The 72,089-nt window shown below is 43.3% G+C and overlaps 1 protein-coding gene across 1 annotated transcript; it reads right to left on the reverse strand.

Moving 5' to 3' along the window:
- Nucleotides 1-23,621: 23,621 nt before the first annotated feature.
- Nucleotides 23,622-39,637, reverse strand: LYZL1 (lysozyme-like 1). Its single transcript, NM_001077910.1, is given in 5 exon segments — nucleotides 23,622-23,836; nucleotides 24,635-24,713; nucleotides 34,310-34,468; nucleotides 34,960-35,122; nucleotides 39,578-39,637. Coding segments are annotated over 4 exon segments (447 nt in total). The 5' UTR covers nucleotides 35,099-35,122; nucleotides 39,578-39,637; the 3' UTR covers nucleotides 23,622-23,766.
- Nucleotides 39,638-72,089: the final 32,452 nt, after the last annotated feature.

The raw sequence follows: 72,089 nt of genomic DNA on the forward strand, positions 1-72,089 counted from the left end.
GAGAGATCAATGACAATGCAACAGACATCAGCTCCACTGGCTCCCAAATGGGTGCTGTCCTGCTGGGTCGTGGTGTCTGGGAGCAGGGGCGCAAACCCAGGATTCCCTAGACCCATGTGTGCAACAAACGCTGCTGAGCAGCGTGGCTTTCTCATCCTGAGAGTGCAGACCCATCAAGGGCAGCTTCTAGAAGGCAGTGCTAGCTTTACACTCAGCCTTTCACTTGTTCATGGGACTTGACTGAGTGTCTGCTACATGCCGGACTCTAGAGAGTGAAACAAACCCAGTCCCTACCTTCAAGGAGCTTCCGTCCTCCAAGCAATGTTGGTGATGTCATTGCCAAGGGAACCAGTGGTTGGAAAGGCCTGAGGATGATAGTGAAACTGACCACTCAGAGCTGACGGTCCCAGATTGAAGGGGTACCTTCTACGTCTGCCTTGATGATCAGAACTCCCAGGGCACCACCAAGAGAGAGAAAGAGGCAGAATCACATTAAGCAACACCATGAAAATGTCACTTCTGATGACATTTTCAACCTTGTTCAACAGATGTAGGGCTGATCTGTAGCTGGAGAACTCTTGGGTACCATTAAAGAGACCCTGGGGACAGCCCAGCCCACGTGGGCTGCAGTGCTAATGACAGCAACCCTCATGACACAGATGACATCACATTGGTTTGGTCAGATGCACAATCAGGAACATCAGGGGAGAATACTTCAATAGAAGGCCATTTGAAAAACAAAAAAATTTATTGATAAAATCTCAGAGGACAACAAAGGAAAATTTAATTTTTTTTGAAGTAGAGAGCTGACTTTGCTTTTTGATTTTCTTGTAAGGACCTGAAGATCATCTTAATTTAGAAGATTTGGTACAAATAAAAAAAATTTTTTAAGCACAAAATTATAAAACCATAGAGATGGTTGAGTCAAATTCTGTAGCTTTATAGAAATTTGGGTTACGAGAAATTTTGCCTTGTCCAAAGTCATGTGATGAATTACTGGCTAAACCAGGATGCATGGCTCAGTTTTCCCACATCAGAGGCTTCTCTTGTTGCAGAGCATGAGCTCTAGAGCACCAGGCTCGATTGTTGTGGCACACGGGCTTAGTTTCTCTGCTGCATGTGGAATCTTCCCGGATCAGGGATCAAACCTGTGTCCCCTGCATTGGGGTTCTTTACCACTGAGCCACCAGGGAAGCCCGAAGTGTGTTATTTTTAAATACTTGCTCTGTGCAGGACCCTGGGCTGAGCATTGCAGGGGCTACAGTGATAAACACAATGCTACTTTTAAGGAATTTACAACCTGTGGGAAATCTGACTCATTTAGGGAAAAAAAGACTTGTCCAAAGCAGATTGTGTTTTGTGTCATCACAGAGGTAGAAACTAAATGAAATTATGAGAGGTTCAAAGAGATCACAATTATAATTGTGAAGATGGGGCTGGAGATGGAATCAAAAGAGGCTTCACAAAGGAGCTGCCTTTGACCTGACCTTGAAGGATGGATAGGATTTCAGTAGTTGGCGATGAAGGGAGGGGGTTGTTACGTGAGGGGACCTGAGCCAGATGACCCCTGTCATTACAGACGTTCAAGGCTGAGATCTGTCACAGACACTCCTCACACAGCAGGGAGTCAATAGCATGTGTTGACTGATTGCTGCTCTGTACTAGGGTTCCTGTCACTCATCTCTGCCTTTGGCAGGTGAGGTTCACAAGCGCTATGAAGTCTCTAAAGACCTTCATCATGTTCATGAAGCTCCTTGCTTCTCTGCTTTGCCTCTGCAATGTACAAAGTGCCTGACTCAAGTATTTGTCCCTTTCCTGCTCTCAGAACACACATGACTTCCAGTCCACAGTTGTCAGTGTAGATGCTGATGGTGTGCCATTTATCTGGGCAAAATCTAAACCCAGGTTCTGGGGTTTTAGCTCCATCCTCTCCGCGGCTGGAGCTTCCTACTGCCTGGCTCCAGGGAGTGGCTGCAGACCCTGTGGGTGTAATGAAAGTGCTCTTTCTGTTCTGCCTGTCTTCCTTGCAATGGAACAGCCAGGTCGGCTTTGTTAACCTTGATGTATTGTGCCTGCTGGATTTTCCTCTCCTGGCCTTTCCCCAGGAATCTGCCCCAGGAACCCATTAATTAAGCCAGAGTCTCTGCAGTGGCTGTGTCCAACCCTCTCTAGAATTGGCAGCTGATGTTCTTTTGCTGAAATGCTCAGACGCCCCGATCTCAGAAGCTGAGAGCAAAGCCATTGTCTAGAACAGTGTGGAAATTCATTGGGGAGTTCTGTCAGTGGGACTGTGTTGCAAAAATAAAAAATAAATGAAAGTTAATTTAAAAAATAGCTATAAGCAAAAGAACCTTTAAGCTCAAAAATCACTTAGCAAGAAAAATTAGAAAGGATCCAGTATTTTTCCCATGATGATGTCACACTCATTTCATGGCCTGAGGTAGGAGAGAGTGGACTTACAGGGCAGCAGGCTTGGGTAATCCCAACACCTCCACCCTGGCCCACGTGGTCCTGATGGGTCAGGTGCAAGGTGGGGCCCATCTGTGTGGCTATTCAGTGACTCAAATGGTGACCTTCCAGCAAATGACTCTTCAAATATGACCAACTGTGAGCTGGCATCCCAGGTTTAGACAAGGTGGCCTTACTCACTCAACCATTATATCCTAAACCCTGTATCACAGTCGCTCAGTTGTGTCCGACTTTTTGCAACCCCCTGGATTATATCCCTCCAGGCTCCTCTGTCCTTGGGGATTCTTCAGGCAAGAATACTGGACTGGGTTGCCATGACCTCCTCCAGAGGATCTTCCTGACCCAGGAATCGAATCCAAGTCTCCTGCATTGTAGGCAGATTCTTTTCTGTCTGAGCCACCAGGAATCCCAAGAATGCTGGAGTGGGTAGCCAATCTGTTCTCCAGGGGATATTCCTGACCCAGGAATTGAACCGGTGTCTCCTGCATTGCAGGTGATTATTTACCAGCTGAGCTATGAGGGAAGCCCTGCCTTTTGGAGCTCACAGTGGATTAAGGTCCCTGTGCTATCATCAGTAGCCATAACTTTGGGCCACATGGGGATACAGGCATGGGAGAGGGCACGCCAATTCACAGATGACTTACAACCCTCCCGGACATGATATGAGCAGATCCTTGAAGACTTTGCTCGCTGGGTTTTGTACTTGATTGTGTCTTTGCCACAGTAACTCTGTGGCCTTAAATGCTTTCAGGTTCTCTTTCTATGTAGGCTGTGCCCTCTCCTGGGGTGGGATCAGGAGATGCACCTGGTCACTGACTTACCAACCAACCAGAGGTTCCATCTACTCTGTCACTTTTGTGGAGTCCTGCCCCCAGGCCACAGGTGTGAGCCCTTGCACTCAGGACACAAAAGTGGAGTCCAGAACCCAGGTCACCTCCGAAGCTGACTGAGCCCCCTTGTAACTATTGCCAAAAGCCCCCCTGATCATCATTAATAAACGTTTTGACCCCAGATTAGGCAAAAGTGCCCACCCTTGTACTTACCCTGTAGCACCCTAACCAATCATCTAATGCCAACCTTCCAGGAGGACTTTTCTATCTCAAGGCTATAAAAATTGGCTGCTGCTGCTGCTAAGTCGCTTCAGTCGTGTCCAACTCTGTGTGACCCCATAGACGGCAGCCCACCAGGCTTCACCGTCCCTGGGATTCTCCAGGCAAGAACGCTGGAGTGGGTTGCCATTTCCTTCTCCAATGCATGAAAGTGAAAAGTGAAAGTGAAGTCGCTCAGTCTGTCTGACTCTAGCGACCCCATGGACTGCAGCCTACCAGGCTCCTCCGTCCACGGGATTTTCTAAGCAAAAGTACTGGAGTGGGGTGCCATTGCCTACTAACCCACAAAAACTGTCAACTCTCCCTGGTCTGTCAGGAGGTTGTCCCACTGCATTTGGAACACCTTCATTATCTCTGCTCCTTACTCTTAATGAACTCACTCCCTTCTGAAATGCTCTGTGTCTGGAAATTCTTCTCCAACCTGTGCTTTGACTGCCTCCAGAACTTTATCTGTAAGAAGAGATCATGACATTTTGTCCCTTGGGTCAGCATGGAGGCTCTATGATAAGTGAGTTAATATAGGATTTCTCAGGAAGGCAAGTCATACAGTTTCTTGGGGCTGCTATAACAAATGGCCAAGAACTTGGCAGCTGAAAACAACCACAATTCATTCTTTTCACAGTGCTGGGAGGCAAGAGTCAGAAATCAAGATGTTGGCAAGATTGACTTCCCCTGGAGTTTCTGAGAGACAATTCACTCCAGGCCACTGTCTAGCCTCTGGTGGCCGCTGGCAGCCTCTGGTGCCCCTTGGCTTCTGCCTCTGTCTCCATGCAGGGTTCTTCTCTGGGTCTCTGTTCCTGCTCCTCTTCTGTCTTTATAAAGACAGCTGCCATCAGATTTAGGGGTTGCCCTAATCCAATATGATGACCTCATCTCCAGATCCTTACCTTAATTACATCTGCAAAGACCTTTATTCAAAATAAGGTCAAATTCTGCCATCCTAGGTAGACATATCTTTGGGGACCAGAATTCAACTCACTGCGGTGATTTATAGTTTTGGTGATCTTCAAGCATTTACATGGCAGGTAATCCTATCTGGAGCACCCATACTATCTATTTTGAAAATGCAAAAATATTTACTATGATCTGAGGTCAAGTCTTAGGCTCAGAAGAGTCAGGACCTGCCCTCCCCTTCCCTATTTTTTTAGCACCTTGAGGAGTTGGCTAATGGTGACACTCTTTTTTTCCTTTCCTCCCTCTTAAGATCTCCTGCCCAGTAATGTAAAAGAGGAATATATTTGGTTCACATCCATCTTGGCGCTGACCTCCTCTCCCTGCAGAAGAGATTGGTGGCCCTTAGCCAGCAGCTTTATATTCCTTCTTGCCTCTCCCTGCATATACAGGTAATGACAACATTTCTGAGGTTCACAGGAGTACAGGAAGGAGGCTGCCCACAGCCAGAGCTGCCGAGGCCAGGAGCAGGATCTCAGCACACCTGGGGTGTGCCATGGCCCTTGGTGGACGCCCTGTCATGGGCAGCCATACAGATTGGACCAGAGTGATTGTCCAATTTGCCACCAGCTTATCTGGACCACATTTGCAATGTTTTACCTAGTAGTGTAACCTCAATAAACAGAAACTGCCCCACTGTTTACTTATAAAACTGCATCCCCAAGATATACATCCTTTCAAGATTTTTCTAGTTCTCAAATGCTGGAGAGGGTATGGAGAAAAGGGAACTGTCCTACACACTTGGTGGGAATATAAAATGGTGCAGTCATTACAGAGAACAGTGTAGAGGTTCCTCAAAATATGAAATGATCCAGCAGTCCTCTCCAGGGCATATATTCGGGCAATACTATAATTCAAGAAGATGCATGCACCCTATGTTCATAGCAGCACTATTCACAATAGGCAAGACATGGAAACAACCTAAATGTCCATTGAAAGATGAATGGATAAAGGTGAGAGATATATGTATGTATATATGTATGAATATTACTCAGCCATGAAGACGAATGAAATAATGCCATTCACAGTTATAAGGATGGATCTAGAGATTATCATACTAAGTGAAGTAAGTCTGAAAAAGAAAAATACCATATGATAACACTTATACATGGAATCTAAAAAATATGATACAAGTGAACTTACCTATGAAACAGGAAATAGAGACAGAGAGAACAGACTTGTGGTTGCTAAGATGAAGCGGGGGTGTTGGAGGAGGAAAGGGCTGGGAGTTTGGGATTAGCAGATGCAAACTAGTATGTATAGAGAGTAGATAAACAACAAGTTCCTACTGTATAGCACAGGGAAGTATACTCAATATCCTGTGATAAACCATAATGGAAAAGAATATGAAAGAAATATATGTATATCATACTTCACTTTGTATGATAATCTTTCGATTCATCCCTATAGCTTGAATGGCATTATTTCATATATGTGTGTGTATGCATAACTGAATTACTTTGCTATACAGCAGAAACTAACACAACATTGTAAATCGTCTATACTTCAATAAAAATTTTTTTCTAGTTCTTAATCTTCTTATGTAACAGGTCAGAAGTCAGTCAAATGGGTTGGACTAGTCCAGATAAGCACAAATCACTCAACTGGTAGGTTAAGAAGAGGTGCGGACACTAGCTGAAGGGTAGGAAGAGTTAGATTTTGAATTTAGGTCAGGTCTGAACTTTTTTGAATAATTTACACTCCCTGAGACTCAATTTTTCTGGTTATCAGATCAGAACCTTAATATCTGTCCTGATTGTCTAACATGGTTTCTTTCTTGAGAGTTAAAAAATGTGGAAGTTAATTGCATAAAAGCTAGAATTATATTGTTACTAGTGCACAAAGTTTAAGGAGATGTTCTCAGGGCCATGCCTGAGATGTTCTCAGGCCTCTCTTGTGTCACCCTAGTTACTAGAAATCATTTCATTCAATAAATAATTAATAATGAATGATGGCAGGCTCCTGAAGCTCCATCAGTGTTCTGGGCATCGTAGGGAATTGATGATTCTGCTTAGTGTGGAGATGGGCAGATGGAGGGTCAAACTCCTGATTCTAGAACCATAAAGTCTTCCTTTCCAGTGTTCTATACAAGTTTTGAATTTCTTTCTTTATCTGAATTCTAGACTTCACTGATGTACATGATGAGGTTTGGGGATGCTATCTTTTCTGTCAAAAGGACATCAGAAAGGTAGGAAATATACATTGAGTACTTACTGAGTGTCAAGTACTATGTGCTAGATACTTTACATACATTTGTTCATTTCATCCTAAGAATATCACCATAAGGCAGGTCTTATTATCTTCATTTACAGATGAATCAACTGAAGAGATTAAATACATTTCCAACACACAACCAGTAAATGAATGTATCTGTCTCTGATGTTAAAGTTCAGTGTTCATTCTGTTAACCCATGTAGTTAATGAGGAGGAAGTGGAGGACTTCCTGTAAGTGTTGTTGGATGATTTTATACAAATGTTTAGGTACCTAACATTGGAGTGACTGTCAGACGACAAAACTTAGATGGTATATTAATAGGTGAGAAGGAAAGAGTGAGAATGAGACAGAGGAATAAAATTAAAAATCCAGAGAGACAAAGACTCACATGCATGGTCCATGTTTCTCTGACCTCAGCCAGTCAATAGAAGGGTTGATTAGAAGCGGGTCCCTTGAAAGACATTGACTTTAGAAGACAGCTGTTTTCTGATGATTGCATCCAGAGGCAAAAAATGTGAGTGTAAATTATGTCTGAATGTTAGTGATGTCAAAAAAGAGAAAGGAAGGAAGGAAGAACGAATGAATGAGTGAATGAATGAGGGAAAGAGACAATTTGGAACGCCCAGGGCCATTCTCCGCTCCCTTGTGGCTGTATTTTCCCTTGGTCATGAAGAGTAAAGAACACTGATTATAGAAATGATCCGATTCTTTGTGCTCCTCCTCTTGCTGCTTGCCATCAGTGCTGAATCCTTTTTCTTTTCACACAAACACACACATAAGCACACAGCCCAACTCATCAACAGACCATGTTAAGTACTTAATGCCAAGCACTGTGAAAGGCACAGTGTGAGGGACTCAGTCCGTGTTATTGAAGGTTCAAATATGTGCTTATGGATTCGAACTATGAGGAGACACAATGCCTTTTAGGGAAGCAATTGTGTAAGTACTTTGTTCTGTTTGAGAATTTACAAAGTCGAGTGCCCTTAACACCTATTTCAGTTAGATGTGAATGCACTGAGTATAAAATTAAACTTCTCTCCAGTGGTGGTTGTGCAGCTAAGCAAGACTGGCTCAGAGTAAGTGTGACACATGGGACTTGGTGAAAACCAGAGAGGTGGGGAGACCAAAACGTGGGTCTGGTTTGCTTTAGTGGGTAGAAGGTGCTGGAGTGCTTTCGCAGAGCCAGTCTCGGGATAACTGGTAGATCATCCACATGGCAGTGAACTCGGGGATGTTGAAGCCCTTCCCAGGCATTTCCTCTGCTCCTGGCATCAGTCTTTGTATTTGGAAAGCATACCCAGTGGAATGGTGGTTTCCTAAGTTTTAGGTCCTGACTGCTTTCCTGAGAAACATTAGAATAATCTTTGTTCCAAACTGTCCTTCCATCCTGCCGCTAAAAATCCAACTAACTAACCACCTCACCAAGGATGTCATATAGGTTCATATCTGCTAAGCTACTTTAAAGAAAAACTTCGGGGATGGTCTCTCTTGATATCACATCAGATCTATGAGATAAAAGAATAAAGAAAAGGAAAACTATGGGAAGGAAGATGAGGATAGATGATGGACATCTTATCCCAAGTTGGCCAGGTGCAGAAGAGCCTTGTCTGAAGAAAACTGCACAGGGATGGACACAGGCTTTGGAGTCAAATGGATACTTGGTGCTCAACTTCTGGTTCTGCCCTGACTACTTGTGAGAGCTTCCCAGCCCCGCCCCAGTGTCTGCATTTGGAGTGTTCCTCATTCCTCGTGTGATTAAAAAATATATGTCATTATTATTGGGCTTCCCTGGTGGCTCAGTGAATTCATCTGCCAATGCAGAAGATGCGGGTTCCATTGCTAGGTTGGGAACATCCCTGGAGAAGGAAATGGCAACCCAGTATTCTTGCCTGGGAAATCCCATGGACAGAGGAGCCTGGCAGGCTACAGCCCATAGGGTAGCAAAAGAGTTAGATACGACTTAGTGACTAAAACAACAACATTATTGCTGTTATTTTATATATTTCCCCAATAGTGATTTGTTGGTTGTTGCAGAAATCTCTCACTGCCCTAGGACCCTCAGAAATTCTTGCAGCTTAGACATTCTGACCTCCAGCTACAGAAATGAGGCTGTGGAACTTGCCAATGGGTAGATACCTTGATTTCCCCATTTGCCTTTCTGCAAGGTCTGGGTGTATTTATGGTCAATAAACGACATAACCTACTACTAACCCAAAGAAGAAAACCATTTACATGGCAGCAGTGGCTTGAGGTTACGAAACTGGAATTTGAGAAAGTGAAGGGAAATTTCCAATGCCCTCGGATTTAGCCTGGAGCGTCTCAGCCACTGTTCCACGGATGGCCCTGCCAACATCGCAGGGCAGAATGACAAGATGCCTTCATCTTCAAGGCATCTCAGGGATGACTGGGCAAAATCAACAGTCGGAGAAATATTGATGTGTAAATCAGAGAGAAACCACTTATCTGTGAGTCTCGTGTTTAGTTTAGGGTTCTCTGGAGTTTGAAACAAGAAAGCTGACACTGTCTGGGGCACTCCCTGGAAGCGTGGGAAACCACAGGCTTTGGAGAACCCAGGACCTACAACCATGTGGGTTTATTTTTTCCACACACTGATAAGTTCTAGCTTTAATTCCTTCACGTACTTACTTTTTATTACTGCCCCTGCTCTGGGTGCCCATTAAACATAATACACAGGCTCACCCAACATCAGCAATAGCAACACAAACCATTGCTTGTACAGTTAATGGAAACCAAATGTCCAGTAGCTTGCAAGTAACTCTGCATATCATGTTTTTCTTTTCCCCACTGGTTTAGGAATCTCTCTCCCTGAGCTAATTTTCTTCCCTGTTCACTCCATTCCCGGCCCCATACATCCAGAGTCTAAAGGTCTTTTGTCAGCTGCACTTAGAGAGACGTCCATCTCCTCCAGGGTGAACTGGCCTGCCTTGTTTCATTACTTAACGTGGCCTTCCTCACAGATGGGGATATTGACCTTCTGAAATTCCTGCAGAGATGAAATACCAACCCCAGCAGTCCACAGGAGAGTTAACAGACAGCTTCGGCACAGGCAGCCAGACCTTTCAGAGGGGTCAGATTATGAACTTGGGAAATTTTGGGGGGAATGGCTAAATGCAGAATATAACCCACATTATGATTGGCTCTTGGCACTGGGGGCTGGGGGAAGAGTCCAAGGTAGGGAATATCTCTGCCCTTGGTGAGCGGAGTTAGAAACTTCGAGCTTTTTCTGCAAAGCACATTAATGCTGTTGATTGTTCCTTGATGGAACTTTTTAGATGCTTTGTTCCCACTTAACCAGCCTTGCACATGGCCCTCATTTCAGTGGTCTTGGCAATGAATGAGTTGGAACCACCATCTTTTTTTTTAACCTCCTGTTCTCTTTTGCCCAGTTTCAGGCTTTTCTAGTAGTTTAAAATATTACATGGATGATCAGTAAGACAGAAATTAGTAAGAAGTTTCCTGAGACATGAGGTATATGTCTCATTGTTATCAAAGGTGGAGTCTGGCTGCTCACCACTCAACAGCCTATAAAGAGGCAAGGATGGTGGAAAGGAAAGTTTGCTTTATTTCAGAGTCTGGCAACGGCAGGCTGGAGGGCAGACTCCTGTCCAAACGCTGACTCCCTTCCCCGCCACTGACAATCAGTGGGCAAGAGCTTTAATAGGTGCGGGGAGGGGCTACATGCAGAAACAGCACAGTCAGCTCTGACAGTCATTTTGAAATTGGGCATTGGTGGTCTGACCAGCCTTATCTTGATTGTTTTAAGTACAGTTAGTCTTTAGTTTCAGGGTCATTTTATTCTTATTTCTTTGAGGCAAGTTCTCAGAATTATGGCAGCTTATGTCACTGCTTCTTGGCCTTTTGGCTAAGATCAGATGTAGTATGGGGGCTTCCCAGTTGGCACAGTGATAAAGAATCTGCCTGCCAATGCAGGAGATCCAAGAGACAGGTTCAATCCTTGGAACAGGAAGATCTCTTGGAGTAGGAAATGGCAATCCACTGCAGTATTCTTGCCTGGAAAATTCCATGGACAGAGTAGCCTGGTGGTCCATGAGATCACAAAGAGTCAGACATGCCTGAGCAACTAAGTACATGTCATGGCTCCAGTCTTGTCCTTACGTAGCTAACTTCTTCCACCTGGTGGGAGCTTCAGTGTCTATAAGACAGTTCACATGACAGGGCTTAGAATATTATCTATAGCCCTTGAGTAGGAACTTAAGATCCTTGATTATAAAGAATAAACTATTATTTAGTCTTGTTGGACTGCTTGCCTTTGTTTCTGCATTTTCTCCCTTCTCTGATTAAACTTATTCTTAAGCTAAAATTTTTCTATATGAAAGGGCAGTCTGAAGACACAGTTGGGGGGGACCCTGCTCTACTTCACCATGACTTTACTGGGTCTTGAAGTTACCAAGTCAAGTCACTGGTGGGGGAGCCAGGAATATAGTTTAGAAATGTAGGTCCTCCATTCAATGAGAAAATATGCTCACATATTTATTGTTTAGTAACTAATCAAAGATTTTTAAGTTTCTAAACATTCTGAAAAATCTGTAAATTTCATTAAGATGTTAGTCCAATGATCTCTTGATCAATTTAGTTTTTTCCTTGGTCCCGTCTTTCGGTTGCCTGGCCTTTGATTATCTTTGTTACTTACTCCCTGATACAAAGAAGGGAAGGGTCCCAGAGAGAAGGAGAGATAAAAATATGACTCTATATTCTTTCCATTTTGGAATCTGTTAACATTTCTTGTGTATAGGAGACTGAAACTCTGAATAAAATGTGTTTGGAGGTGTGTATTCAGGTAGTACAGTGTAATGGTTAAGAGTAGTCTAGAAAAAATCTAGACTTGAATTACTTTGATTATAATTATTAATTACTCTAAGTATGACTAGACAGTGCTCTTGCCTGGAGAATCCGATGGACGGAGGAGCCTGGAAGGCTGAAGTCCATGGGGTTGCTGAGGGTCGCACATGACTGAGCGACTTCACTTTCACTTTTCACTTTCATGCATTGGAGAAGGAAATGGCAACCCACTCCAGCGTTCTTGCCTGGAGAATCCCAGGGACCGGGGGAGCCTGGTGGGCTGCCGTCTATGGGGTCACACAGAGTCGGACACGACTGAAGTGACTTAGCAGCAGCAGACTGTTTTACCTTTCTCATTTGTAAAATGGGAGTAATATTAATTTCATAGGATTATTAAGGGAATTTAGTTATGAAAATCCTTAGCTCTTTTACCAACATATAGGAATGTCTATTGAATATTATTATTACGATTATTATTTTTATTATTGTAATAGAGAAGAACAAGTCTGACTCTGTATTGAATCTCTTTCTTTTACTTTAACCTTGGTATTATATTGCTTTTACTACAAGTTAAGAATGGCTTCCCTGGTAGCTCAGTTGATAAAGAATCCACCTGCAATGCAGGAGACCCCGGTTTGATTCCTGGGTCAGGAAGATCCACTGGAGAAGAAGTAGGCTACCTACTCCAGTATTCTTGGGCTTCCCCTGTGGCTCAGCTGGTAAAGAATCTGCCCCAAATGCTGAAGACCTGGGTTTGATCTCTGGGTTGGGAAGATCCCCTGAAGAAGAGAACGGCTACCTTCTCCAGTATTCTGACCTGGAGAATTCCATGGACTGTATAGTCCATGGGGTTGCAAAGAGTCGGACATGACTGAGAGACTTAAAAAAAAAAAAAAAAGAATGTTGCCTGTAGCCGGAAATATACTGGAAAGCCCATTCTTAAGGCTCTGAACTTAAAAGTATAATGTTTTCCATTCATATAGGTACAGAAAGTTGAAGAACAGAGAATAATATTTGTCTTGTTGGAGATTTATAGGAACAGTATGGCCTGACCTATATGGACAGCTGCAAGAAAAAAGGATTCAAGCACCAAGAAGTTTGCAACAATCAGCCATACCTACTCCCCTTTTAGTATAAAAGAAGACTGAATTCTAACTTGGGTAAAAATGGTTCTTTGGGACACTAGTCCACCATCTTCTCAGTCTGCTGGCTTTCCAAAGAAAGTTGCTAATCCTTGCCCCAACAACTTGTTTCTTGATTTATTGGCCTGTGGAGTGGTGAGCAGTATAAGCTTAGACTTGGTAACATTATTATTACTATTCTCTGCAATACCCCATTAATCTATCACGTATGGAACACTGATGGATCAGCTAGCAAATCATGACCCCACATGCCAAACATTTTATATGCAGTGTGGCAGGATATTTTGAGAATTTAGTTGATGGTTTTCTTCCCTCCTCCTTCCCTTTTTTTGTTCTAGCAGGTAGCAGTTACCCAAGTTGGTGGGCGCAAACCACGTGCTGTGCCATTAGACACAGCACAAGTTCTCTAAGCAGATAAGAGGAATGTCGGATCAAATGGACAGATGCCTTAATAAATAATTCTGGTGCTGCATGCATGCTCAGTCGCTTAAGTTGTGTCCAACTCTTTGCTACCCTATGGACTGTAGCCTGCCAGGCTCCTCTGTCCAAGGGATTCTCCAGGCAAGAATACTAGAGTGGGTTGCCATGCCCTCCACCAGGGCATCTTCTCAACCCAGGGATCGACCCAAGTCTCCTGCATTGCAGGCGGATTCTTTACCCACTGAGCCACCTGCGAAGCCCATCCTGGTGCTACATGCTCTCGATTATTCTGTTTACCCAAGTCCAGAAAGTTAGGAAACTCATAGCTTTGGCGGGGGGTGGTGGGTGGTGGTTACGTTTGGCAGCAATCATTGTAAAAACACAAAAGAGAAAGTTCAGAAAATTTCTGCAGTTTCTGAGCTATGCTGCATAAGCATTTCAGATGCCTAAACTTTGCTAGGATCTGCTGTAGGAGCATTTACAATATCCATTATAAATCAACTATGCTTCAGTAAAAAAAACTTAAAATGTCCAGAATTCAGTAGTGCTCACCTGATTTTTTTTTCCCCTGAATTTGGCCAACTTGGTCCAATCCTTGTGGTTGCTTTGTCTGCAGGCTTCTTCCAGGCCCCAAGAGCTTGGTTTTCACTCAGCTTCACATGAGAAAGTAACTATAAGCCATTACAAAACTGTTTGGTCAACCTGACTGTGGTTCCCCAGTTGATTGGGATGGGGCTGTTCAGAACCCACTAAATTTTAGAGTCAAAAGCCCTTCTGGAAGTATTGAGGAGTGTGAGTAAGAAACCCTTGTGTTCAGCTCCCAGAAACTTTGGAATTGGCCCAATTTGTGTCCTGGCTTCAGCCTAATTAAAGCCAGGAGGCCAGTGATGGTAATACTCCCTGGTGATACATTGCAGTTCACTGAAGATGAAAAGTACGCAGGCCTTTCTGCTCTGGGAGGTCTGCTGGGTTAATAAAAATAATAATTAAAAAGTATTGAGCCCTTGCTGTGAGCTAGAGTTCTTGTGAGGCACTTGAGTGCCCATCACAGTCCGTGGATAACACTATTATCAGATTTGAAGATGAGACAGATAGGCTAGGAGGGTCCAAGTCACTCACTAGGCTGCAGAGGTGGGGCTGGAGCTGAGGTCTGCCCACCACCTCCAAGCAGGAAGCAACCTCTGGGGAGTGGGAGAGTTGACACAACCAGGATCAAAACCTGGATCCCTCCTTCCCCAGCCGGTTCTCTTCCTGTTACATGGTGCTAAAGGCACTCTATATTTTGGATTATTAAACTTTAAGCAGCTTATAAACCCACTCCGTTTTGCTCACCCTGCAGCTGGGAGTGATTAGCTTAGTATGTGCCCTCCAGTCGGCACACAGAGTACAGGGGGCCCAGCTTTGCTCTCTCCAGCTCCGTCTCCTCCTGCAGCATCTCAACCTGGGTGCCCATCAGAGATACAGGTTTACAGGTGAACACTGATGCCCTCTGCAGATGAGGTAAATAAGAGTCTGAGGTAGGGTGGGGGCAGACACGAATGTTTTCTGAAAGCTCCAGGTGAGCCCCATGGCAGTTAGGGTTGGGAACCATGGACTGAGGCGTCAAGGTGTAAGTCCTGAAGGTGGCTGTGGAAATGGCACATCATCTCAGTCCTGTATGTGTCTCAGTCAGCATTGCAGAGGGAGAGATGGGTCCACATCAATTGTTTTATGTAACACTTAGCACAGGGCCACGCACTGGGAATCTATCTGTTTTGGATGCTAATCAGCTCAGTTGCTCAGTTATGCCTGATTTATTGTGATCCCATGGACTATAGTCTGCCAGGCTCCTCCATCCATGGGATTTTCCAGCTAAGAATACTGGATGGGGTTGTTATTTCCTCCTCCAGGGGAACTTCCCGACCCAGGGATTGAACCTGCATCTCCTGAGTCTCAATTTTCTTTTCATTTGTAAAGTACCAAAATTTAGCAGGTGCAAAAATTCCATCTGCTAATGCAGGAGATACAGGAGACTCGGGTTTGATTCCTGGGTCAGGAAGTTCCCCTCAGTCATGTCCGACTCTTTGCGACTCCATGGACTGCAGCACACCAGGCTTCACTGTCCATCACCAACTCCTGGAGCTTGCTCAAGCTCATGTTCATCAAGTTGGTGATGCCATCCAACCATCTCATCCTCTGTCATCCCCTTCTCCTCCTGCCTAATCAAACTAATCAAACTGATCACATGGGCCACAGCCTTGTCTAACTCATTGAAACTATGAGCCATGCCATGTAGGGCCACCCAAGACGGCTGCGTCATAGTGGAGAGTTCTAACAAAACATGGTCCACTGGAGAAAGGAATGGCAAACCACTTCAGTATTGCTGCCTTGAGAACCCCATGAACAGTATGAAAGAGCTACAGTCTATAGAGTCACAAAGAGTCTGACACGACTGAGCATATACATAGTTGATGTTAATTTCAGGTGTATAACAAACGGATTCAGTTATACATACATATGTATATGTATATATATATTCTTTTTCAGATTCTCTTTCACTATAGATTATTATAAGATATTGAGTATAGTTCCCTGTGCTATATAGCATATTGTTATTGTTTATCTATTTCATATATATTAATAATTGTGTGTATCTCTTAGTCCCAAGCTCCTAATTTGTCCCTCACTCTCTTTCCCCTTTGGTAATCATAAATTGTGATTGTATGATTTCTACCCCTTTTCTCACTGTTTTTTTTAACTTTTTTTTTAATTTAACTATTTTTTAAACTATTTTTCAAAAGCAGTAACCTTGGTTTATAACATTATATAACTTTCATGGGTATAGCATTATATTTCTACTGTATACACTATGGCATGCTCAACACCAAAAGTTTAGTTTCCATCTCCCCTGTCTGCTTGGATGACTGGGTTCAGCTCCTCAGGTCCAGGGATTGGTGCTAAGCCTTCTGAGGGAAATGGCTTCTTGAGGACCCAGGATGAGGCCAGGTAGATGGGGGTACTTGATGTTCTTCTCCCAATGAGGAGACTAGGACCCAAGAGGCAGAGGAAGGCCTGTCCCTGGCAGGGTCCCTTTGACTCTCTCTCTGGAAATTTAAGGCCTTGACCTCACATTAGAATTAATGAGGAGTTAAAAAAAGAAACCTTCAGGGAGCCTGATTAACACAAACGAGCCAAGCTTGGGCATCAGTATTTAAAAAAACCTCCCAGGGATGCTCCTGTTCTGTGAGGGTTGAGGACCACTGCTCTGGCACAGACTCTAAGCCCGCCCATAGGACCCCAGGCTGTCCTCCCCCTGGGGGCTCCTCCTCCTCCTCCCCCTCCTGTGGGTCACTGGAGCTGGGTTCAAAGGGCTCCTCAGGACTGCTTTTTCGGCAAAGCATCCTGTGTTAGTCCTCCTGGTAGGACCACAAGAAGTTCCAAGTCCACAGAAAAATCCCAGCTCCTGAAAGATTCTCCTCATATCTGTCAGCTCCCTGCTGCCTGCACAGAACATTACTCTGGGAGGTTTTTCTTTCTTTCTTCTTTTTTTAATTCCAAGTTCCTGGCAGCCACTAAAAGTTCTCAAAGGCAGAAGCTGACTTTGATAGACTGTCAGTGGAGTTGAAAATTGCAACTTTTAACAATTTTCAAAACCCTCACTTTTCTGGTCTGTCTTTTGCTTTGGATATGAGTGTTAGTTGCTCAGTTGTGTCTGACTTTTTGCAACCCCATGGACTGTAGCCCAGATCTCTTCAAGAAAATTACAGATACCAAGGGAACATTACATGCAAAGATGGGCTCAATAAAGGACAGAAATGGTATGGACCTAACAGAAGCAGAAGATATTAAGAAGAGATGGCAAGAATACACAGAAAAACTGTACAAAAAAGAGCTTCACGACCCAGATAATCATGATGGTGTGATCACTCACCTAGAGCCAGACATCCTGGAATGTGAAGTCAAGTGGGCCTTAGAAAGCATCACTACAAACAAAGCTAGTGGAGGTGATGGAATTCCAGTTGAGCTATTTCAAATCCTGAAAGATGATGCTGTGAAAGTGCTACACTCAATATGCCAGCAAATTTGGAAAACTCAGCAGTGGTCACAGGACTGGAAAAGGTCAGTTTTCATTCCAATCCCAAAGAAAGGCAATGCCAAAGAATGCTCAAACTACCACACAATTGCACTCATCTCACATGCTAGTAAAGTAATGCTCAAAATTCTCCAAGCCAGGCTTCAGCAATATGTGAACCATGAACTTCTAGATGTTCAAGCTGGTTTTAGAAAAGGCAGAGGAACCAGAGATCAAATTGCGAACATCCACTGGATCATTGAAAAAGCAAGAGAGTTCTAGAAAAACATCTATTTCTGCTTTATTGACTATGTCAAAGCCTTTGACTGTGTGGATCACAATAAACTGTGGAAAATTCTGAAAGAGATGGGAATACCAGACCACCTGACCTGCCTCTTGAGAAACCTATATGCAGGTCAGGAGGCAACAGTTAGAACTGGACATGGAACAACAGACTGGTTCCAAATAGGAAAAGGAGTATGTCAATGTATATTGTATGTATATCGTCACCCTGCCTATTTAACTTCTATGCAGAGTACATCATGAGAAACGCTGGGCTGGAAGAAGCACAAGCTGGAATCAAGATTGCTGGGAGAAATATCAATAACCTCAGATATGCAGATGACATCACCCTTATGGCAGAAAGTGAAGAGGAACTAAAAAGCCTCTCAATGAAAGTGAAAGAAGAGAGTGAAAAAGTTGGCTTAAAGCTCAACATTCAAAAAACAAAGATCATGGTATCTGGTCCCATCACTTCATGGGAAATAGATGGGGAAACAGTGGAAACAGTGTCAGACTTTATTTTTTTGAGCTCCAAAATCACTGCAGATGGTGATTGCAACCATGAAATTAAAAGATGCTTACTCCTTGGAAGGAAAGGTATGACCAACCTAGACAGCATATTCAAAAGCAGAGACATTACTTTGCCAACAAAGGCCCGTCTAGTCAAGACTATGGTTTTTCCAGTGGTCATGTATGGATGTTAGAGTTGGACTGTGAAGAAAGCTGAGCGCTGAAGAATCGATGCTTTTGAACTCTGGTGTTGGAGAAGACTCTTGAGAGTCCCTTGGACTGCAAGGAGATTTAACCAGTCCATCCTAAAGGAGACCAGTCCTGGGTGTTCATTGGAAGGATTGATGCTGAGGCTGAAACTCGAATACTTTGGCCACCTCATGGGAAGAGTTGACTCATTGGAAAAGGCTCTGATGCTGGGAGGGATTGGGGGCAGGAGGAGAAGGGGACGACAGAGGATGAGATGGCTGGATGGCATCACCGACTCGATGAACATGAGTCTGGGTGAACTCCGGGAGTTGGTGATGGACAGGGAGGCCTGGCTTGCTGTGATTCATGGGGTTGCAAAGAGTCAGACATGACTGAGCGACTGAACTGAATTGGACTGTAGCCCACCAGGCTCCTCTGTCTGTGGGATTTTCCATCAAGAATACTGGAGTGGGTTGCCATTTCCGTCTCTGGGGGAATCTTCCTGACCCAGGAATTGAACCTGGGACTCCTGCACTGCAAATTCTTTACCATCTTTGCCTTTCTTTGGACAGCCTGCTGGATACGCACAGTGCACTTCATGGGCCTGCGTGCCACCCACCCCACCCCTCCTCCAGCCCCTAGAAGTTAATGCAGCACCTGACACTGTGTCCCTCTCTACCATCACAGCCTGGCAATTTAAAAACTCTCACTGTCCTGGTTCTGTCCACTCCCTGGCTCAGCCCTTTGGCCTGACTCCACTGCCCGGGTCAAAAGTGTGGCCTCAGTGCCCAAGACAGGAGCTGCAGTGCCCAGAGGCTGTGCCCGCATCACCTCGCTCTCCCGCTTTCCCCTTCTCCACTTCCTCCTCCAAAACCAGCCCTTCCTCTGCAAAGATAAGGCTCTCTTCTCAATTTTTGCATCCCCTTCCCTTGATTCCCATTTCCCTTTCTTCCTAATGCAGGCGGCCCTTTGTGAAGGGAGGGGGCGTGGGTTTTGCACAAATATTTAATCTTTTCTAATCTGCCCTCTGCACTGCCTGTCAGTTCCCGGGGCTGAAACCGCTCTGTTTGCTTTAGCTGGTAACAGGATACTGTTTTGAAAACTGATGCAGAAGTCCGATTACTTATGAATCCTGGCTTTATTTTGCATGAATGCTTTTCAAGGCCAACTATAGATTTATTTTTTCTTCCCTGCCAAGAATTATGCTGCCAGTGGGGGCGTGGTAGTGGGTGGGTGGGGCAGCCTAGAGATGCCTTTAACTTTTCACCCTGTGGGCTGGAAATCCAGCAGCGCGGCGCAGACCTGGTGAAACAAACTCGGCCTCTGTGTTGCTGGCGGGTTCCGTCAGAGAAGATCTCCCCCTCTCCCTCCAGGAAATGCATTGTTTCACCCAAAATGTAATTCCACCTACTGAATTATCTGCAGTCCCTGTTAGAAATCACCTGTTCAACATACTGAAGAAAGAACAGTGTATCAATAGAAATAGAATAAGAATAAAGGAAGCCCTTTAGGGAAGCCCTGGTCGCTCAGCGATAAATAATCTGCCTGCCAATGCAGGAGGTACAGGTTTGATCCCTGGGTTGGGAAGATCTCCTGGAGAAGGAAATGGCAACCCACTCCAGTATTCTTGCCTGGGGAATCCCATGGACAGAAAAGCCTGGCGGACTACAGTCCTGGGGTCACGAAAGAGTCAGATCTGACTTAGGGACTAAACAACAATAAACTGATTTTTATTAAAAGGGTGGTTTGTGCCCTGTGCTTCTAAGTGTGAAAATATAAGTTGCTCAGTTGTGTCCAACTCTTTGCAACCCCATGGACTGTAGCCCGGCAGGCTCCTCTGTCCGTGGGTTTCTTCAGGCAAGAATACTGGAGTGGGTTGCCATTTCCTTCTCCAGGAGACCTTCCCAACCCAGGGATCGAACCCAGGTCTCCCGCATTGCAGGCAGATTCTCTACTATCTGAACCACCAGGGAACCCCTATGTGCTTCTAACATTGTGACTAATCCCCACCACAGCTGTGTATGTCAGATATTATTCCCACTTCACAGGAGGTGAAACAGCATGGTAACAGCATGGTCAGGTTTTTCAGAACAGCACCCACTTTAAATCTCTTCTCTCAATGTCAGACCAAATGGCCTAACATATATAATTGTTTGGAAAATGTGACCCGATATCATATTTTTCTGTTGAAGTCACCCCAAAAGTGGTCAAGGAGTCTGTGGAAACATAGACCTCATAAAATTATGGACTGAGAGCTTTTGGTGAAGTTTGGAGGAGAATAAGCAGTGGGGAAAGAAAGAGCCCTTTGCAAAAATTGGCCTAGAATCCAGACCTGAAAATGCTCCTGGTTAACCCAAACCTGCAGTAATAAGGGAAAGAGGAAATGAATTATGGGACAGCGCAGTCACTATGGTGCTGTTCTCATGGATCACAGAGATTTTAGAAAATATTAATTGGGGGAAACCTTGGAGCATAGTAAGTGAAAAGCGTGGCCTACAAAAATAAAGCTCCATAATTCCAACTTTATAAAAAATAGAAAAAAAAATGGAAAGAAAGCCAGAAGCATTAATGGTAGTTATCATTAAGTAGTTATCATTGAGGAGAATATTTTTAAGGTTTTGAAGAATAGTTTCTATATGTTGAATAATGAGTATGTATACTTGTGAAAACCAGAGATCACCCGATAAAGGGACCATAAGCCAGGGAAGGCAAATACCACGGTTCAACGTTCATGGTTTCATTTGGGTTGTCAAGGAAGCACAACCCATCAACAAGGAAGTCTCATGGTCAAAATTGTTCAAGTTGCAGCCTCAAATATATTCTTTGTCTTTCTGCCCCTTCCCTTCTCCAGTGAGACTGTTCATTACCACCTGGCCTTCTGACCTTTCTGCTGTTACAGAAGGATCAACTGACACGGATGTGTTGTGTCTCTGTGATTCAGATGGTTTGCATGTGCCTCTTTTCCCCAATCTCCTGAACTGTAGAAATAACTGGATATGAGGCAGAAAGAAAACGAGGCAAAGATATGGTCACCTAGCCAAGCCACCGTGCTGTGTAGCTGCCTTGAGGTCCCTAGAGGAAGCTCATTGCAGTCCAGAAACTCTGCTACAGTTGGGGTGACCATGCATTCCCCTGCACTCCCAGGCTCTGGCTCTTTTGGAAGCTGGTTGTGTGAATTTCCATCCAGGACATCATAGCCCATCAGGAACTCCTAGCAACCTGACCCTCCATGGAGCGGCTGCCCCGGATGACGGTGAAGTCTGTCATGCTTTCTCAGGCCATGTCTACTCTTCAACTGAAAGAAATGATTTTCATGTTTTAGATTTTTTTTTTTTTTTGATGTCGTTGTTAGGAGAAACTGAAAATCTATTTCCAAGTGCCTTAGAAAATGTAGAAGGTAATATAGATCTTAGTTGTTTATGTTAATATAATTTTGTTAAATAAAGATAATTAGGGAATAGGAGTGACGGCTTCCTTGGTGGCTCAGATGGTAAAGAATCCGCCTGCAATGTGGGAGAACTTGGGTTCAATCCCTGGATCAGGAAGAGTCCCTGGAGAAGGGCATGGCAACCCACTCCAGTATTCTTGCCTGGAGAATTCCATGGACAGAGGAGCATGGCGGGCTACAATCCATGGAGTTGCAAAGAGTCAGACACAACCGATTGAATTTCACTTTTAGAAACTATAAAAGGGAATGTAGATCTTAGTTCTTTATTTTAATATAATTTTATTAAACAAAGATAATTAGGGAATGGGAGTAATATTTTCCTCTTGAATTTCAGAGGGCATTGATTGTGGAAAATTATCCAAGACCATGCATTTTTTATCCTAAATTATTATTTATGGAAACGCTAAATGAAGCACTGGAGAGAAATAGTAGGTTTGCATGCTTAGAACACTTATGAGTTTTGCACAGAGGTCAGTCAAATTGTAGGGCCAGCCAGTTTCCCTTCATTTTGGATTTCAAAACACTTTTTTTGTTGTTGTTAAAAAAATTTTCCTCTAGTCTTTGAATGACTGGCACCTGGTTCCGTGCCCACCTAAGTCGTTAACATGGTACCACTGGTTTTAACAATGCAGGAGATTTGGCCAAGAATGGGTACTGTGAGGTGGATGAATGACAATAATAATGGAAAATACATATTTATGGACTTTTACAGGGACTGATTATTAATTTAGTAGAGCTTAATGGACTCTCAGTTTTGCAGATTGTCTTCAGCCCTGTTAAAGAATTGTTTTTTTGATTCTTACATCAGAAGTTTCAAAAGCTTTTTTCCCCTATGCCTTGTAATACCTATTAAATTGTCACAGGATTATGTTTGTTTAGACATATATAAAAGTTTATTTGTTTGGCAAGTAGCATTCAGATTTTTTAAAGCCTATTCCTGTGAGAAAAGCCTGTGGATGTGAAATGAGCCAATAGTAAAACCCAGGCAGTTGGCAATGAGAGAGTGTTTATGGGTTACTTTGGTACTATCATAAAACCCATCGACCTGACTAGTGAGGACTTCCTTCCAACCGGGCAACATATTTCCAAGCATAACCATTTTTCCAACAAACCTCAAGTTAGTGCATTCTCAAGGTCAGATTGCATTCAACTTGACCCTAAAGTTCTAACAAGACAGCCCAACCACTTTTAACTCTAGCCAGGACAGAGAATGGACAAGACAAAACTCAGCATAGCAGAGCTGCCCAAAAGAGAAACCGTCTCTGCATGGAGCAGAAAGCATCCTGGGAATATCTTTGGGATCTGGGCTCCTCAGCCCACAATTCCAGGTAATGAAGTATCTTTTAGATAGTCAGGTCAGTTTCCAGACCAAACTAATAAAATCTGTAGGTCTAAGTCTAGAAACAATCTTGTTTTGAGGATGTAAGTGCTTTTGATAGTGATAGTGAAGGTTGCTAAGTCGTGTTCGACTCTTTACAGTCCCATGGACTCTGCCCATGCGGATTCTCCAGGCAAGAATACTGGAGTGGGTTGCCATGCCCTCCTCCAGGGGTTCTTCTCAACCCAGGGATCGAACCCAGGTCTCCTGCATTGCAGGTGGATTCTTTACTGTTTGAGTCACCAGGGTTTTTGATAGATTAAACTTAAATGGATGTTGGAATACATGGGGAACACTGGAGCTAAGAGCTGCAACTTCAGTATTTGGTCCCATTAGAATGTCTCTCACAACTGCCTGGAGGAAGTGGGAACATTCTCTCCAGGACAGTTGAGCTGAGAAAGGGCTATACATCCAATGACGAGGAGAAGGACTCAATGCTCCAGGACAGAGGTCAGCAAACTATTGTCATTCCTCTAGTGTTCCCCTGGACCCGGGAATTGTATTTTTAAAATATGCAGCCATAAAGAAGAGAAGTTTTTTTCTCCTAGGACTAGAACATTTTATAGGTTACTTTTCAAGTCTTAACCTTGTGCTATTATGACATCATTGAAACTGAGTCAGGGTGAAGTCAAGACATTTAAATGGAAATATTTATTTCCTTAAAAATATAGCTTAACTTTCGCTCTCCAACTTTGAGAAGGACCATCAGGAGGATGGAGGAGAAGATGACATGACCACTCTCACTAGGGCCTGTCATGAAGCATCCTTGGTACTGTCCAGTTCATGAAACCTCACATCCCTTTTTCCACTCAGACAGGTCTCTGCCCTCACAGTTCTTCTTCCAGCCTTGCCTGGGGAGGAGAGGGAAGAAGGAACAACAGAGCAAAGTGTGACAGCCCAAATGCTCTGAGGCTCAAAAACCATAGACAAGTAACCCACTTAACCAGCAGTGCCCAGCGTTTAGTGCCATTTGTTTCTGGTCCTGATCCAAGTCCTGATCTAAAGACTCCATCTTTTTTGCCTTAAGACTTCCCTCTCCCTGGTTTTCTCCTAGTCTATATGAGCCTCAGCAACAAGCAAACAACTTTTATAAGGATGGGGCATTTAGTTAAACATCCACATCTCTTAAAATTTGGGTTCTGCAAGTGAGTGACCCAATCAGCAACGTTCACAAGAAAACACAGCCACAGAGAGCCAGTGGGCACTGGCTAAGCCATAGCTCACACACAACCTGGAGAAGTTTCCTGTCAATTTCTCATGTAACCGACATGGTTATTTTCCTCTCACTGCCACTGACTTCCCGAATCTTATCCAAATTTAGAGCAAGCTCGAGCTTTTTCTTCTGGTGTATTGTCTTCACTGATGCTCTCCAGTTCACATGAGAAAACAGCCCTCTCTTCATTGTTTGGAACATCTTGATATGAAAAGCAATTGCAAATAATTCTGACTCCCTAACCCTCTACTCCCCATACTAATCCCATGTTCACTGAATACCCACACAGCAATGGAGGATGACATAGATGAGGTCAAGTGGAAATTGCTGGACCACTCTGCAGAGGGGAACTTGTTCCCATCTCCTGCAGCTTTGATGAACACACACACAAAGGGTTTCACCCATGTCAGCTTGTCTCCCAAGGAAAGACTCTTACCAGTAGTTCATGCCATCCGTTTCTTTAACAATTTTCTTGGCACAGATAATTGCATCCGTGAGGTCATCAGTCATCAAGGCTGTAAGAGAGAGCAGTAGAGGGTTAGCTGAGAATTTGCTGTTGGAGGAGGGGAAGCCCAAATCAGATTTTCTTCACTTTTCTCACTGCATTTTGGAGCAAGAGGGTTGGAAGAACTATGAGCTGTCTCCTTTTTTTTGTTGTTGTTCCACTTCTTCACAAAGAAAAGATTGTTTTTGTTTCTAGGCCATCCACATCTTGAAGTTTAGGACTCTTTGACAGAGGAATAGACCAGCCCTGAAAGGCTTTTGGAAGTGTGTTTAGGGAAAACACAATAGGAAAAAAAATTTTTTTTTTGGAAATGTGTTTAGGTAAAACACAATAGGAAAATGTTTCTGTCCTAAAGAAACATAAAAGCTGGACAGGACAGTAGTGTTTTCTTTACTCATGTTAATTTGGCATGTAAGATCTCCTTATAGGTAATGATTAAACTTCCATTTATTGTAGCTTTCTGTTTTGTGCATTAAACTTTTTTTTATACCCAAAGTATTTTTCACATGAAGAAAACTTTAAGCTTTATGTGAAACCTTTGCCTTTATTACTTTTTCTATGGCTTTCAGACATAACAAATCTTTCAACTGAAACTGTATTAATTCATATCACTTCACCAGAAGTGACCTCAAAATCCTTCTCAGCACGAATATGACAGGAAAAGGCAAATAAACAAAAAAGCCCAACGTCATTTCTGTTTCAGGTTGCGTTCTCCAGAAGTATATGTGGAGGTGAGTTTGGGGTGCAAGGTGTTTTTGTTAGGGATCCACACCTGTAGAAGAATGGGGGGAAGCAGCAGTGGGCAGGGGAGACTGTAGCTGCGATCTGCAGAGGATGTTCTGCTAGACCTGCACACAGAGAGCAAGGCTCCCACTGGGGGTGAAGCGGGTTGCTAGTCTGGAGACGCCGTGCACAGGTCGGTGGGAAGGGTGGGTGCTGCAGGCCCAGGCTGTGCAATTCATGGAGAGTGTCTGTCAACGTCCCACTGTGTTCTACCATTTTGTTGTCCAAGTGAGATGTTTTGCAAATACCAAAAAACAAACAACAACAAGTTGCATGGAAGCGTGAATTTCTTTAGGAAAATATATTAAAGGGGTAGGGGGCGGGGGAATAAAGAACCTGGCTCTGGGCTAAAATGTGGAAACACAGTGAAATCACCACAGTGGGGCAGCAAAGGGGCAGAAATGAGCCCAGGGAGCACGTATGTACAAGGACCTGAGCCAACAGTGGCTTCTGCTCAGTGTTCAAATAGACAATTCTGTTTAGTCACACATGGATAAGGAGAGGGTTCTGTTGAATATCAAACATCATTCAAGAGAATCTTTTATTCTCCCCCATCCAACAACAGAAAACAGCAACAATCTACATGAAAAAGAACCAATTCTATTTGGTGGAGTTCTGCAAAACCCCAAAATTTACATCTCCTTGTCCTTTCTGAAGTAGCAACAGCCAACTCAGATACCAGGCTGGTAGGAGAAACAGAGATTAATATAGGTGGGCTATACTAGGTATAGAAGGCAATGACTGCTTCCTTAAAGTCTATTTTAATAAGGACTAAGTTATTGGAGGGAAACAAAAATGGCTATTATATTATTATATGCATGTGTGTGTGTATACATAGATATATTTATATCTCTATATAAAAAATACTATGTCCAAATAATTTGGGGAAGGTTGACAGTAATTTGAGGCACATGGTCTGGTCTGGGATTGAGAGGAGGACTAGCTTCAGTAGATGGGCATGAAGTGCGTGTATTTTGTACACACATGAGATGCCACCTACGTTGCACACACACCCCAATGCTAGCTTGTTTCCAGGTTTCCATGACGAATAGCCCTACTTCTGTAATCTATGGGACAGAATGACATTGTCCCTAATTATAGCCTCTCGGGCCTGAGGCTGGGGGAAGACAGTCATGGAGGGTGATTAGGATATAAAACCAACATCCTGTTTTCTATTTTAAAGCTTTCCCTAAAAATCCCAAGCTCTTTTTATGAGAAAACAGATATGACTGATCCTTCACCTCTAACTATAAGCCATCTAACATTTTAATTTCTGAGAATCCACTGTTGTCTTGCAAATAAATATAAATTTAGCCCACATTTCAATAATTGTTCATTGGACAATATTCAGTTAGTAAACTGCACATAAAGTCAAGCTTGGCCATGATGCACTAGAGATTTTCTCTCCTACTGTAACAGCTAGACAGCTAGACAATAGGGAATGAATGCAGAATCTTTGAGGGATAGAAACCAGATGAGGTGAGCCTTGGGATTGCTGTGACTTTCTGCCCAGAGGCACTTTCCAGACCACAAAGGTAGAATCCAGGCAGGCTATGGCAATGTAAGTAGAGATCAGAGGCCAAGACAGTTGGAATTTGTGGACAGGGGCCCCTGTGAGGAAGGAGCCACCCAGGACTGTGCCAGAACTCTGCAGAGAGAGACCTCTGAGTCTTTGACTGAAAAACTCCATGAGTAAGCAGAAAACTGCTACCAGGAACCTTAGCAATTGCAGGGCTCACGTGGGGAGTCGTGATCTGTTACTGGCCAGAGGAGAGAGATTTTGCTGAGCCCTTGTTTATTCAAGAGATGCTATAGATAAATACCTTGATAGTAAGGCTGCACGAGCCCTCCCATAAAGACTGCTCTAGAATGTACCGGACCAGAACTAACTACTTGCCAAGATGAACTTCAATAATCCTTAAAGGAACACAGCATAATCCAGACACTCAACAATGTAATATACACGCAGTCTAGTATCCAGTAAAAAATGGATCAAATGTACAAAAAGGTATAAAAACATAATTCACAGCCAGAAGAAAGACCTAGAAATGACAGAGATGATTGAATTAGATAAGAAATTTAAAACAGTGCTTATAAATATGTTTATTGATAACAAGGACTTATAGGAAAACATCAATCAAATGAAAGAAATAATATAATTACCTGGCATTGAAAAAATACAATATCTGAAATGAAACATTCAGTTGCTGAATTTAATAGATCAGGCACTGCACAAAAATGATCAGAGATCTTGAACATAAAATGATTGAAAATAAAACACAGAAAGGGAAAAGGTCTGAAAAAAAAGAAGAGTCTCGGTGACCAATGCAAATACAAAAATGATCTAGGATATGTGTTATTAGACTCTTAGAAGGAGAACGTTTAAACATTATTCACTCAGGGATCCAAAATTTTAGTGAATATCAAGCAAAATAAACATGAAAAAATAGGCATTTGTGATCAAATTGCTAGATATTGTTGATGAAGAAATTGTAAAAGGGGATGGAGAAAAAGGACATGATACACATAGGGAACTCAAGTGAGAAAATCACTGATTTCTCATAATAAACAAGTCAAGCAGAAGATAATGGACATATTTAGTAAACTGGGAGAAAAATATGTCAGCTTGAAAGTGAAAGTGAAGTCGCTCAGTTGTGTCCATGGACTGAAGCCTACCAGGCTCCTCCGTCTATGGGATTTTCCAGGCAATAATACTGGAATGGGGTGTCATTTCCTTCTCCATCTGTCAGCTTAGAGTTTTATATATGTAGAAAATATCTCTTATAGAAGAAAATGCAATATAGACATTTTCAGACACACAAAAGCAGGAAGATGCTTCCTAGAAGAATTCTACTCCAGGAAATTGTTCAAGGATGTTCTTTAGGCTGAAAGGAAATAGTCCTTAACTGTGTCCAAACGAAGGCACCAAAGGTATAGAGAATGTTGTAATTGGTAAATGTGTGTGTGCTTAGTCGTATCTGACTCTTGTGACCCCATGGACTGCGGCACGCCAGGATCCTCTGTTCATGGAATTTTCCAGGCAAGAATGCTGGAGTGGGTTACCATTTCCTTCTCCAGGGCATCTTCCCAACCCAGGGATAGAATCTGAGCCTCTTGCATTGGCAGGTGGATTCTTTACCACTGAACCACCTGCTGCTGCTGCTAAGTCTCTTCAGTCCGCACAGTGTCCGACTCTGTGCGACCCCATAGACGGCAACCCACCAGCCTCCCCCGTCCCTGGGATTCTCCAGGCAAGAACACTGGAGTGGGTTGCCCCTTCCTTCTCCAATGCATGAAAGTGAAAAGTGAAAGTGAAGTCGCTCAGTCGTGTCTGACTCTTCACGACCTCATGGACTGGAGCCTACTGGGCTCCTCTGTCCATGGGATTTTCCAGGCAAGAGTACTGGAGTGGGGTGCCATTGCCTTCTCCGACTGAACCACCCGGAAAGCCCCAAATGATAAATATTATGGTAAATATAAAGAGATCCTTCTCGTCTGAACATTTTACTTAAAAGTTAGTCATTAAAAGCAAAAATAATAAAAAATTTACTGTGTCTATACATGTTGTGAGGTGTAGAGCATGCATGTAATGTATGTAGAAATGCATACATCACGCTTCCCTGGTGGCTCAATGGTAAAGAATCCGCCTGCCAATGCAAGAGACACGGGTTTAATCGCCAGTCTGGGAATACCCTACATGCTTTGGAGTAACCAAGCGCATGTGCCACAGCTACTGAACCTGTGCTCCAGAGCCCGGGGACCACAACTTCTGAGCCCATGACTACAACTACTGAAGCCCATGCGCCCTAGAGCCCATGCTCCGAAACAAGAGAAGCCACCACAATGAGAAGCCTGAGCATAACTAGAGTAACCTCTGTTTGCTGCCACTAGAGAAAAAGACCACACAGCAACAAAGACCCAGCACAGCCAAAAATAAATAAATAAAATTATTTTTTAAAAGCATTGTGAAGTGTATAACATGTGGAAGTAAAAAGGATGACAACTTAGCACAGAAGACATGATGGGTAAAATTGAACCACAATAGTATAAAATTCTTATGCAGCAGATCCTTGAAAAACATTGGTTTGGATTTTTTTTTCAGTGAATATATTGGAAACATTTTTTTTGAGATTTGTGACAGTTTGAAAACACTTGTAAACCACATAGCCTAGAAATATCAAAAATTAATAGTTAGATATGTCATAAATGCATAAAATATATGTAGGCACTCAGTTTAGTTCAGTCGCTTAGTTGTGTCCAACTCTTTGTGACCCCATGGACTGCAGCACGCCTAGGCTTCCCTGTCCATCACCAACTTCCAGAGCTCACTCAGACTCATGTGCATTGAGTTGGTGATGCCATCCAAACATCTCATCCTCTGTTGTTCCCTTCTCTTGTGTAGGCACTAGTCTATCCTTAATAGGCACAAGGTGAGTGATTATTTAATATAAAACTAACAATGTGTAAGCTTCCTTGGGCTTCCCTAGTGGCTCAGACGATAAAGAATCTGCCTGCAGTGCTAGAGACCTGGGTTCAGTCCCTGGGTTGGGAAGATCCCCTGGGGAAGGGAACAGCTACCCACTCCAGTATCCTCGTCTGGAGAGTCCCATGGACAGAGAAGTCTGGAGAGCTACAGTCCCTGGGGTCACAAAGAGTCAGACACAACTGAGCAACTTTCACTTTAGCTCCCTTCCTGTTTTATAACTTTGCCTTCAGAGAATTAAATCACCATACAGTATGTCTCTTTCTCTCATTTAAAAATGCAACAATGCTTCCAATACTTTATTATGAATATGACTGCAATACTGCATGCCATAAAAATTTTCTAGCCATTCATTAGAGTATAGGCTGGGCTATTGTGAGGCAATTGTATTGATGGCACTAGGCAATCATAAAGTGATCATATTGTTGCTTCTTGGTTATTAATGCATGAATCATTATACCTATAAATATGAATTCCTTTTTCACATTATCTTTTCATTTTAGTAATGAAAAGATAGTAATAGATAGTCCAGTGTTAGTAATATATATAACATCTACAGTGTTTTGTATCATCTAAAATATCTAAAACAAAATTGATGTGGGTACTGACAGATAATTCATCTTACAAACAGGTGATATAAGCTTACAGAATCAATACATATGATAGAGTAAATGTATTTTCTCTTCCTTATCATTTTCTTAATAATGTTTTTTTCTCTAACTTACTCTATTGTAAGAATACAGTATATAATACATATACAAAATATGTGTTAATCATCTGTTTATGCTGTTGGTAAGGGTTCTAGTCAATGGTAGGCTTTAGTAATACCTTGTTCAAGTGTCAACTTTATTATATGTGAAGTGGCATAATGTTATTTGGAGGTAGAAAGTGATGCATATTGTAAACCCTAGAAGATATGCTAAAAATAAAACAGAAATAAAGTTAATAAGGGCTTTCCTGGTGGCTCAGATGGTAGAGAATTAGTCTGCAATGCAGGAGACCCGAGTTTGATCCCTGGATTTGGAAGATTCCCTGGAGAAGGGAATGGCTACCCACACCAGAATTCTTGCCTGGGAAATTTCATGGACAGAGGGGCCTGGAGGGCTACAGTCCATGGGGTCGCAAAGAGTCAGACACAACTGAGAGACTAATTAAGCATGCACACATATACTTAAAAAGCCAGTGATAGAAATAAAATCAAATATTGGAAAATATTCACTTAATCCAAAAGTCAGGAAAAATAAACCAAGAGTAGATGGATAGATGGAACAAATAGGAAACAAATAACAACATGGTGGATTTTAAAGTAATCATATCAGCAATTATATTAAATATAAATAATCTAAATCAAAGTTCAGCACAAACTATGGCCCACAGACCCATCCTCCATTTTTGTACATAAAGTTTTATTAGAACACAATGATGCCTATTCATTTCTATACTGTCTGTGGCTGCTTTTGTGCTGTATGACAAGTTGAATAATTACGAAAGAGACTATATGGCTCACAAAACATAAATTATTTATTATCTATTCCTTTCATAAAAAGATCCCTGATCTAAACATTCCTGTGAAAAAGCAGAGATTGTTGGACAAGCTCTAAAAGCAGCATTCAATTATATGCTGTCTATAAGAAATTCATTCTAAATTAAATATACCAAAGATATTAATAATAGTTGTTTTCATTTTGCTGTATAATCTCTGCTTTCAACAAATTACTTTTATCTGGTTTTTGTTGTTGGTGATGGTCTCATTTTCTCATGCCAGTGACAGCCTATGAAGTCTAGTCATTGGCAGATTTCTAGTTAGCTGCACTTATTTAAGAGAAGGATGCTAAAAAAAAAAAAAAAAAAAGCTGATTAGGAATCCAGTAGAGAGGTGGGGATTTTCAACTGTGCATCTCACTGAGGGAGATCTAGCTAGTTTGTTCACTGGGAAGCCCCCACTCAGAATCTAGTTTTCCTTTTCCTCTGTCTGGATTCCCTAGACTAGGGTCTTCTCTTCTGGAAAGACTAGGCTGGCTGCCATCGTTCAGGGATCAGAGTGGAGGGAGGTAACTGGAACTACAGGAACTTGACTCCCTCTTAGGATGGAGCTCTCACACTCAAAGCTTGGTGAGGTTCCTCAATGAGAGAATTTCTACCTATTCTGTCCAAGAGAGCTCCAGTAACTTGCCAGGGTTGGGAGGCACAGTCAATAGATGAATGGAATCAGGAGATGAGTCAGCTGCTGTTTAACTGACTTTCCACTTAATCATACCGTTTTTAGCCTGCCTTCAGCCCAGTTTCTGGAAGTAGCTGATGTTGCTGATTTCTGAGCTCTTTTGGGATCCTGTGGTTGCTTTTTGGCTTTCCCACGGTCAGCTTAGGATTCAGATTTCTCTAATTGCTAAATTAGTCACCATTAGTCCTCTCACTTTCAGCTTGGAACAATATTTACACATCCGACCGCCATATTTAACTGGAAGACTCTAGTGGCAAGCTCATAGGGTATGCTAATGAGATTAACCAGGAAGGGGAGGGTTTTTAAAAGTCCTATCTGTAGAAAAGTGAAGGTATTAAATGTTTTAGTCTGGGAGATAAGATTTGGAGATGAGAAGTACCTCCTAATCATCATTTTCAAACATTTGATAAGTTGAAGGCAAAAGGAGAAGGGGGCAGCAGAAGATAAGATGATTAGATAGCATCACCGACTCGATGGGCATGAATTTGAGCAAACTGCAGGAGATAGTGGAGGACAGAGGAAACTGGCATGCTACAGTCCATGGGGTCACAAAGAGTCGGACAAAACTAAGCAACTGAACAACAACAATGTATAAAACAGAGAAAATTGGTTTTTAATAAATCCAGAAGGAGAAACCAGCATTAATGGGAGAACACTATGAGGAGATGGATTTTGGCTCAACAAAAGAATGTTCTAAAATAAAGGCTGACCAAAAATTGAGTGGTTGACCTCAGGAGGTAGTGAGCATTCCACAGTAAAGTAGGAGCAGGGACTACTAATTTATTAGGTAAATTAACACAGTGTGCGGTCATTCATACATTCACACTTGGTTACTGATTATCTTGTGCATGTCTACGAGAAATTAAAAATTTATTTCCTGCTCTTAAGGAATTTGCTGGAGAATATTTTATGGCTCCTTGTCTTCAGTCTTTTGACCTTCCCTCCATTGATTTAGTCAATGAATATTTCTTGAGCTCCAATGGCCAGGGAGCATTCTAGGCATTGAGAATGCATCAGTGATTGAACTAGAACTCCTGCCCTCATGGGGTTTGCATTCTACAGGTGAGCAAACAAGACCGTCATTTACTTTGCTTCATCCTTCTACTGCTGTCTCTTGCATGTTCTTCTCTATACTGCCAGCCATGACCATCATTCTGGTCTGTTTATTTCTCACCTCAACAATTGGAGGGGCAATTAAATTGTCTCTTCTTTAATCTCTCTCATATCCAGCTTGCATATTCATTTTTCTGAAGCAATGCCACTGACCCATTCTGATTTCCTAGTGTGGGCAGAAATCAGTGCACTCTCCTCAGCTTGGGTTCAAGGCCCTTCATGGTCAGGTAGTCATCAAACTTTCCAACCACATGTCCTGTTATATTTTTATGCACGTTTTTGCCTTTTTTGTTCTCCTTAACTGGAATAACACTTCTCTATCCTTGAATTTCCAAATCTTATCTATCTTCCAAATATTAAATAAAATATCATGATGTCTATAAAGCTTCCCATGATTTTATTAATAACATCTCTTTCCTCTGAATCTCACACCTGTTTACAGTCATTTATATAACTTTGCATAAGCATTCTTCCTTAACACCAGAATTCATGTCTGAAGAGTCCTGCTATGCTCAATTCTATGCCCACATATATTTCCTGAGTGATTAAAGAGAAAGACTTAGAAATAAATTCTAGCATCATTTCTACTGTTGAAGAAGTGCTGTGTGAAGTGAATTTGTCTCATTCTGTATAAAGAAGCTTCAACTGCATCTTTTGAGTGGATTGCTTATGGAAAGCAGCTAGCAAACAGCTTTCTCCTTCTTAACGAACATATTTAACTTCTCTATGCATGGAAGTGTAGTCAGGTCATTTGTCCAGGCCCCTGTTTTTGTGGTGGGCTTCATAAAACCCACCCTGGATGGAATAAACCATCTTTGGACAAGTTGACCACAAGGTTGTGAGTGCCACTTTGGGGAACTCTTGAATAATTTATAATAATTTATTTACAGACCCACTTGCACATCTGAACTTCCAAATTTTGGTTAAAGCAGAAGATGGGTAGATATTCCATGGTCAGCTTCCCTGTCTGTTCCTAAGGATGATATTTGCGGAATCAAAAGCCTACCTGAGCAGGCCACGTGACAGCGGTTTTTCTCTTGTAGCTTTGTACTTCTGCACCACGTGTCGCTGTTTATCTGAAAGATGCCATAGTCGGTGCTTCCGTCCTCCAGTTGGGTCTGAGCCGTGGTGTTGTAGTGGCTCTCATAGTAGGCCATGCAGATCCCTAGAGGGGAAAAAAAGCCAGGAGTGTCAATAAAAGAAATTCATCGTTTCCTCCTACCTGCTCTTAGGGGAGAGTTCCCTTATAGGTATTACACCAATGCTTTGCTCCTGACACGCCCTGGGGAGTGTCAGGGCAGGTAGCACACCTGAGAGGCACAGGCTGGGCAGGGTGGCACACCTAGTCAGCAGCTGACCCTGGACCAGACTAAGTATCAGGTCTGCCCCTTGCAATGCCAGCAAGAGGGAGCTGTTTTCTCCTTCCCTTGCTGATGTCAATCACACAGGACTCCAGAAGTGAGGACAGGAGGGGCAGGGAGGGGGAGGGAAGCTCTGGAGAGCAGTTGGGGAGGACATGTGAATAGCCAGCAGCCGTCACTGGTGGGGCAGAGCAAGGACAGGCTGGAAGCCAAAAGAAGTGGATATGGGAGGGGCCTTTGACATCTCAAGGAAGAGTTAAAGGGCAGGAAGAGAACAGGAAGGGAGAAATCTCACAGTTTCCAAGGCTAAAGCCTCGGTAATTGTCCAGGCTGGCCCTCGAAAATATTTTTGCCAGTTTACATCGAGTGTAGACTTTGGGCTCAACGACTGTGACCAGGCAGCCCATCAGGGCCAAAATACCAGCAGCCTTCATCCCCAGGCCTGTTGAAGGCAGAACCTGTCAAGAATAAGAGACCACATCAGACAACCCTGCTTGATTCCCAAGAAAGTTTCTCGCCAACAAGAACTTCCAAATCTGCCAGCCTGAATGTGTCCTGTCACTTGTAAACACTGAGAACCAGCATCAGGGAAAACCCAAGTGCCAACAGTACATAGTACAGGGAAGGAATGATTGCAGGCTCTCTAAAACTTTCTACATGATTGTGCGTGTGTGTTCAGTTACTTCAGTCACGTCCAACTCTGTGACCTAATGGACGGTGGCCCACCAGGCTCCTCTGTCCAAGGGATTCTCCAGTCAAGAATACTGAAGTGGGTTGCCATGCCCTCTTCCAGGGGATCTTACCAACCCAGGGATCAAACCCGAGTCTCTAAGTTTCCTGCATTGGCAGGCAGATTCTTTACCACTAGTGACACCTAGGAAGCCATTCTACATGCTCAGTTCAGTTCAGTCGCTCAGTCATGTCCGACTCTTTGCGACCCCATGAATCTCAGCACACTAGGCCTCCCTGTCCAACACCAACTCCGGGAGTTCACTCAAACTCACGTCCATTGAGTCAGTGATGCCATCCAGCCATCTCATCCTCTGTCGTCCCCTTCTCCTCCTGCCCCCAATCCCTCCTAGCATCAGAGTCTTTTCCAATGAGTCAACTCTTGGCATGAGGTGGCCAAAGTACTGGAGTTTCAGCTTTAGCATCATTCCCTCCAAAGAAATCCCAGGGCTGATCTCCTTCAGAATGGACTGGTTGGATCTCCTTGCAGTCCAAGGGACTCTCAAGAGTCTTCTCCAACACCACAGTTCAAAAGCATCAATTCTTCGGCGCTCAGCCTTCTTCACAGTCCAACTCTCACATTCTATGTGCTACTTTCTAGTAAATGCTAAGCTCCCGGGACCTGGCAAGGAAGGGAATCAACCTTCCTCTACTGATGTCCAGAAAGAATCCACAGAGGGTGACACATTTCTCGGATTCCCCATTAACTCTATGACTAGAAATAACCAGAATACAATGAGGTAAGCATCACTTGTACACGTGGAATCAGACATCTCGGTTTCAACCAGAGATGGATATACAAGGGTCTTCATAGACAACCTTAAGACTTATTGTTGGGAGTTTATTGAAGGGAGAAGAGTTTTTTAGAAGACAGGAAATGTTTTATTTTTTATCTTTATTTTTAAAAAACCTTTTAATTTTACATTGGAGTATAGCTGACTACCGGGCTTCCCTGGTGGCTCAGACAAATAATCCACCTGCAATGTGGGAGACCTGGGTTTTATCTCTGGGTTGGGAAGATCCCCTGGAGGACGGCATGGCAACCCACTCCAGTATTCTTTCCTGGGGAATTTCATGGACAGAGGAGCCTGGCGGGCTACAGTCCATGGGGTCACAAAGAGTCAGACATGACTGAGCGACTAAGCACAGCGCAGCACATAGCTGATTAACAATATTGTGATAGTTTCAGGCGGACAGCAAAGGGACTCAGCAATACATATACATGTATCCATTCTGAAGGTAGAATATTTAGCACCTTATCTTTCCTCTTTTTTTTTTCCCATAACTCATTATCTCCTTTTTCTCTTGATACTTTTCCAAACATGGGAATGTTACTTCAAAAATATCAGTGTTATATTGCAAATGCAATATAGTATTTTTCTGGGTTCTTCCATCACTGTTTCATGGGTCCCCCAAAAAGCTTGGTGTCAATGGCAAGCAAGAAGGGGACAAATGACGATGAGTCAAAAGAGGAGAAAGTGCTGGTGGTGGGAGGACATAAAGGGACTCCCACCTAATCATTTGAAAAGTAAGTAGGATCAAAAAGTCCATGCCTTGCTGGCTACTGGTTTTCCAGAAGTGATTCTTCTTCCAGAGAAATTTGTCTTCCCCAAATAGGTCAACCTTGCTGAGATGAGGGTGGAGTGACATCTCTGGTAACTGCTCCTGATTCTGAACCTGACATTCATACATACTTTCATCCAGTATCATTTTCTAGACATTTCTAGAGTTGTTCATTTCTCCTCATGGAGCTAAGTTTCCCAGTTGAGAGGAGAGGCTAAGAACAAGGCTGAATATTCAGCAAGGCCAGAGGGGAATCATTATGGGGGCTTTAAGATAACTGACCAATAAGGTGACTACATGCCAGATGGGGTGTCTAGATACATACTGGTGAGTAGCAAGGGTCAGTAAAATAGGTCTGCTTTTTGTAAGTAAAGTTTTATTAGGATACAACCATACCCATCTAGTAATATATTGTATACGGCTGCTTTTTACAGTTGAGTGTTGTGTTGGAAATTGTATAGACCACAAAGTCTAAAATATTCAGTATCTGGACCTTTATAGCAAAGCCCCCTGATGTATAGCAGGGAACTATACCCTAGCACTGCGCCAGGCACCGAGAGGGAGACCAACGAGGTATATGACACAGAGTTTACAAATCCAGTTGGTTTCTATCCCTTATCTTTAGACTCTCACTGGTCTCAAGCAAATCAAAATAAAACAAAAGCCCACAGCAGTGGTGGCCCCAAGTACAACATTCTACATCCTTCAAGCTGGGGGTTTCCATTGTTGATTCTTTGGGACAGATGGCTTCAACAGAGTGATTTTAGTCAGTCAGTCAGTTCAGTAGCTCAGTCGTGTCCAACTCTTTGTGACCCCATGAACCACAGCAGGCCAGGCCTCCCTGGCCATCACCAACTCCCAGAGTTTACCCAAACTCATGTCCATCAAGTCGGTGATGCCATTCAACCATCTCATCCTCTGTCATCCCCTTCTCCTCCTGCCTTCAATCTTTCCCAACATCAGGGTCTTTTCTGACGAGTCAGCTCTTCGCATCAGGTGGCCAAAATTTTGGAGTTTCAGCTTCAACATCAGTCCTTCCAATGAACATCCAGGACGGATTTCCTTTAGGATGGACTGGTTGGATCTCCTTGCAGTCCAAGGGACTCTCAAGACTCTTCTCCAACACCACAGTTCAAAATCAATTCTTCTGTGCTCAGCTTTTATAGTCCAACTTTCACATCCATACGTGACTCCTGGAAAAACCATAGTCTTGACTAGATGGACCTTTGCTGACAAAGTAATGTCTCTGCTTTTTAATATGCTGTCTAGGTTGGTCATAACTTTCCTTCCAAGGAGTAAGTGTCTTTTAATTTTATGGCTGCAATCACCATCTGCAGTGATTTTGGAGCCCAGAAAAATAAAGTCAGCCACTGTTTCCATTGTTTCCCCATCTATTTGCTATGAAGTGATAGGACCAGATGCCTTGATCTTTGTTTTCTGAACGTTGTGCTGTAAGCCAACTTTTTCACTCTCCTCTTTCACTTTCATCAAGAGGCTCTTTAGTTCTTCTTCACTTTCTGCCATAAGGGTGGTGTCATCTGCATATCTGAGGTTATTGATATTTCTCCCGGCAATCTTGATTCCAGCTTGTGCTTCATCCAGCCCGGAATTTCTCATGATGTACTCTGCATATAAGTTAAACAAGCAGGGTGACAATATACAGCCTTGACGTATTCCTTTTCCTATCTGGAACCAGTCTAGAGTGATTTCAGTTCAGTTCAGGTCAATCGCTGAGTCGTGTCTGACTCTTTGCGACCCCATGAATTGCAGCACACCAGGCCTCCCTTTCCATCACCAACTCCCGGAGTTCACTCAAATTCATGTCCATCGAGTTGGTGATGCCATCCAGCCATCTCATCCTCTGTCATCCCCTTCTCCTCCTGCCTCCAATCCCTCCCAGCATCAGAGCCTTTTCCAATGAGTCAACTCTTCCATGAGGTGCCCAAAGTACTGGAGTTTCAGCTTTAGCATCACTCCTTCCAAAGAACACCCAAGACTGATCTCCTTTAGAATGGACTGGTTGGATCTCCTTGCAGTCCAAGGGACTCTCAAGAGGCTTCTCCAACACCACAGTTCAAAAGCTTCGATTCTTCGGCACTCAGCTTTCTTCACAGTCCAACTGTCAAATCCATACATGACTACTGGGAAAACCATAGCCTTGACTAGATGGACCTTTGTTGGCAAAGTAATGTCTCTGCTTTTCAATATGCTATCTAGGTTGGTCATAACTTTCCTTCCAAGGAGTAAGTGTCTTTTAATTTTATGGCTGCAATCACCATCTGCAGTGATTTTAGAGCACAGAAAAATAAAGTCAGCCACTGTTTCCACTGTTTCCCCATCTATTTCCCATGAAGTGATAGGACTAGATGCCATGATCTTCGTTTTCTGAATGTTGAGCTTTAAGCCAACTTTTTCACTCTCCTCTTTCACTTTCATCAAGGGGCTTTTTAGTTCCTCTTCACTTTCTGCCATAAGGGTGGTGTCATCTGCATATATGAGGTTATTGATATTTCTCCCAGCAATCTTGATTCCAGCTTGTGCTTCTTAGGTCTTATTAAAAGGGTACCTTCCCCAGAGACATGCCTCAGGTGATTCTGGAGGAGAAACACCATTCTACTTACCTAATCAGTGATTAGGAGCTCACACAAGCTTCCCGCATCCCACGAAGCCATTCTGATCCTGACCAGGCACAAGTGATCTTGGCCAAATGAAGGACCTTTCTGTAGAGCTTTAGAGAAAGAAGAATTCTTAGCTCTTTTGTTTCCAACTGTCAAGAGATTCTAGAATTCTATTTCTTGGGACTTATATGATAACTACATTTAGGGACAGACAACTTCTTTTTCTTCTTCTTCTTCCTCACTTCTCAACTCCACTGAGGCCTCCCACCTGACTGAGAGCTTGTTTCTAAAATAACAGCCTCCAAACTTTATCATAAATCCCATCAGTAAAGAAAATTAATTGTGTTTCCCCTGTAGGTATACATTGAATTATAAACCATACTCAAGTCCTTCTGTACTAATATGTTGTATAAATTATAAGCACTACCAAACTAGAATTTTAAAAAGGATGTGACAGACATGAAATTAACATTCAAAAGTTGTATTAACAGTACAAAGTGTCTTTTCTCTAATTGAATTACTATTATTAATAAAATATTTTTAGTAAGATCAGAATGATTGAATGAGATTAATTACCTTTGAAAACTTTGGTTTAGTGCTCTGTGGATCAATAATTAAAGGGCTAGTTTTAAGATCCACTTATTTCCATTCTCAGATTTAAAGGATATTTGAAATTAATTCTCATTATGATATGCAGATCTAAGGAAAACAAGTTCTTGTTGGTTGCACACAATTATCATTACATTCTTTTCTTAAATTACATGCCAATTTATCAAAGGTTTTTGTTGAAATTTACCTAATAAATGTTTACTTTTCCAGTTATGAATCTTTGCTTTTGCAACTTAATTAAAAATGAAAATTTAATTAGAATAGAGTTTTCTAGTTTTAATAAAGGGCTTTGAAGCCTACTGGATTTTTTTTTTTTTTTGGACATTTTTGAAAAATGCTGGGAAATAATAAGATTTTAGAAGTGTGCAGATATAATACAATTTTTAATATCAAATCTCAAAATTCCAAAAGTGTAATTAGGATAGTGAAAAATTCTCTTTCCCATCTTCGGAAACACTAGTTTTCTCTCCCACTGGCAACAGCTGATACAGCTGTATCTTCCAGAGATATGATACATAGACACACATATATAAATAGAGTCTTTTATATCCTTCTTAAACTATACCTGTACCTTATTTTTAAAGCCTGATAGTATATTTTACGGAGAGGGCAATGGCACCCCACTCCAGTACTCTTGCCTGGAGAATCCTATGGACGGAGGAGCCTGGTAGGCTGCAGTCCATGGGGTCGCTAAGAGTTGGACACGACTGAGCGATTTCACTTTCACTTTTCACTTTCATGCATTGGAGAAGGAAATGGTAACCCACTCCAGTGTTCCTGCCTGGAGAGTCCCAGGGACAGGGGAGCCTGGTGGGCTGCCGTCTCTGGGGTCGCACAGAGTCAGACACGACTGAAGCGACTTAGCAGCAGCAGCAGCAGTATATTTTAAGAATCTCTTTTTATGGCTGTGCTGCACTGCATTGCGTGACATAGTATAACATATTTGGCCAACTGGGTATTGATGCACATTTAAGCTGTTTCATTCTTGTCTTATAAGCATGTTACACTAACTAATCTCTGTCCATGGAATTCTCCAGGCAAGAATACTGGAGTGGGTAGCCATTCCCTCCTCCAGGGAATCTTTCTGACCCAGGAATCAAACCTGAGTCTCCAGCATTGCAGGCAGCTTCTTTACAGTCTGAGCCACCAGGAAAGCCCAAATAATCATATATATATATATATAATTTGCATATTTGCAAAAATATGTGTAGGATAAATTCCTGGAAGTGGAACTGCTGAGTCTTGGATTGTTTCATAGTTTTGCTAGATATTGCCAAATTGCCTTCCACATGGTCCTATATCAGGAGGTGGGATTCCTTCCCTTCTACCTGGCAGCAGCAGTTACTGAACTTCATAGTCTTTGCCAATCTGAGAGGTAGGAAATGGCTTCTTAACATGGCTTCAATTTATGGCTATGTTTCCTTTCATATGTTTAGGATTCATCTGTGGATCTTTTTCTGTGATGAACTGTCTCTAATGTGAAAAATATTACAGGTTTGTTCTTCAGATATCTTTTTCAAATTCATTTCAGAACTGGAGCAGGAAAAGTGCAAGATGAGCCTAGAGCATCTTGTTAGTGCTAAAAGTTAAGGAAATACTTAAAAGCAAAGAGAGACAGGAACAGGGAGGGATTAATATATCAAACAGAGAGAGGAGCCAAATTGAAAGAATTCCCAATGGCCAATGCTGGAGTAACTTGAGTGACCAAATAAATAACTATAGGATTAGATTATAGCTCAGAGAATAAAATAAATATCTATAGTGCATATTGGTATAAATAAATGATTGAATAAATAAATATACAGAGAAAAGAAGCAAATCTTACAGAAGAATTCTAAATAATCTTTTTAGATAGTCTCCCCTCTAGGAAACGGAGCTTAATTCTGAGTAGTGGCTGGTTCTAGTGACATGCTTCCAACAGAGAGAGTATGGAAGGGGGAAAAGAAGACTTTACAGCAGAGAAATATGGTGGACCCCACCTTAGCCAGTGATGAAAATTGACCTCATCGGTGCTTAGTCGTGTTCTGTAGCCCTTGACGTGATGTGATGAGAAGAGCACCTACCTCTCTGGTTTTCTCCCAGCATCCACAACCCCAATCTAATTGTGAGAATGTAGCCAAACCCTGGTGAAAGACATGCTACAAAATACCTGACAAGAATTCTTTGAATGTATCAACGTCATGAGAAATAGACAAGAAACTATGATAGAAAGAGAGAAAGATACAATAACTCAATTTAATGTAGTGTCCTGGATTGGCTTCTGGAATAGAAAAGGATAATATTCATAAAACCCATGAAATCTGAGTAGTGCCTGTAGTTAATGCATTGATTTCTCAATTTTGATGAATGTGCTATGGATATGTCACACGTTAGTGGTAAGGACCTGGGTAAAGGGAATATGGAGATAAATACAAATTTAGTCTAAAATTGTTCTAAATAAATAAAACTAAAAGATTTAAAAAATCTGCTAGTCTGCATATCTCTGATAGCCACTTATACCAGAAAAGTTGAGCAAATCTGAAGTACTTGTGTGATACTGTGCTTTGTAATAAGAATATATATTTGGTCTTCATCCTTGTTTCTTGGGATGTCCTAAATAACAAAAGTGAGAAAGTTGTCTGATAGTCACAACAAATTCCTTTCAACCACACCTGAGTTTATGTTAATGATATGACTTCTCAAAGAATCTAAGGATGGGGCTGGTGTCTAGGGAAACCAACCATGTGATTACAGGGTTGGAACTTTCAGTCCTAGCCCGCTAGCCCACCTTACCTACGGCTTCCAGTGGGGGAGAGCGGCTGAGTCTAGTCCTCACTGGCCAATTAGTTAATCAACTATGCCTCAGTTATGAAGCCTCCAAAAGGACCCAAAAGGAGGGGCTTAGAGAGATTCCACGTTGGTGAATCGGAACATATTCACATACTGGGGGGCTGGTACCTCCTGAACTCAACATTCAGCCAGAAGCTCTGGTGTTCAGGACCCTTCCAGACCTGGCCCTGTGGATCTCTTCATCTGACTGTTCATTTGTGTTCTGTAATACCCTTTGCAATAAACGAATATCTAGAAAGTAAACTGTTTTCTTGATTTCTGTAAGCCACTATGAGCAAATAATCAGACCACAGGAGGGGATTGTAGGAGCCTCCAATTTGTATCCTGTTGGTAGGAAGTAAAGCAACAGCCTGAACTTGTGATTGACTGTCTTGTGGGACCAAGCCCTTACCTGTGGGATCTGATGCTGCTGTCTCCATGGAGACAGTGTGAAGATTGACTTACAATACAGGATGTTCACCCAGTGTCCACTGAGAACTGACAAACCGCTGGGTGCTGTTGGGAAAACATACACGCTCAATGGACTTCTTTACGGTAAAATAAAGGTGTTATTGCTTAGTTGTTAAGTCATGTCCAACTCTTTTGTGACCCTACGGACTGTAGCCCACCAGGCTCCTCTGTCTAGGGGATTTCCCAATCAAGACTACTGGAATCAGTTGCCATTTCCTCCTCCAAGGGTTCTTCCTGACCCAGGGATCAAACCTGTGTCTCCTGCATTGGTAAGCAGGTTCTTTACCACTAAGCCGCCAGGAAGGTCCAAAATAAAGAGGCTTAATCTCTAAATCTGACAACACTTTTAACTGCTTTGCTCATGACAAAATCAGAAAACATGGCACAAAAGATTTTTGAGATGACTCTCCTCATTACAAATTATTATGAATATTCTATTATTTAAAGGCCCCATATTTATGAAATTAATCATAGTAATTAGTAAGGTAGTTAACCTAATATATCCTGATATTACTTAATTATTTATAAAATGGGGCCACATTGGTGGTAATCTGGGCCATCTAACTCATCATATATTACAAGTGGGTAGATGAAAGTGAAAGTGAAAATGAAAGCCACTCAGTTGTGTCTGACTCTTTGCGACCCCATGGACCCCTACACAGTCCATGGAATTCTCCAGGCCAGAATACTGAAGTGGGTAGCCATTCTCTTCTCCAGGGGATCTTCCCAACCCAGGGATCAAACCCAGGTCTCCTGCATTGCAGGTAGATTCTTTACCAGCTGAGCCACAAGGGAAACCCAAGTGAATGGATATATTCTTCTCAATCCAGTTATCTGGGGCATATAAATAGGATAAAGGACTCAAGAATAATGTAGCTTGTGTGATGGGTGGCAACTGGCCCCTGGAATTGGAGAGGAGCCCATCTTTATAAAGGATGGACTTTGATCAAGACTCTAGGCTACCCTTCTTTGAAATAATTAGGAAAAAGGATAAAACAATTTTAAAAAAAATGCCTTGGTTCATATATGTATATATATTTTTTACCATGTGAGCCTGTTTTTACAGTTTCACCTGTCATTTTTATGAGTAGAAGATCCTGAAAAGTTAAGAGTCTGGAATCAGACTGCCAGTATCTGAATGTTTGCCGTTGCCAGCTATTGTGGTTACTTTACCTTTGTGCCTCAGTGGTGTCACGTGTAGGATGGATCATCACAGCACTTTCTTCAACAGGGCAGCTACTTGGTAGACCAAATGGGGTGATACCTGGAAGCTGTTGAAATAGCTCCTGATACATAAAGAGCTCAGCATATCCTGGTTACTATCATCATTCAGAGAGGTGACCACTATGATTCTTTTTATTACCATGGTGAAGAAAATCGAGTCTTAGGCAACAGCAGCAGGCAGGTTTGGTAGCTATTTTGATGAAGAAACAGGAGACCTCTCTAAGCAAAGATTCATTCATCAGAAAGGTCCAGAGATAAGAATTCTCCGTTCAAGGCACTGGGAGATCTGAAAATCTTTTGCAATTGATTTCAAAGTGAGCATATGCAGGCATACTTCTTTGTCTCCAAATGCATCAATTCTTTGGTGCTCAGCTGTCACATCCATACATGACTACTAGAAAAACCAGTGCCCTAAACACTCCCAAATCCTTCAGGCATGGTTCAGGATGGTAGGATAACATTTATTACTCCATGAAACACACACTAACACTTTGTGGCAGTTAGATGCTCTGGGAGCATCTGTGTGTGTATGTGTGTGTGTGAATGTCTAGTTCTTCCCATCAAATTCCTGCTGCCTTCCCCCCCTACAAATGTCCGCCTATTGGTAGATCTTTTTCTTTGCCATCATCTTTCCAAATCATCCCCATTTTCACCCTCAGATGTCAGCATGTCATGTTATCACCATTTATAATTTTTTTGAAGTCCAAGATAAATGTAGAGAGTACGTGCACTGTGGCTGAACTCTCCTTCACTTTGTAGGAAAATGTCTGTGTGGCATGACTTTTTCCATCATTTAATCCAACTGTGCACTCTCAGAATATGAAAAATCAGATCCCTCACAGGCTGACAACCGCTGGCTCCTGTCAATGGTAAAAAAATAGTCGTTTCTGTGAGCCAGACGGCTGTGGCATGAGGTCCCAAACACACTAGTCTTGAGTGTGTGTGTCCCCCAAAGGCAGGCCCTGACTGCTGGAATCTCGATTATGTTGCCGCTTTTAAGTGGGAAGAAGTTTTATGGGAATAATACGGATTCCCTTGCTGTCATTTATTTATTGTATCTGAAGCTTGCAGTAATTTGTAAGCATGTGTTTAAAATTCCAGCTAACGTTTATCTCTGTTCTTGATGCTGGCAGTCTCTGATGGTGCTAAATTGTCTGGTGACCTTTCCAATGTATAATTTAGATTTGGGAAAAACCCCAGTAACATGCTGGATTCTTCAAGCTTACAAATGAAAGGCAAACTATTTATAGACAAATAATAAAACCAATCAAAATGAGATTTTTTTCAACCAAAGAAACTTTAGAAATGCCACAATCTAGTATCGTCTTTGACCAATTAGAAAGATGAGGTTTGAAGCATAATCTTGCTACATTTTAATCTGTAGCACAAAGTTTTGCTCCAAGTAAGCATTCAGTAAGTGCTTGCTGAATGAATCTTTGTGCTTAGTGAATTGCCATAAGAAAAAGTCTCCTGGTGCCTGGCAACTAGTCAGAGTTTAATAAATAAAATATGTCTATGGCAATTTGAGGGCTTCCCAGGTGGCGGTGGTGGTAAAGAACTCTCCTGCCAATGCAGGAGACACAGGTTCAATCCCTGGGTCGGAAGATCCCCTGGAGGAGGGCATGGCAACCCACTCCAGTGTTCTTGCTTGGAGATGCCCATGGACAGAGGAGCCTGGAGGGCTATGGTTCATAGAGTCACAAAGAGTCGGACATGACTGAAGTGACTTAGCACACATGCACACATGGCAACTCAATGTAAAAACCAATCATAATAAACAACCATCTAATCCAGAGATATAAACTTCCACGAACCAGCTGATTTCACCAATGACAATTGGAGTCATCAGTCTGCTTTTTGAACATTGCAATCATCTAGCAGAATTCTAAGCAAGAATTATTTATTGGGCAACATTGATGTTGCCCCAAAGCCTTCATATAGTTAACTGGGGAGTATACCTCTGTTCCCAGTGACTGACCTTGATTAAGGGCACTCTGAACCCTTTAGAAATGATCATTTCTTTCACCATCTCCTAGAATCCTCTGCCCGCCCCTTCCTGCCAAGGCCTGAGTGCTCAGAAGGCTGTCTCCATCTCTCCTCGCCTCCATTCAGTAAACGGTGGTTCATCCCCTAATTCAATAAGGTACTGCCACCTGGCCAGCTTGTTACTATAGCTACTCCAGTATATCCATGGCTCAGAATTTTACACTTTGCCTTCCCCATCTTAATGCTTTTTTAATTAATTAATTTTAATTGGAGGCTAATTACTTTACAATATTGTGGTGGGTTTTGCCATACATTGACATGAATTAGCCACAGGTGTACATGTGTCCCCCATCCCGAACCCCCCTCCTACCTCCCTCCCCATCTCATCCCTCTGGGTTGTCTCAGTGCACTGGCTTTGAGTGCCCTGTTTCATGCATCAAACTTGGACTGGTGATCTTAATTTTTTTTGATGAAAAGATAACACTGCTTGCAAATCTGGATGGATTTTCATGGCAGAGTTTCCAACATGAATGAGGTTGCGTAAGAAAAGTCAAGGATCCAAGATTGCATGGAAATTCCACTTGCTGACCCAGATGTGGTAATAATATTTGATATGAGCTCAAGCAAGCATTCCACGGATGTTAAAAAATCATGGCACTTCCAGGGGGTTATTATTTCTAATTACATTTGGGGATTTTGGGAAACTCTTGATCCTTTATAGTTTTCCTTTGACTGGTAACCCAGTTTGTGGAGTATTTGAACCTCCTCTCTCTGGTTTCTGCACACACAAATCCACGCATTTTCCTGGTTATTAACATCTCCACTAGCTAGCAGGAAAATGTAGGCACAGGTTCATTTTGTTTTGAAGGAAGCTCTTGTAAAAGATTTCAAAGAAGAAGATGCTAAAATGATTGGCAAAATTAGGGCTGGGGTTTCTGTGGACTTAAACTAGTTATGCCTTTCCTGTGTCCTGCTAGAAAGAATAATTGTGTTTAATTTGGGTTTTGGAGTTGAGAGAGAAATAAATGGCTTTGGGATGATTAAAGATTCTTTGGGGAGATTAAATTGAACATTACTTGGGCCATGGGAGAATCTGGTCCTTTATATGTTAAAGACACTCTTCTTTGTAACTAATTACACACAAAAGATGAGCATGTGTTTTTATCTATTAAAAATTATGAGAACTTAAATTTTTTCCCTTTTTAAAAAATACTGTAACCATTTTGCAAAACAATACTTTTCTCTTTTGATGGGTTTTGATGATGTAGGTTAGTTTCCCCCCTAAAGAATTGTTTGGAAATGTACAATTTCTGTGATTATGCATATCCATGTTCAGTATAAAGCAGAGGCTGGAGATAGTTGGACGTCAAGGATTTTGCAGTATTTGGAAAGCCTGCGCCTTTTAAAATGTAAGAATGTTTGGAAATGCAGAGTCTACTTGGCTTGGAAAATCCAAAGACTAAATTTGTACTTAGACATCTCTCCTCCACTTTCTGCAGCGGAGCACGTGCATATCCGCCAGAGAGCTGGGCTGGCACCAGGCTCAGTTTCCATAACCTCAGGGCAAGGTGAGGAAGCATGGCCTCTGAATCAGGCCCCAGACCGTGAAATGGAAAATCTAATCACCCCTGCCCCCGGGGGAAAAAATGCAGGGTGCACGGCATCACTGCTTGAGGGAATAGTCCTCTCCTTGGGGAAGAGTCAAAGGGTGACTTTATTTGTCTAAAATGAGTTCATAAAATCATTTGTAAGGAAGATGATGTGAAAATGGATCTTTTGTTCATCTTTGCATGTATCACAGGCCCAAGCATGGACTTTTGTACCCTGTGGGTGTGCACTACATCTGGTTTTTGACTTGTATTATTAAAGATATGAAACATTGTAAAATGTCTTGTTTCTCAGATGCTACTAATAATCACAAAAAGATATGAGTTTGAAGTGATTGTCTGGCATTCAAATTTCTATTTGGGGGAGAAGTATATCAATATTACAGTGGCTTAGTCTCATTCGAGGTCCTAGCTGCATGATATATATGTATAAATATAAAATGCATATAATATATAATATATCTGGCAGTATTGAATGTATTACTTAATCCCCTGCTTGGAGACAAATGGCTTGGTGTCAGGAACTCTACTGAGAAACAATGTGCATATTTTTTTTGCTTTAGTTTATAGCAGCCCTTGTCTTTGCAGGGAAAAAAATTCTGTTATGGAATAGCTTTCTTTTATGAGCACCGGCAGGGTTTCTGGGAGAGAAGGCGATCTTAAGAGTTTTTAAGGGCTGAGGTTCCAAGAGTCTTAAGTAAGGGCCAGGAGCTTTGTCAGAGCTCACTGCTTCCTTTGCCTCATAAAACTGCTATCTCCATCCATCTCTGTTTATTTTTCTCCTGCTTTTTAATTTGCCTAATGGACTTCAGCTGAAGACTTTCCTCAGCGTCTGAGGCAAGTCAAGTCTAATAAAGCCCTGAGGACTTAGCTGGCTGAGTTCAGCACTTTTGGATGATTTTTGTCTGACTTTCATCTTTGCTGCTGCCGAGTGGATGGCTGTGGAGCACCCTGGACCCGGCCTGGAGGACCTGGAGCCTGGGAAGCTGACACTGGATGAGTCATTCTTGTCTCCTCTGGACGGCCTCTGGTTGGCTGGTCTCTGCAGGGCAAGGTCTGCCTCTTCCGGCCCCTCCCCCTCCCTTCTCTATTCCTCCCCTCATCCTCCCCTCCTCCCCCTCCCACTCACCCCTTCTCCCCTCTTCTCTCTGCCCTTCCCATTTTCCCCCTTGTGGCTCAGCTGGTAAAGAATCCACATGTAACACGGGAGACCTGGGCTCAATCCCTGGGTTGAGAAGATCCTCTGGAGAAGGGAATGGCTACCCACTCCAGTATTCTGGCCAGGAGAATTCCACGGACTGCGACAGTCCATGGGGTCACAAAGAGTTGAACATGACTGAGCGACTTTCACCAAATAGTCCTCACCATTTTACTGAAGTCTTGGGCTCCGGTCAATCACCTTGTCACCATCCAGAGAATCAGGAGCACAGAGAAATGACCTATTTCCAGGAATATTGTTTTCCATAGAAGCATAAAGTCATTTTATTTCAGATTTTTCCCTCCAGATGCTTTATCATAATACACATTTCTGGGAGAACTCATTATTTGAAATACAGGAGCTGATGGATGGTACACCCTCAATTTCATTTCCGTCAACTTTTCATGCTATCTAGGGAGGAGACTCAGAAAACTGACCACCATATTTGTGATAGGGGCTTCCCAGGTGGCGCTAGGGGTAAAGAACCTACCTGCCAACGCAGGAGACATAAGAGATATGGGTTCAATCCCTGGGTGGGGAAGATCCTCTGGAGGAGGGCATGGGAACTTACTCCAGTATTCTTGCCTTGAGAACCCCATGGACAGAGGAGCCTGGGGGTGCTACAGTCCATAGGGTTGCAAAGAGTCAGACATGACTGAAGTGACTTAGCACACAAGCATATTGGTGATAAATGCTGGTAGAAAAGTGGCAAGATCCTACTTACCTGTTGAGTCAGATGTCTCCAAGACTGGCGATGTTGTTGTTGAGTTGCTAAGTCTGCTTTGTGACGCAGAGTACGGGCTCTAGAGTGTGTGGGCTCAGTAGCTGTGGCACATGGGCTTAGTTGCCCCAGGCCTGTGGGATCTTACTGGATCAGGGATCGATCCAGTTCACTGCTCTTATTTTCCTCCTAAATAATCCTAGTTTACTGGTTTTGTTTTCCTTCTAAAGAAAATAACTGCATTTTAAAATGAGGCTTCTGTGGCTGAGCCTTGAAGGAAGGCCAGTACTGAGAACCACAGGCCCCCAGCAGAAGCAGCACGGACGAGGCTTTGAATACAAAAGAACCCACATCACTGCATACAGAAGGAAGTCAACTCAGTAGGCTGCTGTGACATTTCTTAAAGACCCGCCTTGCTGACCAAAGTTTTCTTCATCATAACTGGAAAGCAGCCAAAATATTCTTTTTAGCTGAAAAGTGAGCAGAGTGTGTGAAACATTTGGAAGCAGTGATTAGCACACTTAAAGGGCCCAGCATGTAAGGATGGAGATTCTCTTGGATGTGAAGGACCCGGACGGGAGGGATGGACAATTGGTAACAACCCCCAGTGTCACAGTGGAGCGTCTCCAGTTTGCAGACGTTGTTGTGTCTGATGAAAATGTGCCAACCAGAGATTCCTGGTGAGTGGGGAGAAAGATGTTCAGTGCTAGGAAGTTTCCATCTGCTCCTAATGTATATCCTCTCCTGATGTAACGTGTACCAGCTTTTTAGGAAGATAAATAAGGAAGGAAGCTCTGTAAAAAATTATCCCTAGGATGTTTTATGGCTGAAAGGACTATCGATGGAGTCATTAGATTCTGTGTAATCAAAGAGACCACACTGTGTGTATATTACAGAATCTGTGTGTGGGGGCGGGGGTTGGGCTGGGTGTCACTCAGTCGTGTCCGACTCTTTGCGACCCCATGGACTGTAACCCACCAGGCTCCTCTATCCACAGAATTCTCCAGGCAAAAATAGTGGAGTGGGTGGGTAGCCATTCCCTTTTCCAGGGGATCTTCCCAACCAGGGCACTGAACTCTGGTCTCCTGCATTGCAGGCAGATTCTTTACCATCTAAGCCACGAGGGAAGCCCTATCTTTTAGAAAGTTCTAGAAAATTCTTAGGGTTCTGTTACGACTCAAGAGGCTTTGTATAGAATTTAAAAAAAAGGTCAGTAAAGAGACCCTTAAGCCCTGTTTCTCCTTATTCTTTCAGTGGAATCTAAGACTTCTATTTCACTTTGTGAAAAAACACAAAACTATTTTTTGGGAACCTACTAATAACATCATTGTATCTGACAGGAGTGGAAAGCCACTTCGGTGGGAAATCTGTGAGTTTCTTGTTCTCTCAGTGTTTCTGAGGAAGGACTTTGTAGTGTTCCCAGGCAGAAAGTCACGATTTGCATTTTGGAAATAGAAACAAAACAAGGACGGGAATGGAGCTGGGTCCCAGGATGAGGGAACGAAACAAGACACACACACACTTGTTGCAATCGTTTATGCTGCTTTGAAAACTGGTGAGTAGGAACCAAAGATGCTGCTCCCATCTAAGCCACTGGACTACTAGGGAAGTCCCTAAGGGCCTTTTTTTTTTTTTTTTTTGTACCCGGTTTGTGAAAAGCACCTGAAAATTTTCCAACCCAGGCGGGAATGGTTATCTTCCTCTCCTCATCTTCGCACCTGAAAACAAGTGATTTATACTCATTGGAAACACATTTCAGTCGTGCTGGGAGAACACTGAGAAACACAAGGGGACGAAGGTGCAAATTTCAGCAAATTAAGAAAAACAAGTGAAGTGTGTAGGGAGTGCAAACAGTCTAATTGGAGCGAAGCCCTCACCTCGCTTTGCCTCCAAGGCAATCTGGAGTCTTGGCTGTTTGCTTTGCTGCGTGCAATGTTTCTTTCTGCTCTGCTGCTGACCCAGCAAGTTGCATGGCGAAGTTTTATTGGAAAAGCATGTTTAAAGGGTATCCAAAGCAGCAAGGATGAGACTAGTGACTTGTCCCACTCTCTTTAAAGCAACCAGCTTCACTGTGTGGAGAAGGCAATGGCAACCCACTCCAGTACTCTTGCCTGGGAAATCCCATGGACGGAGGAGCCTGGTAGGCTATAGTCCATGGGGTGGTGAAGAGTTGGACACGACTGAGCGACTTCACTTTCACTTTTCACTTTCATGCACTGGAGAAGGAAATGGCAACCCACTCCAGTATTCTTGCCTGGAGAATCCCAGAGACAGCGGAGCCTGCTGGGCTGCCATCTATGGGGTCTCAGAGTCGGACATGACTGACGTGACTTAGCAGCAGCAGCAGCACTTCTTGGTGGTCCTTCTCATGTCTTCCACTGATATGAGTAATGATGAGTTGACACAGGGAGGGAGCGAACTGTGAAGGAGCATCTGTGTATGGCTCTGTGTTGTGGCATCCTCCTCCGTAAGCAGGGCCCACTGTCACTGGGGAGTGTGACAAGGTGACCAGGCACTCTCCAGCCCTCCAGTTTCCTGGGGGCCAGGGTCATGCCTTAACCATCTTTGTGTGTGACATTATGTCCCTGAACAGTGGATGTTCACAGGATGACCACTCAGGACCTACTTCTTGGAGGGGCTCCCCTTTCCCCAGACAGCAGGTCAGCACAGATGGGTACCATCTGGACTTGGTTTCTAGAGCAGCCGTCCTGTGGGTCTCAGGGCTCCTCCAGGAGGGGAGTGAGACTGCTCTCCACCACACATCCCAAAGAGCCTCCTTGGGAGGTGTGATGATGCAAATAAGGAAAGGGTCATGTTTGTCATGACACCTTCTGTAAAGTTTGCCTTTGACCTTCGGGAACTGTCCTGGCCCCCATCATCCTTGAGACCAATCCCCATGTCTTAGAACATGAAACCTGACTAGAGGTGGCACAGGAAAGCTTTGCTCTCAGATTTCTGCCATGTTTTCTCAATCTGGGATGCACCTGTCTGTCTCCTGCTGAAAATATTCCCTTGGGAAGGAAGATAAGAACACCTACCTGTTCACCATAGCTCATTATCACTTTGTCAAGCACATCAAGGGAGCATAGATGATGGGTGCAGGGCAAATCCGCTGGGGTTTTTGCAGAGTGGAGGGCAGAGAGAGAAGGATGGAGAAAAGGAAGGGTGGGATTCCTGGGCTTGGATGCGGAGCCAGCAGCAGTGGGAGCAGCAGGTGGACCCTAGGGAGGGCAAAGGCTAAATGGGCAAAGAAAGTCATGAACTTGGCCCCTACGGTATGGCCTGGAGGGGATGGCACAGGCCAAGTGCAGCTCAGTTCCACACCCTTGAAGACCACACATGAGTGTGGTCCACAGGAAGGAAGGTGTACACGCTCATTGTCAGACAAAGTGGAGTGCCCGCCTGGAGAACAGAGGGGTTATTTCATTAGCTGCCTTTTATCTTTTTCCTATTTATAAGTCACATGTTTAATGCAATGGGCTTCCCTGGTGGCTCAGCAGTAAAGAATCCACCTGCAATGCAGGAGACGTGGGTTTGATGCTTGGATTGGGTAGATCCCCTGGAGAAGGAAATGGCAACCCACTCCAGTATTCTTGCCTGGGAAATCCCATGGACAGAGGAGCCTGGCAGTTTACAGTCTGTGGGGTCGCAAAGAGTCGAACATGACTTAGCAACTAAACAACAAAAAAATTTAATGGAAAATGAATGAAAAAATAGAAGCAAAAAGAAAAGGGATATGTATGGGTTCAAAGCAAAAAGAAAAAAAAAAAACCACTAGTACATTTCTTTCACACATTAATTCATTTAACACATTTTAAAAGTTTTTAGCAAAACACTAATATGTGGCATCCTAAAGGAGATCAGCCCTGGGTGTTCACTGGAAGGACTGATTCTAAAGCTGAAACTCCAGTACTTTGGCCACCTCATGCGAAGAGTTGACTCATTGAAAAAGACCCTGATGCTGGGAGAGATTGGGGGCAGGAGGAGAAGGGGACGACAGAGGATGAGATGGCTGGATGCCATCACCGACTCAATGGACATGAGTTTGAATAAACTCCGGGAGTTGGTGATGGACAGGGAGGCCTGGCGTGCTGCAATTCATGGGGTCACAAAGAGTCAGACATGACTGAGCAACTGAACTGAACTGAACTGAATATGTGGCAGGCTCTGTAGTAGGACCTGGGGATGAAACAATAAACACCCCTGTGGTCTCAGCCTTCAGGGACAGAAAGTGATCATTTACTGTATATTCTGTGTTGTAGTGCTTTTTAGACCTATTATATAGCATCTTATCTCAATGAATATTCTTCTATAATCTGTTTGAAAACAGCACCCTTATCATTTTACTTAATGGGCTTATAATTATTCATTAACCAAACTTGTAGTTAGACTGCTAGGGTTTTTTTACTCTTCCCTTTTTATTTGACAATATAATGTTAATCATTCTTGAATGTACATTTTATATCTATACTTTTTATGTTGTTGGTTTGATACCAGAATTGGTCATTCTTTTTTAATTGAAGTATACTTGACTTACAACATTATATTAGCTTCAGGTATAAACCATAGCATAAAACAGAAGATATATTTTTATAGCTTATGTACCATACAAAGTTATTAACCAGAATTGGTCATTCTAAGGGCTTTTGTGGATGTTTAATAAAAGATTATTTATCCAAACAATCAGACATGACAGTTTATGAATTACTGATATTTCTAGAATTTAACATCATATTCCAAATAGCACACTTATTGAAAAATAAAATAAAAATGTTATTCTGCCACACATCTTCTGAACACCTACTCTTTCTTTTCCTTTTCCTTATGTATTGAGGGACTGGACATATATTAAATGTTTGTGTCATGCTTTCTAACAGTTGTCATCCTCTCAATCAGCTAGGAATGTGTTTTCTATCAAGTAAAAGAGAAGCAGGTTTATGTTACCTTAGACAGATGAGGTTTAGTTTTTCTTATACAAACAGGACTGTGGCTGCTGAGGGCTCTGTGTCTAGGCTAAAGTCTCTGTTAATCCTCTTGACTTCTCTCATAGTCACAGAATGGCTGCCCTAGCTGCAGGCATCTGTCTTCACTCCAGAGGGAAGAAGCAAAGAAGTGGGCAATCTCTTCTTTTTTTTCTTAGTATCCTATGCACAAACTTTATTTTTTAACAGCTTTATTGATGTATCATGGATAGACAAAGAATGGCATATATTCAATGTGTACACTTTGATGGGTTTGGACATATGGAAATGCCCATGATACCATCACCATAATCAAGGTGACAGACAACTCCAGCACTTCCCAGAGTTTCCTTGGGTCACTTTGGTTTGGTTTTGTGGTAAGAACACTTAATATGTGGTCTGCTCACTTAATTTTTTTTGTTTTATGAAGCACACAACACAGTATTGTTAACTGCAGAAACTGTGTTAAGCCGCAAATCTCTGAACTCACACATCAGGCACACTTGAAACAAAGAAAACCTGCAGTGGAAATCTATGCATTACCTGGCAAAGGCTGATGAAACCTCTTCTTATAGCTCTTTGTACAGATTCACATCGCACGGACACCCGTATCCATAGGTGATAAAAGTGAGTATTGAGCTTTTTCTATTTTTAGGGTTAAAATGACTAAAGGAGAAGAAATTCACAAAGGAGAGTGGGGCAGTCAGCCCATAGCATCCACTGTACACACACCCTGACTGTGTATGTCTTCATTTATGGATTTCTTACTCATCTCCTTCACCCTTTATTCTCTCTCTCTTTCTCTGTGATGTAGAGAAGTTTTGTTTTACATCGGTTGGTCTTCTCCCCTTACAACTTCTACTTTTTTTTTTTAAATTGAAGTATAGTTGATTTACAATGTGTTAATTTCTGCTATAGAGCAAAGTGACTCAGTTATTCATATATATATTAATATATGTATGTATAGATAAATATATATATACACACACACCTTCTTTTTTACATTCTTGTCCATTATGGTTTATCACAGGATTTTGAATATAGCTCACTGTCCTACGTAGTAGGGTCTTGACGTTCATCCATCTTACACGTAGAAGTTTACATCTGCTAACCCCAACCTCCCACTCCATCCCTCCCCTAAACCCTTCTCCCCCTTGGCAATCACCGGTCTGTTCTCTATGTCTATGAGTTTGTTTCTGCTTTGTAGATAGGTTCATTTGCATCACATCTTAGACTCCATGTATAAGTGAAATCATAAAGTATTTGTCTTTCTCTTTCTGACTTACTTCACTTGGGATAATATTCTCTAGTTGCATCCATGTTGCTGCAGATGGTGTTATTTGGTTCTATTTGATGACTGAGTAGTATTCCATTGTATATGGACACCACGTCTTCTTTATCCATTCGTCTGTTGGCGGATATTTGGGTTGTTTCCATGTCTTGGCTACTGTGAGTAGTGCGGCTGTGAACATCAGGATTCATAGATCTTTTTGAATTATAGTTTTGTCTGGATATATGCCCAGAAATAGGATTGCAGGATCATATGGTAATTCTATTTTTAGTTTTCTGAGGAACTGCCCACCATACTGTTTTCCATAGTGGCTGCATGAACTTACATTCTCATCAACAGTGTAGGGGGGTTCCCTTTTCTCCACACTTTCTCCAGCATTTGTTGTTTATAGGCTTTCTGAGTTTCTACTTGTATCATGCTTAGGAAGTCCTTCCCTTCTCAAAAAACAACTGCATAAATGTCAGTAACATTGTCTTGTTTTATAATTTTGTGTTCAATACTTCTCTTTTTAATCCATTTGGAATAGGCCAGGAGGTAAATCTCTTAACATGTACAATTATCCTTGTACAACCTAGTGATAATCATGTGTCCCTTATAAAATGGACACACTGCCTTCATCATATACTATTAAACTTTGGCATCTGTTTCTAGACATCCGATTCTCAGTCTGCTGATTTCTTTATCCACCCTGGTGCTAGTGCACATATGTTTAATTACCGTAGCTCTATAATCTATTACATTGCCTGGCACTGTAAGTCTGCTCATTTGTCTTCTGAAATTCTTTATTGGATTTTCTCATCTGTTTAGTGTTTCTCAAGTTTGAATTATGGTCAGCTTAGTTAAGTTCCCCCTAAGTCGCCTGGGAACCTTGGAGAGTGGTCTGCTCCCATGGCCTTGGATGCTGTAGGCTAAGGAACTGTTCTGGGATGCTCCTCCAATTGAGTATTTTTACAAAGTTGACCCTTGAGGTGGAATCGGTGGACTGTTTCCAGGGAAGATTGACCTGGAGATTCATGAAAGCCTCTAGGAAGCGTGGATGGGTAGTTTCCCTCAACACATACTGAGCTTTCCCCAGAAGAGGATTCATTCATTCATTCATTCATTTTTCTCCTAAAAATTATAAGATACCTGACTCCACAGGCTCACAGAGAGCATGACCAGGACAACACAGTTGCTAGGAGACATAAACTGATGTCTGCAGTGGTCAGTACTCCCCTCAGTGGATTTTTTGCTTTAACTGAATCTATTTTTAGTACAGGATGAAGGGTATTTATAGCCCTGTTTTTTCAGTGATCAGACACCCCATGCCAGGTATGTGGTTCAGACCATAGAGAAGCTGCCCGAGGAGATGCCACACAGCCCCAGGTGGGACAAGTTTCCTCTTAACGACATATTCCTGGTGACTACCCAGCTCATTCCACCATCGTGAGCCATGTGTCAAATTCCTGGGCTTGACACATGTAAAGAGATAATTCACATGATCCCTGCTTGTTTTTGACTGTTTTTTTTTTTTTTTTTTTTAGTGCAGTAAAACTTTACAGTACGACCGGCATGACTCAATGTTGTTTTTGGATTTCAAAATATTGAGGTTAGATGTGCTAATGATTTGCTCTGGAGCTACTTTTACAAGGCGAGCTGGGGCCCCGCGCTGCCGGCACGTCTGAGAAAGGTCTGCGGCTGTCCCAGGGCTGCCCCCTTCCATCAGGCACAGCCGCGTCTGCAGTCCTTGAACCGGAGTCCATGGCTGGCAGACTCAGGAGCCGTGTGTGATGTAATGGTCACCATCTCCACATGATTCCACCCCTCCTTGCCCTGTCATTGCCGCACGGTTGACAGAGGTGGAGGAGGCATCTTTTTAGGAAAAGCCATTGGATAAAGTGGAGTTCTCCACAAATCTCTGAGTCTCTTTCCCAGGCCCTTCACACATGAGCTATCTCAGCCCAGCTCCAGCTCCCTCTTTTATTATCTCATTCACCCGAATGGCAGGCAAGGTCAAAAAGACTGACCTTGGTTGCTAGAAAATAATCCCCTTGTTTTGACAAGAAAAGTCTTGGCTTCTCTGCGAGTTTCATTTTCTACAAATGTTGCAGCATTTATCTTCCGGAGAAAGACTATTAACAGATGCCCAGAGTCCACCTTATCTCTTAAGCAAAACGTGTTGTTTATGGAGAAGATCGTGTGGCGAGTCTGGATCCTGCCGTTGAATTCTCCTTTCTTTCTTTCTCTTTCTTTTATAAATATAAAGAGTGAGGACTGTTTCAGACCCATAAGAGTATTTACTCAACTTGCTAACGAGTTGGTGTAAGGCAGTACAGTTCACATCAACATTAATGAAAGGTACTTATTTGAAACTCTCACCAAAAAAAAAAAAAAAAAAACCTCTGCTCAGTAACTTGAGGCTTCCTTCTGCCTCTTCATCTGAAAACTAACTTACACAGTCATCCCCAGTATCCATGCAGAGTTGGTTCTAGAACCCCTGCAGATACCAAAATCCATGGATGCTCTAGTCCCTTGTATCAAATGCTGTATTATGTATTGCATATAAACTTATTTACTTTATAGTCTTTGGAGCAGAGAAAGGTTTATTGCAGGGCCTAGGAAAGAAAAAGGGTGGCTCGCACTCAAAAACCCCAAACTCCTTCTCTTATATATTTAATCATCTTTTGATGACTTATAATACCTAATACAATGCAAATGCTTTGTAAATAGTGACAAACATAATGCCAATACTATGAAATAGTTGTCAGCAAGAGGCAAGTTCAAGTTTTGCTTTTTGGAACTTTCTGAATTATTTTGGTTGAGCACAGATGCTGAGCTGTGGATAAGAAGGGCCGACTGTCTTCATTCCAACTGACCCCCTCTGGAGCCTAGCCGTGGGTGAGGGAGGGGCAGGTAAGGGAGGTGGTCTTAGGCTATCTGCATGCATACCTCCCAGCGACTGATGTGGAAAGTCTGGCAACAACAACAACGAAAAGGGCTTGAGCTACAAGTATCCCTGATATCTTTTCTTTCTTTCATTATTTTTTTTTTTTAATGTGGACCAATTTTTAAAGTCTTTATTCAATTTGTTACAATATTGCTTCTGTTTTCTGTTTTGGTTTTTCGGCCAGGAGGCAGGTGAGACCTTAGCCCCCCAACCAGGGATCGAATCCACAGCCCCCTGCATCGGAAGGCAAATTTCTGTTGTCGTTGTTTCGTATTTACTTACTGACTGCGGTGGGTCTTCGTTGCTGCTTGGACTTTCTATGGTTTCGGCGAGAGGAGGCTACTCTCTAGCTGTGCTGTGTGGGTTTCTCATGGTGATGACCTCTCTTGCTACAGAGCACAGGCTCTAGCGTGCACGAGCTCAGCTGCCCCGCAGCACGTGGGATCTTCCCGGACCAGGGATCGAACGGATGTTCCTTGCATTGCAAGGTGAATTCTTAACCACTGGACCACCAGGGAAGCCCAGAAGGCAAAGTTTTAACCACTGGACCACCAGGGACGTCCCCTGAAATCTTTCCTTTAATTGAAAATTTAAAGACTCACCCAACTCCTAGTTTGATTCAGCATATCCACAAATCTCGTCTAGTCTGGACTTCAAGGAGCAAGCTCTGACCCTCCCAGCAGGGAATCTAGCACACTAAACACGGCTCTGCATCCCACCCCACCCACACTGTCTGAGTTCTCCTGCTCTGATTGCCCCCATCTCCCTGGAAGCGAGAACCGGTAAGGAAGCAAGGTCTGTGATAATGGCCAGAACCCGACTCTTAAGCCATTACTGCCAGTGTCTGAGGAAGGAAGTGAGGGTCTTTGACAGGGTCGCTAATGGAATGTGCATTAAATGAGGTGTCTTGGAACGAGGTTTCCCAGAATGACAGGGGTGGGCATCTCCTCTTCATGACTCCAAATTCTCACCTCGAAAATGCAGTCACTTTTGTCTCTCTGGACTGCTTAAAGATACTTGTGAAAAGTTAAGATCTGCCTCTTTAAAGCTGTGCTGCGATTAGTCTGTCTCTTTAAGAGAGAAGCAAATACTTGCTGAAATGCCTGATTTGGAGAAGTTCAGATTTCAATTTATTTATTGCCCAGTGACGTTTTTCTTTGCTATATATACTTCCTCAGATAAAACAATATTACTCTTGCTTACCACACCAGATGTCCTAATGTTGGGTTCAGAAATTATGGCCAGTGTGTAAACACTGCATGTCTTCCCCGTTGTGTGTGCGTGTGTGTGTGTGTTGTGTACACTGTTTAGATCACAAACGGTTCTGACCAATATCCAGAAACGCAATTGCACTGTGGACACAATGATAGAACAGAATTCATCTGCTTATCCAGAGCATCAGACAACATAGTGACCGTCATTAACAAAAGATGCTGACTGTTTCTGAGTGTTTCCAACTATGCCAGCATTTTAGATGGCCTGGGAGTACCTATTCCTATTTGGGTAGTAAAGTCCTGTGTCTGAGAGCTTGCCCAGCTGATCTGAGCCTGAGTTAGAGCGTGAGTTTTCAGTCTATGTGAAAGAGATGAGAAATGCAGACTCTTGGGCTGGAGAAGGCATTGCCCCAGCATCCGTGTGCTCCTGCCGCTGCAGGCTGCTCCCTGGGGCTGTGATGCTATCAGCATTCTTGGCAGAGTCCGTCTAAGTGACGGATGATTCATGAGCTGTAACTACCATGATCCTTGACAAAAAACAGTGGGCTGCGAAAGTTGGGAGGTTGTGGGAGGAGAGGGCAAAGGGGGCTCATGTTATCTCTAAAAATCTCTCTCCATAAGATGTTGAAAGAAGTTCCTTTCTAACTATCTGTATGCATGCTTTTCTGGGACAATGCTTTTTTTTTTTTTTTTAACCATAGGCAAGTTTTGCAGAGAAGTTTGTGGCAGGAAGGAGAGAATTTAGGTCTTTTTATTGTCCATGTTTTCCAAAGCAGAATCAGTTTTCTTTGGTAGTTCAGGAGCTGGTGTATAAAAGCGTACACGTACAATTCGAACAACAGGGTTGGAAAGTGTGTAAGAGAAGGAGAGAAAAGTTTGCTTTGAAGAAATTCGTTGTCAGGCTCTCCTGTTGCTGGCCTGGGCAGGGTGCAATTTGTTCCAGCACAGAACTGCTTTCTGTGTCATCAGATTGAAGCACGCTTCACTGCTCTAGGTGTTCTGTGAAACCCAACCTGGTTATATGTCACTGCCAACATGAGCGATCACATTAGCCTTTTAATATGTATTTTTGTCCACAAAACCACTGCTGTAAAAGCCCTCGCATTAGGAACAGGCTGTAAATAATCTTCTGGCTGAGCATTGACACTCCTGTAATTTCTCCCCGAGCCACGGCCTCTCTGCTTAGCAGCACAGGACGTGAGGTCACCCAAGGTTTGGCCTCAGCAATGTCTGTTTCAGATGACAACTCCAGGTGACTTCATACACACCAGCCCAAATTCCATGCCTTCTCTGGACTCCTGGATCTGGGTCAGCTCTTTGCAATGTGAGCACGTCAGTTTTTCCCTCCTTTCCTCCTGGAGCAGCCCTAAAACTTTGCAGTTTTACCATTCCAGTAACTGCACCCCACCCCCATCCCATAAGCAGAGGGGCCAGGGCAAGAGCCTGGGTGATGGACCATGCGCCAGCTCCTTTTGGGCATAGGCACAATCGGGAACAAGATTCTGACTGCCTGCATCCAGGGTGGACCCTGTCACTGTCCAGGGAATCTTGCCGAGAACAGAAGAAAGCCCGAGACGGGGACATTCGCATGATCTTTGACTGAATGGAGGAGCCATCTGCCTCCTGCAACAGCAGGACGGGCTGACAACCCCCCAAGGAAATTTCAGATTCCCTTTCAGGATGGAAAAACCCAAGCATCACTTGAGCTCATCTCTGTTGTCTTTTAATCATCTGCCAGATCAATAAACTACTTCTCAAGACTGGGTTTTCCAAGACAGTGTCTGGTATAGATTCTTTGCCTGGTAGAAAGTATGTTGGCTGAAACAGGTCCAGACTTACAGCAGGCTTTCCAGGCCAGCTGACCGAGGTGCTGGACCAGGCTTCCAACTTGCTACTGCCCCAGAGGGTTCACATGCAAAACAAGAGGCAGTTCAGATGCTGCCACCAAGCACAGTGGGGATGCTCATTGTCCCCAGGTGGCCTTCCGGGAAGGGGGCTCCCTTTGGGATGGGTGAGGGTGGAGTCAGGCTCAGCCACCTTCTTCCACATGGTGACAGCACTTTTCCTACTTAACCGTTGCCCCAATCCTGAGAAATACACAGGCTATCTGGGGAGGCCATTCCCCAAAACACTTCAGGCAGGATGTTGTAATCCACAAAATGAGGCGACTGATACCTGCCTCGTAGGATGGGTGCATGAATCAGGTGCTACACAAGCCTTCATTTAGGGATGTGGAAGATGTCACAGCCAACAGGAAAACCTCAGCCTCACAAGCCTTTCAGGAAGAGCCACTTGAAGGTTCTGTGCTCAGCCAACATGCATGGAGGGGAACCTCACCCCGTTCACTTGTCTTAGAATACACTTCTCCCAATTTCTAAACACCCAAGCTCCTTCACTAGATCTGAGCACCCTGCTGGAATTCCATTTTGTTTAATCAGCACCTTAATTAGTTCTTAATTCTCTAATAATGGTGACAGCCAGGACTGTCTTTAGCAGCAGCAAATCCTGCAAGAGTTATTGCGTTCGCTGAAAATCCAACCTATAAACATGACTGGACCATGAAGGCGATGGCACCCCACTCCAGTACTCTTGCCTGGAAAACCCCACGGATGGAGGAGCCTGGTGGGCTGCAGTCCATGGGGTCGTGAGGTCGGACACGACTGAGCGACTTCACTTTCACTTTTCAGTTTCATGCATTGGGGAAGGAAATGGTAAGCCACTGCAGTGATCTTGTCTAGAGAATCCCAGGGACGGCGGAGCCTGGTGGGCTGCCGTCTATGGGGTCGCACAGAGTCAGACATGACTGAAGTGACTTAGCAGCAGCAGCAGCAAGACCCATCAAGCTCTTATTTTCTCAAGATGAAAACTTTGATACTAGGTTTGTGTCAATAACTTGTTACATCATTCTTCTGGAAGCTCTTTGAGTCGCCCCACTGTGTTGACCCCCAAAAGATGCTCTTGGTTCATTTCCACTGGGAAATCCAGCTCTAATTTTCAGTCACCACAACTTGGTTCTCTCAGCTCACTTGTCAAAGAGCTATTAATTCTTAGAGTCAGCAACAGGAGAGAAACACTTTTGAAAGGTAAGGAGAGAGCAGTGCACAAAAGCCATCATGGTGAATGCTGCTTTGGCTGCCAAAAACAAAATTTCAGCATAGAGAGGTCACTTAGTCCAGCGCATGCTCAGCATGTACAGGTAAGTTCTGTTGGGTGTCAGGATGTAGTGGGCAGAGCACTGGGCTTGGGTTCCAAGATCAGTTCAGTTCAGTCGCTCAGTCTTTTCCGACTCTTTTCAACCCCGTGAATCGCAGCACACCAGGCCTCCCTGTCCATTACCAACTCCCGGAGTTCACTCAGACTCATGTCCATCGAGTCGGTGATGCCATCCAGCCATCTCATCCTCTGTTGTCCCCTTCTCCTCCTGCCCCCAATCCCTCCCAGCATCACAGTCTTTTCCAATGAGTCAACTCTTCGCATGAGGTGGCCAAAGTACTGGAGTTTCAGCTTTAGCATCATTCCTTCCAAAGAACACCCAGGGCTGATCTCCTTTAGAATGGTCTGGTTGGATCTCCTTGCAGTCCATGGGACTCTCAAGAGTCTTCTCCAACACCACAGTTCAAAAGCATCAATTCTTCGGCGCTCAGCTTTCTTCACAGTCCAACTCTCACATCCATACATGAGTACTGGAAAAACCATAGCCTTGACTAGACGGACCTTTGTCGGCAAAGTAATGTCTCTGCTTTTGAATATGCTATCTAGGTTGGTCATAACTTTCCTTCCAAGATACAGGTGGTCTTATTTTTTTTTTTTTTTTTGAGATGCACACCAAACACTTTGGGATAAAATGATGGGATGTCTGTGAAATTTCTTCAGTAAAACAAAAATAGACAAAGCAAACCAGAAAAATACAGACAATGACTAAAGCTAGGTGATGGACCCAGGGATGATCCATTCTCTCTGCTCTTCTTATGTTTGAAAATTTCAATCATTAAAAAAAAGAAAACCAAATGCTTGGATTTCCATTTTGATGTTGACATTTATCGGCTGAATCACCGAGCCAGTCACTGGACCTCTTGGCTTCCTTAGCTGTAAAATCAGGGATTAACTTTCATCATTGCTTTGAGGACTAGTGAAGTAATGCATAAAAATCCCTTGTCAACCCTAAAGTACTACACAAATGTCAGTTTTTCACTGATTAAAGTAGAAGATAAATCAATCAGATGCTGGCTCAGACTGCCAAGAAGTGGCTGAACTTCCCCTAACACAGCTCTACTTGCTAATCCTCATCCCAGCTCCTCCCAGATGGTTTTCTAATTGGAAGTTGGTGCAGGTTCCTGCCCCCAGAGGCAGGTTTGGACCTTTCCTAGGGGTGTGGTGACCTGGAGTTCATTCCTGGGATCCATTCAGTGGCGTAACTGGGGCGGAAGAAAGGGCTGGGGAGAAAGCTTGGTTGCCTCTGGCTGGCAGCAGGACAGCGGTGCTCTTTCATTTTACTGTTGATTTCAGGCCATCTGATGCTTGCAACTGGCTCTCTTCATTTCAGCCTGGACCAGAAAATCTCAAGAATAGGAGTGATCACCAAGCCCCCTCGTCACCTCCTCTCCGGGAGACTGAAGCTGATGGCAGATGATGACAGCGCCCTGGACTCAGAGCTTCCGGCTTGGTTGTGCTAGGGAGTGAGTGAGGATGTGAGGTCTCCCTCACGGCCTGTCCACCCTGGGCAGGTGAGGCTGGAATACCTAATCCACACAACAAGCCATTAATATTAATACCTGACTTCTAGGATGGCTGCATGAATCAAGCAAGATCCTGACACACATTGTTTACAGACACACAGACAAGTCTCAGCCTCAGACATCTTTCTGAAAGCCACTTGAAGGGCTCCTCAGCAGGGAGGAGTAAGGAGGGGACATGTTCCCCACTCGCTCCCCTGACAGCACCCTCTCCCAATCAAACCTGGGCGTCCATCTGACTGTGTGTCCCTCTCCAGCATCTGCCTTCCCTTCTTTCCACCCTCCTATTGAAACCTGCTTTTAACCAACTCCCCATCTGAAATAGGTCTCTGGGCTTCATTTTTCCTTTTCCTGGGGGCACTTTGATTTTATTGGGATCACAAATTAAGCCCCCAAATGAGGTGATTTTTTCAAACCTGTAGGACACATGGGAGTGGGGGCAGGAGGATCTGGCACGTAGCTTGCGGCAGGGCACCCAGCATGAGCTGGGATGTGCTAACTGGATGCTGCACACACAGTGAGGTTGGGGAGGGGGGTCCTGGACACAAGCTGGGCTGACCCTGAAGGCACTTTGCATTTTTTTCTTGCCTTTTTGGATCCTTGCTGATGTCCATGCTGGGTTCATCTCTTTATCTTTTTAAGTCCAAGACTGAAGGGATTTTTACTGATAAAACCTCACAATAGCTACAGACAGACCCTCACAGAAGCCACCAAGAAGTGACCTTTCTAATGAATTAGAAAATAATCAGAATTAGAAAATAATAATCTAATGAATTAGAGCAGGGGATTGAATATTCATGTTCCTGAGACTGTCTCTTATGGAAGGTGTCCCACACTGGCTTTTCAGAGACAGGTTCCCTTTTGTGACAGGCTTCCTCTGTTGACCTATTTGGGGTTGTGCATTTGGAATCCAGGGTTCCCACCTACGTCAATGGAAATCTTGTGGGCAGAGGGAGGGCGGTCGTCCAGCATACCCACACTGGGCCGGAGTCCCCAAACAGCTGGGTGGGGCCAAGAGCTTTGCTCCCAGAGAGAGATGTTATTGTCTGAGACCTCGGAATCCTGCCCTTCAGTTTAGTGAGAGTGGCTAGAGCTTTCTTACTCAATTTTCAAATGAACAGTAAATTTGTTTAAAGATACAAAAACTTGAAACATAAATATTTATATCTCAAAGACATTTGTCACAATTTCTAGGCCTCTGGAAGGGCCAGCAAGTGCTAGCAGAGAACCCCTGCCCGAACCTCCATGGGGGTCTGCAGGCTGATTTGTGAAGAGTGTGAAGAAGGAGGAGAAGGTGGCGCTCTGCCCTGTACTGGAGAGTCACCTGTGTTTTGAGTTGAATGTCTCTGAGACTTACATGTGTGTGTGCTCAGTTGCTTCAGTTGTGTTTGACTCTGTACAACCCTATGGACTGTAGCCCGTCAGGGTCCTCTGTCCATGAGATTCTCCAGACAGAAATACTGGAGTGGGTTTCCATGCCCTCCTCCAGGGGATCTTCCTGATCCAGGGATTGAACCCGCATCTCTTAGATCTCCTGCGTTGACAGGCAGATTCTTTACCACTTTACCACTAGTGCCACCCGGGAATCCCCTCTGAGACTTACATGTGCACATAAATATAGAAAATACACATCTGAGGAAGAGATCCGTGACTGATGGCCAGGTTTTCACCATTGCTTCCTTGCATTTTTCCCATTGCAGGAAAATTTCCCCATTTTCCCATTGGTCTCCATGGGGAGCTGGAATGCAGTGGACATCTTTCCCGGAAGCCGTGATGTCTGAGATAAGAGGAGAGCATTTCAGCGGAACTTTTCTTAGCCTCCTGTACAGTGTCCTTATTTGCTTCTTAAAAAAAAAACCAAAAAACAAAAAAAACAGTGTATCCTTTATTTGAAATGTTGTTTATTAAATGCACTCGATTTCTTCACGCATCTCTTTCCCCTGGGACTCAGAGAAACTGAAATGTCCCTGGTCTTCAGCCTCCCAGCTTTAGTTAAATGGGCTTTTTCCTGGACATAAAGGGCAAAATAAAATGGAGAATACTTATTTCTGGGCAAATTTGTTGGAGGAGATGCTCCATCCTACACACCCTGTGTTTTGGGAACACGTGTCATCTTTGTTTTCTTTAAATGTGGGACCCACTGTCTCCCACTGTGTCTTCAAAGGCTCCCAATAAGACTCAGACTTAAATCCCACATTATTACAGGTTCTAGGGATGGGGTTTCTCTGAGAGGGTATTGTGTCCTGGTGAGATGATCTGTTTGGGGAAAATGACCTGAGATCTCTTCCTGGGAGCATCCTGTGGGACTCTGCCTGGATCTTTTATTGCACTGAGAACACACCACCCATGATGCTGTAACTGACTGTAGACATCTCCCTTCTCCGAGATGATGAGCTTCTGAAAGTAAGAGGCATATCAAGCTAACCTTTGCTTTTCCCTGCAGCACATTTCCCAGTTCTTGTCTTATAGCTTAGTCCAGAGAAATGCTTTTTGACAGAAAAAGCAGACCATAGCCATGGGTTTTTAAGGGCAAACCATTTTATGTTGTTGTGGTTGTTCAGTCACTCAGTCATGTCTGACTCTTTGCAACCCCATGGACTGCAGCATGCCAGCCTTCCCTGTCCTTCACTATCTCCTGGAGATTGCTCACACTCATGTCCATTGAGTCACTGTTGCCATCCAACCATCTTGTCCTCTGTCGTCAGGGTCTTTTCTAGTGAGTCGGCTCTTCACATCAGGTGGTCAAAGTATTGGAGCTTTAGTTTCAGCATCAGTTCTTCCAATGAATGTTCAGGATTGGTGTCCTTTAGGATTGACTGGTTTGATCTCCTTGCAGTCCAAGAGTCTTCTCCAACACCACAGCTCAAAACATCAATTCTTCAGCACTCAGCCTTTTTCATGATCAACTCTCACATCCATATAAGAGTACTGAAAAAAAATACAACTCTGCAGATATTGTTGTGGGGTTCTTCAGCCACCTATGACATTTTTTGGTCTTCAGAAGTTAAACAACACAATGTATAGAGAGAAACAGAAATGGAAAACATTAGAAATTGCTTCAGTCAGGATTTGAATATATTTGCTGAAAAGACAGATGAGAAAAGCAGAAGAGAAAAATGGTTTTGGAACAGTTGATCTACCAGTAATGAGGGAAGCAGACCTCATATGCTGTCCTATGAAAAAATAGTAAGATATATACCAGAAGGTCCATAGCAGATTTGTTTATAATAGCCCCAAACTGGAAACACCTAGAATATCCATAACCAATAAAATATAAATAAAATTATGGTGTATTCACACAACAGAATAGTGTTCAACACAAGAGAGCAAGTATTGATACACAAAACAACACAGAAAAAACGCTGAGTGAGAGAAACCAGACATGAAAAGTGTGTAGCCTGTGCAGAGAAACTTCCAGAAGATTCAAGAACAGTCAAAATGTTTGTTTGGTGGTAGATGTCAGGAAAGGTGGGGGAGGGCAGCATAATTGGGGAGGGGCCATAATGGCTCCTCTAGGGTGCTAGAAATGTTCATGTGCTGATCTGGGTGATGTTTATATATGGTGAGATTCATCAAATTCTTACATTTAAGATTTATGCAATACATACGTTTATGCACTTTATTTTGTATATATACAGAAATACTAATGTTTTGTAAACAAAGGAAAAAAAGCACTGCTCTTTATTGAGTGCTTACTATGTGCCAGGTAAAGCGTTAAGCACGTGAGGCTTTAAAAATATTAAGCAATTTACCACAAGTCACAGGTTCTGTGAGAAAATCTTGATTCAGACCCAAACTCTAAACTCCAGACCTCTGTGCTCTGTGGTCCCCGGTCTCTGGCCTCAGGGCTAATCCTTGCTTGGCTGGGACTTGGCCTTTGGGCCAGCGGGTCCTCCAAGCAGACCAGGTGGGCCAGGGAAGCAGCAGCCGTTTTGCCCTAAATTGTCTATGTATTAACAATAAACCTCTGTTGCAGCATTAACAGGGCTGTTAAAACATTTCCTTTGCTGCTGGCCGAGTCAAGGCCCTGCCAAGTGGCGGGGACAGTGGCCTGACTGTTGAAGGAGGAACGGTGAATGGAGTTTTCAACAAGGCGGGGAGGGAAAAACAGAACACGCATTCTTTGTGGGATTTCTTCATGTTTGAAGTTCATTCTGGCCTGGTGCTCTCTAGGGGAAAGAAAACCTCACTCAAATGAGGTTTCAGAATGCATTTCTCCTCCATCTGCTGTTCTCTCCATTTGTCTTAATTCTCTTAGTTTCATTTGTTAGAGTTCTGAAGTTGAACTTTACAGACCTGAAGAGTTATTAACATTTAGTGAATGAACACTGATTATCTTAATATTTATTAAGGAGGGGGTTCAATTATATGAATCACAACACTCATATATTCTCATGAAATGGAGGAAAAGAGAAACCCACCCTGGCTCAGGGTCCATGAAACCCTGACTCCTGCGTCTCTGCTTCCTGTCGTCCAAAGGGCTGGTCTCTGGGGCCCGCCATCTATGTGCTGGAGAATTTCTGGAATCTTGCTCTCAGGAAATTCTGAGAGGAGATTCCCATCTGGTCTTGCTCCAGATAGCACCCCTGACAACTCCCTTAGGACTCCATCTAGTTGGGCAGATCCTGGAGAAATTCTACTTTCTCCCTTTCAAGTCCTGGAATCTGATCTGACAGACAGTAGGACCAGAAAACGAGGGTGTAAGGGGCTTGGTGGCCTTCTTAAGAGTGTTACCTTGGGCAAGACCCTCGGTTTCTTTGAGCTTCCTGGGGTTTTGGCTACAAAGTGATGCTATACTAGGTATACACCAGAAAGGTAATTTGCCTAGAAGAGTGCTTTGAACTTTTGGAGGAAACTCACTAAGAAATGACTCTGATGATGGCCAATTTAATAGAAGCAGCTGAAAGTCTGATTCTTCCCCCCAGCCCCCCACCCCCAGTTCAGTTCAGTTCAGTTGCTCAGTCGCGTCCCACTCTTCGCGACCCCATGAACCGCAGCACGCCAGGCTTCCCTGTCCATCACCAATTCCCGGAGTCCACCCAAACCCATGTCCATTGTGTCCGTGATGCCATCCAACCATCTCATCCTCTGTTGTCCCCTTCTCCTCCGACCCTCAATCTTTCCCAGCATCAGGGTCTTTTCAAATGAGTCAGTTTTCCACATCAGGTGGCCAAAGTATTGGAGTTTCAGCTTCAACATCAGTCCTTCCAATGAACACCCAGGACTGATCTCTTTAGGATGGACGGGTTGGATCTCCTTTCAGTCCAAGGGACTCTCAACCCCCAACTCCAGATAAAATATGACTACAGCTTCAATGCCACATACATACTTAGTGACTTTATTTTTTTTTTTAACTTGGTGTAAACTAGGCCTATAGAGGACTAGTCTTCAAACTCTGCTGTGTTCCAAAAATCAGCTAAATGTAGGGCTTTTAATTGAGTCCTGGTTGGAAATGGATAACCTTAATAAAGGTGACCAAAATCCTAATTTTCCAAAGCCCGAATTGATTCCTGTTGACATAAATTCAAATCACCTTTCATTCACAAATTCAGTGTTTCAGAAATATAGTAGAGCCTGGCAGAGCCTGGTTGTCTTCCTATTACCTGGGTAAGCATGGCCCTGGGACTCTAATGGGACATTCCTTCCCAATCTGGGCCTGCTGCCGTTTCTGCCACCTGTGTCTTTAATTACACTGGGAAATCCTTAAACTCTCTGTCCCTCTAGACTCCAGGCAGCCCAGCCAGTCTACCAGCTGGGCCCAGAGATGAGCACTAGTTTTTATCTCTGGGCTAAGTCGCTGGTCAGGTTGTGTACCAAGGGTGTTTTTTTGTTTGTTTGTTTTTTCTTTTTACTGCTGCTCTAGGATATTTTTTATATTTATTTTATTTTATTTATTTATTTTACTTTTGGCTGTGTTGGGTTTTTGTTGCTGCGTGGGCTTTTCTCTAGTTGCAGCGAGCAGGGTTATTCTCTAGTTGTGGTGTGTGGGCTTCCCATTGCAGTGGCTTCTCTCTTGTTGCAGAGCACAGGCTCTAGGGCATGCAGGCTTCAGTGGTTGCCACACTTGGGCTCAGCAGTTGCACTTCCACGGCTCTAGAACACAGGCTCAATTGTGGTGGTGCATGGACTTAGTTGCTCCACAGCATGTGGGATCTTTCTGGTTCGGGGATTGAACCCATGTCCCTTGCACTAGCAGGGAGATTCTTTATCACTGAGCCACCAGGTAAGCCCTCTAGGATAATTTTAAAAATCAAATGAAAGCAAGCTATGTTAAGTCTGGGCCTAAGGAAAACATCTCAGCACAGGCCTCTGACTAGAATCTGGAGTTCTGAACAGAAATTATGTTGACGTCTGACTGGTTTTTGTTCCTTCTCCCTTGGTCCAGTAGGTGGCGCTCCTGAGCGAGGCGTCTTGGCTGAGGTGGTGGACTCAGTCCAGACTGGGCTCCTATGTCCATAGCAGGTGGACGACTGGGAGTCTCTGCCTACGATGGGTGGGGGGCACTACCTGTCCCTGTCATCTGAAGGGGGTGGTGAAGGCACTCAGATGAAAGGAAATACAGTGACACCCAGTGACGTTCCGAGAAAGGGGTTGGAGTGGTGGTGGGTATCTCACCAGAGGACAAGGACTCCTGCTATTCCAGAGTCTACATGCCTCAAGCTCCTGTGGGCAATATTGTTAGATCTTCTCAATAAACATTGAGTTGATCTAGAACTTTTCATTCTGCCACTGCTAACTAATCTCTTCAACCTAGACCTTGCCTCCC

This window comes from Bos taurus, chromosome 13 (assembly GCF_002263795.3).
Source record: "Bos taurus isolate L1 Dominette 01449 registration number 42190680 breed Hereford chromosome 13, ARS-UCD2.0, whole genome shotgun sequence".
Taxonomy (NCBI): domain Eukaryota; kingdom Metazoa; phylum Chordata; class Mammalia; order Artiodactyla; family Bovidae; genus Bos; species Bos taurus.